General features: G+C 37.2%; 1 protein-coding gene across 7 annotated transcripts; it reads left to right on the forward strand.

Moving 5' to 3' along the window:
* The first annotated feature begins 31,461 nt into the window (after window positions 1–31,461).
* Window positions 31,462–58,513, forward strand: LOC1269485 (leucine-rich repeat-containing protein 4B). 7 transcript variants are annotated; one of them, XM_061646166.1, is made up of 4 exons: window positions 31,462–31,692; window positions 33,504–33,923; window positions 54,467–54,794; window positions 56,151–58,513. In XM_061646166.1, exons 3-4 carry the CDS (start codon window positions 54,678–54,680, stop codon window positions 57,363–57,365), a joined length of 1,332 nt encoding a protein of 443 aa, XP_061502150.1. In that variant the 5' UTR covers window positions 31,462–31,692; window positions 33,504–33,923; window positions 54,467–54,677; the 3' UTR covers window positions 57,366–58,513. The 7 variants fall into 7 exon arrangements, with proteins under 7 accessions (XP_061502150.1, XP_061502151.1, XP_061502153.1 ...); XM_061646167.1 differs by having other exon boundaries at window positions 33,581–33,923; XM_061646169.1 differs by having other exon boundaries at window positions 33,758–33,923.
* The last annotated feature ends 13,576 nt before the right edge of the window (window positions 58,514–72,089 follow it).

Consider the following 72,089-nt stretch of genomic DNA (forward strand, 5'->3'; position numbering starts at 1 on the left):
GCACAACCATATGTAAACTCAAAACTTGACATTCAGCATAATTGACACAAAATAGAAAGTAAAGTAAAACCAAATCTAACTAAAAGGAAATGAATCGTATAAATAAAGATGTAAGATGAGACCGAGTACTGCTCAGTTACGCACAGTACTCATAGTGACACGGTTCAGTGGAGCCGTTTAAGCCTTATCGTAATTCGCACAAACAACACAAATGTGTTAAATTAATTCATTGTGTCCAGTCGTTACCTAGAGCCCTGATGGCTCCCAGTGATCATCCGAAACTAATGCTTTGTTTTTGACGAATTGACCCCGCGAGTGATGTTTAATCCTTCTGCACCGCTGCTCTAACAATTGCAACCTGATCCGAACATTACAACGATAATCTGCTTCAAACGGAAAAGTGTCAACAAAAAAAAAAAACATTCTACACGAACGGAAACGAAATCAGTATTGTAGAAGCATGTTAAAGTCTTATTTAATTTCACTCAATTTTTTTTTGTTGACTTGAAACATTGCTACCAAATTGATTTGAAATGGTTTTGTTTGTCAAAACAAACTCCAACGTGAAACGCAAGAAGTATCGTACAATTGTTTAATTATTTCTACGTATGGTATATTGTTGTTCTTTCAATATTTTTGGCGATGTCATGGAAGGAAGTGCTTGAGTAAACTATTTTTCTACTATTTACAACTACTCTAATTCCTGTGTATTTTGTTGTTCCCACCCTGTTTACAGTAATACATGATAAAAAATCTAATCTGGATGTAATTACATGTAATTCGTGTGGTTTAAAAATATTGAATTTATAGTAACCCCGCAAAGCAAAAAACATTCCTTAGCAATCTGAAATCTGACGGCAAGCTGTTAGACAATAAGCTGGTCTCCGTTTGAGTCAGGTAATGAAAATGTCCTTCGTTCATTCAGATATATTAAACGAGAAACGAATCAGACAAATGAGTGAGAAATGTCTAATGCTGATCATATTAGCAAATCAACATTGTTGACGCTTTTTCTCTTTAAAAAGCGAATAACTGATATCACATGATTTAAAAATCATATTGGCCAATATTGGCATGCTACGTGGTCATTTTGCTATGAAATGAGTAAAATGACTTTCAGTGCACCGCATACATTTCATACCCTTTAACATATTTCTGCATGGTGTTCCGAGATTTCAAAAGATATTGATCTGATTTTTTGTAGGGAAATAAGTGAAGAGTAACAAATCGCAACGATTTCGTAGTCCGACATTATCTGTCAAATCCCATGTAAAATTTTGACAGCCTGTCCAATAAAATCACATGCAAAAAAGCATTGCTACCAGCCTACGTGCAGCTTTGGTAAATAAAACAGTGTAACGTTATTAAAATTAAACGTTAAACTTAAGAATGGTATTAAAATAAGAAAAAATAGTAAATGTAGTAAGTTATTTTTACGATTTTAATAACAATGAATGCCTTCTATCAAGGTGCTGAAAAGTCTCTATACAAATAAAATGGCACCGTTTTTTCAAAAAACTCACTCAATACGGAGAATTTGGTTGCGGTACGGTTTGTTGCGCGACCTAGTGTAGCCGGACGGTAAAGGTGTTGTTGGCACGGTAACGACCTCATGCATTTTGACTGGTATTTATTTACAAAATCATCCAGCTGTATACGGTAGCTCGAATAGTTGGAACTAAAAACAACAGATCGCGTCATAAGTAAGATAAGGACAAAACGATAACCACAATTGCGAAACAGCTAGAATATCATAAATAGGTTCAATTAGGACAAAGTTCGGCAGCGGTCGCTAAACAGGTTCAAACGAGGCCAAGATTGATCAGCTGATCGAGTACAGAGCATTACTATTTATTTTTAAACTGTGCAATAAAACTTACAAAAGTCAGTTCTAAAAAAGTCTAGTAAGAGCTACTCAACAAATTGATACCAAGCGTATCAACAGGTGTCGAACTTTTTAAAGCGTGTTCTCGCGAATAAAGTGCCATAATTACTCAGCAAATTATAACGATCACACGCCGTTAAATAGAACAGCGCATGTTTTATTCCGTGAATGTTAATAATAAAATAAAGCCAGTTTATCTAATATAAAAAATACAACGAAAGGAGTTTTCACGATCAGCCACCATGCGCCTCCTTATGACTGCTTTACCATGCCGGGCAATATATGACATTGCTAGAATATGCAAGTATTCCCTGAGAAACATGGAAACTTTTAAACGTTGACTTATTAATTTAAAAAAAAGCTAATTTTTAGACCAAATCATACTTTTTTTGCTTAATCCACAAACATCAATCGAATTTACTTCTTTGAGGACGTTTGAAGTATTTTGGTTGAAATTTAATAAATACTCTTAAGGACGGAGGACATTGCTCGTACTCGCTAGTGTAATTTCGATTTTCATAAGCGCATCTGACAGTGGCTGATCGAAGCATTTTGCTTGAGCAATTTGGAGCCACTTTAGAAAATATGTTTTTTTCCATGGTTTTTACTAAAACTCGAATTGATGCTGTAATTAATAGCTAAATATGTTGTGTAAGTATGTCAGCCATTTTCACATCAAAAACGGTAAACAAACTACTTAAATTTAAGATCCGGCCCGGCCATTCCCTCGATAACAAAAAAAGCTTCCACCAGCCGCCGCCAGATGCGCTAGTGAAAATCGAAATTACACTAACGAGTACGGACAATGTCCCTCGGTCTTAACATTGTACGTGGAGTCTCCGTTCGCAAGCAGCACCTGTTGTGGTAGGTTCGACGCACTTTGCTTACCAGAACCGTGTGCGGTAAGTCGATGCGCGGAATCCAGAGGAAGAGTGCACAACGAAGCGGGGTATCGAGGCGAGAACGTACCGTGAGTTGGTTCAATTGCGAATGAATCGTATCGTATACGTTAGGAAGATCGTCAGGTTACACTTATGCAACGGACGAGTAGAACAACCGTGTTTGATACCGTGTTTGATACCGTGTTTGAATCGTAATGTGGAGCGTATTGGATCCTCCTTAAAATATAGGCAAAACATGACAAACGTCAAAGGAAAAACAATCCAGCAGATGGTATAATTTTTACTTCAATTAATTTTTCGTAAGCCAGTTTCGTAGTACAGTCGTCAACTCGTACAACTTAACAACATGCTCGTCATGGGTTCAAGCCCCAAATGGACCGTACCGCCATGCGTAGGACTGACTATCCTGCTATTGGGGGAAATCAATAAGTCATTGAAAGCCAAGTCCACAAGTGGTACAGGCAGGCTTGACCGACAACGGTTGTTGAGCCAAAGAAGAAGAAGAATTAAAGTTTCAACCTGTGAAATGCTTACTGACCATGCTGTGATAGCTCTAATAAATAAAGATACATGTGTGGATGCGTAGTGGTATCAGATCACATGAAGCGCTTTCACTACCAAATTTAAGGAAAATAGTAGACAAAAAATGCTGGAAGAATGGAAATCTTCTCGATATGTTTACCCTAATGAAATGACAAGCTAATCTACTTGTTGTTTTATGCTGTTTGAGTTCCTTTGTCTCTTTTTCGAAAATGAATTGTGTTTTGATTATTAATATTCTGATAAATTGAATCCAAACAATTGATTTAGACTGCAGAAGGTGTCAAATAACAAGCTTTTTCTACCACTGTGCCGAAAAAAGCATCGTTTTAATGAAGACTTTATTCTACGAAAATTTTGAAATATTCCCAGTATGAAGTTACATTTAACCGCTGCTCATTGAATTTTCTATCAATGCAATTTACGATAAGCATAAGCATTCACGAAAACAATTTAATGCGAGATTGCTCATTAGCTATTCCATAATACAGAATCCATTTCTAGACGATTTATCTTCGGGGTAACATTACGATGCTCTAATGTTTATTGGTTCTCCTTCAAGCATGTGACACTCATATTGCATTACCCATAACGAGCTTCAATTATGATTCTTTCACTAGGTATTCGATTACAACGATTAATTTTCACTGAGGACTTCATTTTCGCAGACGTTTGGAATGAGTCAGATGAACAGTAAAACCAATTAGATAAACGACAGAAATGAGTAAACCATCGATCTATAAATTCTTCATAAGTTTCTCCTCTATTTCCCATTCCCATTTTACCCGACTTTATGACAGCTTCCTATACTAGAAAATACTTTGCTTGAACATGATTTAAAAAAAAAACAATATTTTGAACAATCAATTAATTCGCATGATAACACATAAATGTTTATGTACAATTCACAACCATTTTTTTATCTTCAAATACATTTTCGATGCATAATAATGGTATTGATTTCGTAGTATTGTCCTTTCCATAGAAATGATGACCTGTCAAACCTGTTCATAAAATCTCGGTCCAATTTGGTATGTGTTTCTACTATCAATCGAATCAAGAATCGAGAGAGTGAATGCTTGAAACCGTTTTAAACCCGATCTACAACCATTATAAGTATTACTGCTGCAAATGGACAGATACTCAATAAGTTTGGAATGTATTTTAGTTCAATTTGTTGGACACGCTTTCCGATACCAACTACCGTATACCATACCGTATTTTGTGCTTGTATAACGATCACTTATCCCTGAGATATTACATTCGATTACATACAAACATATTCTGGAGCATAGGAATCCTCAAAGATAATACTAGAACAATCGAAGGGTGTTGCCGATAAAATGCATAAAATGGACTAATGTACTTTCATTCACTTGTACAAAAAGCTAAAAAATGGACGGCATCAAATTGGATTTTTATACAATTGGCAATAAAACAATGGTTTTCTTCTAAATATTGAACAATTCACCAAGGAGGACGTTATATGCGGGGGTCGTTAGACATGTTAAAAGCGGTACATTGGCTGACAATTAATAGTTAATTCAAAGAAAAAAAGGAGAAAAAAGGGCAGCTTGGTTCACATTATCTTTGCTGGAGGTGACCACTTATAGATATTATAAACCACTTACTAGCAAGCGATGTATTATCAGCTTTTAGCCCAATATGAAATAATTGCTTTTTATCATAACATTCCTGATTGTTATACAATTCTCCCCTTCGTAAAAAACGATTTCGTAATTAAGCTATCATTACAAGGTGGATTGAATCAGACACGGATTTAAATAAGCAAAGATTGGGCTACCGCAACAATAGGGATCCGAAAATGGTGAGTACAGCATAAATTATAATTCCCTACGCTAGAATGAAACAACTCTCGTCTTCGATTTCAAAGCACCCTGTGGTCGATAGGAGCCATGTGGTATATATATTTGCCCAACCTCCTTGCTCAAAATCCATAACTGCGAAGGGTCTTCTGGCATATTGAAGGACCGTTGGGGTTTTTGATGTTCCATTATAATTAAGATAGACATTAGCATATCATCAAGGATTACGATAACCATGTTCGTTCGTTTTCTCTAAATTGCAAATCGGAATAAAAATGCAATTGAAACGTCAAGTATATACTCCACTCCAATCAAATATGTCCATAGTATACAATCGTAATCATCGGTGTAATGACTGGCCACTGTTTTGTTTATCTATCATTAACTCTTGAGTGCTGTGTACAGGCATTAATCTTAATAAGATTTTAAGGAGCAGTTTATTTATAGCTAGCTGAGTGACAGTAGAATAAATGCGTTTAAGCGGCAATCCGTTTGCGTGTAACTACATCGCAACCTATCAGACCAAAGATAATTCCCGCGGAAAGTAAAAGAGATAAATTCAGTCGCGATAATATGTGAAACTTCCTTAAAAGCATTGCTATGTTAATCATTCGTCACAGTGGCGGAATCTCTTAATTTCAGTAATCTTAAAACAAATAAGGTAAATCACTCTAAAATTAGCCGGTCTCGTAGTACAGTCGTCAACTCGTACGACTTAATAACATGCCCGTCATGGGTTCAATCCCCAAATAGACCGCGCCGCCATACGTAGGACTGACTATCCTGCTATGGGGGGGAATCAATTAGTCACTGAAAGCCAAGCCCACAAGTGGGTACAGGCAGGCCTTGACCGACATCGGTTGTTGAGCCAAAGAAGAAGAAGAAGAAATTACTCTACAATAAAAAAGAACTAAGCAAATGAAATCCAAAACAAACCTATGATAAATGTAGCATGCGTTGTTTTATTCACTGATTGACGAACATGCATTGAACAGGCCTAGAGAAACTCGCATTATTATGCTTTGAGTATGGACAATTCTAAAATGCTCTTTTTAATTTCATTTATCATAAATTATGGTCCAAAACATAAGACTGTTGCAATTTAGACAATGAAAATATACTATAATATCGTAATGAATGTATTGCTTCAAATTTATATCATCCTACGGAATGCTAGAAAAAACATAAACAATTATCACAAATATTCTGGAACAATATTTTCAAGTTTGTATATTTAGAAGCTCTTTCAACAGCTACAATAGCTAAAAGCCAAAACATTAAGCTTTCATCGCATCAAACTTAATATTACAGGCAAAACATGATGTTGGCCACGCAACACGCATAACATGAAAAATAGCAAGTTATGTTTTTGTAGCAGTCTAAAGAGATCTATATCAGGACCAGTATAATTTTAAGGTTCCATGGCCGGTATGAGCAGAATCAGTTCCAGCTCAGGAGCTGTGTGGGTTTACGATCAGAAGTATAATCGATACGGATTCAAGATCAGTATAAGGATCGTAATGAACTCTGGTTCAGTTATAGGTCAATATTAGTTTCTGAGTTTCAATGGGATTTTCAGGCGCTTATTTTGCGTACTCTACTGAGTCATCATAGGGATGCAATCGTAGAAAAAGGTAAAATAGAATGCTTGTTTGCCACTGTGTTGAGTCATGTTTGGTGCAATTATTGTTATACGTAACCAATACCAACCGGTGGAGGCGAAACAGTAGCCATCAATGATATGCCGTTGATGAGCTCTAATATATCTAATCTGGTGTTTGTTATGTCTAACGGTTTAATTTAGTTATCTTATCAGCGTTCAATTGTTTGCGAAGATCTCTCAGTGAAAATGGGTCACAAAAACAGTTGCAGAATGCTTCACGCCTAGTGTACAGTACAAACCTATTCTTTCACGAAAAATTATGAGTGTAATGTACGTTGAGGTATCATGCAGAGCAGCTAAGAGCTTATGGAGTTGCAAATATCTCTAAGCTGCTGGTTGGATAGCTCATTCAAACAAATTACCGAGTCATACGTATACGTGGCTATTCTCTTCTCACAATAATTCTATAATTGCAGCTAAAATGCGACAAGACTCTGCACGATACCACGTGAACGTTTGGTGCATACTAGTGATGAGCAAAACGGCTCCGAAGCCGGAGCCGGCTCCGACCGGCTCCAGGCAATTTCGGAGCCGGCTCCGCTCCGACGGCTCCGGAGCCGGCTCCGCTCCGACGGCTCCAGAGTCGGCTCTGCTCCGACGGCTCCGGAGTCGGCTCCGCTCCGACGGCTCCGGAGTCGGCTCCGCACCAACGGCTCCGGAGCCGACTCAGCTCCGACGGCTCCGGAGCCGGCTCCGCTCCGACGGCTCCAGAGCCGGCTCCGCACCAACGGCTCCGCACCAACGGCTCCGTACCAACGGCTCCGGAACCGGCTCCGCACCAACGGCTCCGTTCCAACGGCTCCGGAGCCGGTTTTAACACAAAGGACCAAAAGAACTTTTTCAATGAAGTTTCAATCGAGGAAATCCGTAAATAACGGAGTAGGTCATGTTTAAAAGAATTTATCAAAAAAATATCGATTAGTTTTGAATATTGTTAGGAAAGACGAGACTAACGAATGCTACACAACGTCATGCATGTCAATACTGCAATCGTATGGTGTGTTAGCTTCCACACGTGCGAGAATATATATTCATTTTTCAGTACGCTATCATCCAATGATGTCTCTATTGAACCGTTAGTGCGGAGCCGTTGGTCCGGAGCCGTTGTTTCGTCGCCGGCTCCGGAACGATGGGCTCGATGCCGGCTCCGCAGCCATTGATGCAGAGCCGTGAGTGTAGAGCCGTTAGTCCGGAGCCGGCTACGGAGCCGTTGGTGCGGAGCCGTGGGTGCGGAGTCGGCTCCGGAGCCGTCGGAGCAGAGCCGGCTCCGGGGCCGTTGGTGTGGAGCCGGTTCCGGAGCCGTTGGTGCGGAGCCGGCTCCGGAGCCGTTGGTGCGGAGCCGGCTCCGGAGCCGTCGGAGCGGAGCCGGCTCCGGGAAAAAGACGGAGCCGGCTCCGGAGCCGTTAGTCCGGAGCCAGCTCCGGAGCCGTTGGTGCGCTCCGAAACGCCCATCACTAGTGCATACATCAAAGAAAAATATTATAGAGGGTTATTTGCTTTGGAAATATTTAAAAAAATTGTATTTGAACAATTTATCTAGCAATTGTACACAATATAATTGTACACAAGGAATAGGAGTATAAGTGAACAAGGATATGTGGTTTCCTAAAGATATTTTGATATTTGCTATTTAAAACTTTTAATGCTGTTCACAAATAATTGATTGTTTTCAACTTATTTTATCATGAAACATGAACGAACATTTGAAAACATTAATGAAAAAAGTGATTTTGTCAATTGTGGCGCACTCAAGTGGTAAGAATTATAACAAGTTTTATTCACCATATAATGAGCATTTTAATATTCATTAAATTCTTCACTTATCTTTCCCTACATCTAAGTCGTTTCTATTATTATTGATAATAACAGTACATTCAGGATAATTTTAAGAAGTTGAACACATTTTCAAACACAACAAACGGATATTCTTTTACCGCAGTATATTTACATTACTTATTAAGTCAAATTAATTGCCTTTTATTCAACAAACAATGATTAACATTGAAGTTTCTTTCTTTGATTTAAATCATAAGAACTCATTTTCATTAGAAACTCTAAAAAAGTAAGACTTCTCGAAAAGAATAGCCAAAATGTTTTCTATCGATCTGAAATCGATATCAGAACCCCGTGTACGTAAAACAATTCAGTTTCTATAAGAGAAACTCTCAATATTTGTATAGTCAAAAAGCCTGAGAGATAAAAAAAACCCTCTCAAGAATGTCTATCGTCCAAAGATAAAAATTGAAAAAAGGGGCATAATAACATAATAATTTAAAATTATTATGTAAATATTATCATACTTTGATAGCCCAAACCTTTGATAGTAATTCTATACAAAAATAAAAACAATTTTTTTATGGATCGTAGTTTGGTTGTTGTTTTTTTTGTAACTGAGCACAAAACGCTTAAAATATACAAATTTAACAAGGCATACAAGGGAATAAGATGAGAAAAATAACAACAACAACAACAACAGACGTGTTCATATTTTGCTTCCATCGATAATCAGGACCAGCAAGAAAGATTATTTAGTCTTAAGAAATATATAGATGCAGGGAGTGAAAGAACAACACTTTTTGTTCTAGCTGTTCCATACTTGATATTGTCGCGTTCTGATTCTGATAATTTACTTTTTCATTTACTTTTGAATACATATATTTAATTCATACCGATTGCCTTCGTTTCCAAGAGCCACGATTAAACAAATGATATGACTTTGTGTTTGAGTTGATTCGATATAATTGTGTTTGGTTTCCTCGCAGAATTGAATTGTGCAATCTGCAATAATTTCAATTGGAATGAAAGCAATTACTTGTTTTTTTTGGATTGCTTCCAATGGGAAAGGAAACGGCTTCCAATATTTCAAACATAACTATGATGTGTGAAAGAGATGATTTTTAGAACTTGTATTTTAACACCATTAAGTGTTATATTTCAATGATTTGCATCACCAAAGAGATAATTTTTAGAAAAACACAATTTTTTTACGCCAATCAGTGTATCCCCAGGCTTTGCTGGTTTTTTTTTTAATGAAACTTTATTCAAAACAGTCATTCACCTACGAAAAGCACACATAAATAGCAACTCTTTTCACTTTGTGCTCGTTCAAACTACGCAACAAGTATACGATCTGGATGTAGTTTTAGTAACCAATCGTTCTAGTCACAGCACTCTAAATGCCACCAATTCATCTCCAAAGCAATCACGCAATCATTGGGTACAAAACATGCGTAAACAAAACGCTTATGTCGTTGACAAAGAGAGGATTTATCACATACCACTTGTCATCGTTAGTATGGCCCACGGGCTGGAAAATACCACTCGGGTGTGCCATACCTCTGCTCTTCTCTAACTGTGTCCCTTTCTCGTACAATCTCCGAATAGCGATAGTTAATCCGGCACATTCGTTGTCTATTCGGTTTGGAAATTGATTGGTTGCTCACGAAAGCAATTAAGTTTAATTGTAACTTTGGCATACCGTATGTCCTTCGATCTAGTTAGTGTAGCAAAACAAAAGGCGTAACACACGCACGTACATTACAACGCCATTTTCTGTTTGCCAATTCATCATAATGAATGTGCATATAATTAATGGCAGCGATCGTTATCTCTAGGGCAGTGAATATTCTGTAGGGAATAGAAATTTGCACATAATGAAGGAAAGAGGACGAAATACTCACGTGTGAACTGGAATGCACACAATTAAGTCGTGAGTTTAGGATCAAGATAAAGTATCCCGGTGTTATTATACCTGAAATGAATAAAATATTGATAGTGTACCGCAAGTGGTTGATTTCCAGAGTGTTAAAATAAAACAATTTTCAATGATAAGAATAGCGTAGCAACTTGAGACATTACATTAATTTTTATCCAATTATACGATAATTGCTGACCAAAATAATATTAGACACGTGAGAGTATTCTACTCTCAATGGATCGAAACAAATGTATGGTATAAAATAAATATGGTGCAATGAGTTTTATGATGTTTTGATATAATACAGCAGATCTGTATTCGTTTAAATAATGTTATGGATGAAGAGTTGGCTGTATAGATTCATTTAATCAAGAAAAAGGAATTGATAAAAAAATAACCAAAAATAATTATCCTGAGTACGCAATATTCTAATAAATATAATCAATTTCATACTGTTCGAATAAAATATGACAAAAATGGAAGCTGATAACAGAAGTATTGCATTAATCAAATTTAAGCTGCTATGGGATTGGTAAAATTCAAGTTTAATTATGAGATTAGCCGGTCTCGTAGTACAGTCGTCAACTCGTACGACTTAACAACATGCCCGTCATGGGTTCAATCCCCAAATAGACCGCGCCGCCATACGTAGGACTGACTATCCTGCTATGGGGGGGAATCAATTAGTCACTGAAAGCCAAGCCCACAAGTGGGTACAGGCAGGCCTTGACCGACATCGGTTGTTGAGCCAAAGAAGAAGAAGAAGAATTATGAGAAATACATACTATGGATATGATTGAACATTTTTTTATCCAGCAACTCCATCCCCTCGCTGGCTGAGAAAAGTTTATATAATCACCCCGAGAACAGATTTCCATCTGATGTTTTCTGTTAAATCATTTCTTTGGCGCAAACTATTCGTAGAAATCGAGTCAATGGGTAATATATGGATTATACAAAACCAATTTGGATAGGACATAGAGGCAGTGGTCAATACAGAAATCTCAGTCGCCAAAGAGATGTATGAATCCGTTTTCCGAACGACAGAAGTGGAGAATGCCAAATGAAAGGAATTAATATGAGTAAATGAGAGGAAACTGAGATAGAGAACTAGCAAGCACGTTTATTTGGTGTGGGTTCCGTCAGAGCACAATTCTAGGGACACAGAGAAGTAGTAATTTATAATTCATAACACGTATTCCCACATCAAATTAATATCGAAACATGCGTCATGGACAATTAAATTATTGTTTCTTCTGCATTTTAGATTAGTCTTGGTAACTGATGTGCTAGTGGGCGGATCACCATTAACACTATTACAGGAAAAATATTAAATTTCTTCACCTTGCTATTTTTAGTTTTTTCGTAACACGTCAATTAATAGTGGAATAGAACGAAATGATGAGCACAAAACAAACGTTGGCTAATTTTTTTTGATCACTGTTTATTTCTACAATCCACAAGCGTGAAAATATATACTATTTTCTTTTGCTGCTTTAGCGAACGAATGGGGCCAATGGCTTTCAGCCGAAGACACTACGATCAGCAGCGATAAAACAAATGCAAATCTCAACTATATGAAACCTGAAGATTGATCTAACAGATATAACGCTGTGTTGGTGATCGATTGTTCTGGAAATACTAACGGTGAGTTTTAATTAAAACTATATTAAATAAATTTTATTCATGACAACAACTTGAATTGGTGAAAATTTGATTTTATAAACTTATTGTCATTCATCCATTTTGCGGTTTTGCAAGTTTTGCAAAAGTTTTTGCAAATGCTTACTAACTATGGTACCCCACTATTGTGACAAATATTTAAGATAAAAGAAAACCAGTGTTACGTAACAAAAAGTTTGCCAAATCTGTCTGCACCATATTTATGCACTTAAAAGTATAATTTATACAAGCACGATTATTTAACCTGCCTTTCGTAACTTTGACTTTCGTGGCCTCGCGCTTATTGTTTTTACAGTGTTGGGAAAAAAGACTCGTGGTCAAAGAATCGTACCTTTTCGAAAGAATCGGTTTTTGACAACGTGTTGTGTTATAATACATTTCATTCAAAGAAGTACTATGTTCCTGTTCCAAGGAAGTACTATGCGCTGTTAAATTGACACACTGTTTGCCGTAAATAAATATGTGAGGAAACATGTTGAGACGTTTTTAGTTAGAAAAGCTTCACACGACAAGATCCAGCGAATACAAATCTCCATCCATGCGATCCCTTTCAAACTAGCTCCTTGCAGAAAAGCCGAAACACTCCCTTTATATCATATTTGATTAAAATGTTTGCATTCCAATCGACTCTCGCCATCTATAATTGAGCATATCAGTCACATTTTCCTTCACAATATTGGGATATAGCAACAAACTCGTCTACGTTAATTTCTCTCTCTCTCTCTCTCTCTCTCTCTCTCTCACACACACACACACACACACACTCTTACGTTCTCTTTATTTCTTTCACTCTTCCTTTTTATCTCTCTCTTTCATGTGAGCGTTGCAGCTAGTCTTTGATAATTGCACTTCATTCCAGCAACATGACCAGCCGCTGGCTATACACGAGCGCGTTGAATATTGCTAGGACGGAAACCCGTAAATGGATAGGTAGAATCCGGGAAGCTCATTCATCCATTTCTCTTATCAGAGGTAATGTAGCATGAGCTTTCCGACAAAGGTAAATTATGTAGAAGATGATTTCTGCGTTGTGTAATTAACTTACCTCGACAAAATATTGTGTGGATTCTGACAGCATAAGTTATGCCCCATGGTACGATTTTGACAATCAGCCTCTGTTCAAGTAACAATATAGCTAGAATAAATGGCTGAAATGATGTTGCTGTTTTGAAAGAAGGCATACGTAAGCAATGGTAATAACATAAAATAATTGTACGAATGTTATTGCAAGTGTAAGTTGTAGTTGCCAGAAAAACTAAATGTTGCATTGCTTGTCGTTATATTTCAGTAAAAGTACAGAAAAAGAAATTCAAGTTCAAATCAGTCTCTTGCTTAAAACAATATCATACACATCATTTTCGCCTTTCGTTTGATGCTTTTTCCTTCAACAACTAATTCTGTATGTATAACTCTATTGCTATTTTTCTCTTTTGATTGTCAATTGAACAACTGCAGAACAGTAGTGCTCTTATCCAAAGCTATTAAGTACGAGAACAAGATTGAAATCAATCTATAGAAATCTATCGAGAATAATAGTGAAATCAATGTTTGCAACAGCAATAGAGCATAAGTTTAAAAGTGATTTAAACTATGGAAACTTAACCTCTTCGTAATGAAGTGTAAGACATTCACTACACCAAACACAGCATCGTCTATGTAGATTGTGTCGTTCATTATTGCCTAATGGTCCAATGGCTCATATAGAAACATATACATCGGAAACCAGATGGCAACGACTGTTGTGTGCTTACAGAAAATTTCATACACACCTTTACTTGCGCACATTGTGATTTCTCAAGAGCTCTAGAGAAGGTTAAAAGATATCCCAGACCATTTAACTCAGACTCTGCTACACGATTATGCTGGTTTTCTAGATCGTATGCAACGTATTTAGCAGCAGCAGAAAGAACGTTGAAGCCATGCAGCTAGAAACCGGTCCAATGTAATGTCGAATGTTTTTAAGTCTAATAAAAATGTATTCTTCACACTCATTCTCAAAGCTGTATCCAGCAGTTTAGTTCACCATCAGCAAAACAAATGTAGTGGCAAGTGTTGATGAGGTACTGGTGAATCTTTGTTAAGTATAATGTTTTGATAAGTATAATGTTTTCAGTAGATCACTTAAAGCGGATAGGAGCAATAAATCTTTTTTTTTTCCTATAGGGACATTGCGTTAATTGCGTAGCCATCTCTGGTAAAAAAGTGAAATAATATAAGAAATTACTCAGCTGGATGTTACTATTACGAAAGAACTCAACGAATGTCTTAAATCGCGGTGGTAAAAAGGGGGTGGTAACGAGTTAGTCAAAAATATGAAACGATGAAAAAAGAAAAAAGAGAAGAAAAGAACAAAATTACAAATTAAATAAGAATAATTTTCACTTGTTTACTTAAGAACACGTTTTTCTCAATATATAGTTTCAGTTAGACATTGTGTGTGCTTTGATTATTCTGCTTATTATTGACTTAATTAACTTTATTTTTTATTTTAATTTTCAACTTGAATGGCATAAACCGTAGAGTTTGAGGTTAACATTATACAGTTCCTTCAAACTTTGGTTCATACTATTACAATACAAAGTTTGCAATAGAGAGTAGATTCATCGTACATTAGACTGTTTGTCAAACTACAAAAATATCCACAGAGTTTGGCATTTGTCATTATGATTGTAAACATACCATAACTATAGCAATTGGTTAGCCCCATTTTCTGTTCCGATTTTCTCACATTCAATTCATTTTAATGCAGCATTCTCGATAAAATCATCGACAGTTGGTTATAGGATATCTACAATGGATTTGGATTGTTTATACCTTTTACATCCTGAAAATGAAACAAATCACTATAATACGTAACAGCGTGCCAGCCTCAGGGTAAACCCACCAACAACAAAAGTAACCGTTACACATCAACAACTTTGCTGCAAGGTATAATCATGGTAAAAGTGATGAAGGAATGTTTGGTGCTGAAATATTGAGGCCGCGCAGCAAGGTTGTTTCCAAATGAATGAACTCTTTTTAATGATGGTTCTGGGCAGATTCACGCGAATCTGCCCGCAGGAAAGCGTTCAGCGGTTTGTCGAGCAAATTAGAAAGGCTAGCTAACTTTCAGCGTTTGCTCCTTTCCAGCTGACTTACATTGCGGTGCAAATGTTCGCACATGACTGCACAAGTTTACTAATTTGCTTTGCTTTTCTGCCAGGGCTTGGCTTGGCGGTGAGTCCGACCGTCCAGAGTTTGGCAATGAATGAATGAGACAAACAAACCATTCGTGTGATACTTAATTCAGCCTACAGCATTTTATAGATTCACCCTGTTCGCGGTGCTCCTTCTTCTTTTTAAGCATAACGACCGTTGTCGGTCAAGACCTGTCTGTATCTCTAATAGGCTTATCATCAGTGACTCAATGATTATCTATAGCAGGATATTCAGTACAACATATGGGAAGTTACGGTCCATACTGAGATTGAAGCCATGGTGAGCATGTTTGAAAGTCGTGCGAGATGATCACTGTACCAAAGGACATCTTCGTGGTTTTTAATTGAGGTAGATAAAATTTGATTGATTAGATTATTTTTAATTAAAGTTGTATTTTTATTTAAAAATAAATGAAAACTGCCTATGTTGTAATAAAACTTGTATCTATTTAATATCTAGGGGTATCCGGTGGTCTGTTGGATAAAATTCAGAAAACTGGAAACTGGTCTCCATTATTAATTAGCCACATTATCAATATGAATGACTTTCTGCTAGCGTGATGCAATGAGACGGCGTGTAGGTTATTGTAAAATTTTAAAGGAATCTACATTTAGATTGTTTGTTATGAAATAATATTATAATTTGTTGTGTAATTTAATGTTTAAAAAATAAATAAATTTTAAAACTTTCATATATATATGCCCACCTTAGTGTTTTTACTTAAATACAATAATTTTAATACGTTTAAACATATTTTCACAAATGTATGTACACCAGGAGAGAACATTGTTATATAGCAATACGTATTAAAGGTGTGCATACATTAATTCATAATACTGTTGTTGATGACAGAAGGGGCTAAAGGTAGTTTATACTCAAATTTTGGGTAGGGTCTAATGAAATTAGCATATTTTGTATGCATTAAACAACTAGTGATAATTTGATGCATAGAAAGTTGGACACGTAGACAAGTAACTTTTGAACTTTCAGGATTACGGGCTCCTTTCAAGGTAAAGATGAGGGAAAGGTTCTGAAATAAAGTACCTGTCCGCCTAACAACTTTAACCCATCAAGAAATGTTGTCATACCTTTGAGACGAGCATACTTAAAAAGGGTAGTGATTTCATTATACAGGTATAAAAAAAGAAGTATTATATTAAAAAAAGATTTATGAGTAGCTTACGGGTTGTGTACACCAAGTACAACTAAAATATTTGATGTCGTTCTTATTGGTGTAGCAACCTTTCCATCTCTTACTAATACAATCCTTGTTCGTCATTAATATTTACAAAACTCGTTAGCATAAACAACCTACTCTAGGAATTATTCCTTTACGGGAACCAGCTTATCTGCTATTAGGCCTTTCATCGATTTCCTTAATATAATATTAATTCTATGAAAAATCAATTATTTGAAAAATGTCAATGATCGTTGACGAATTTTCAATCAATGACCTTTTTGAAAATTAGCAACTTTTTTATTTTTTGTTTATGTAAGAAATAAGGAAATGAGCGGTGTAGGTGATTAAAGGAAATTCGTATATTAACTTGCTTCTGGCCACAGTGACGCTAGCGGTAAGATTGTCGCTCATCGCCTGCTGTCATGCCCTCGCTACCTAGCTGTCATTTTTTGACGTTTTCGGGTGGTAGCCCTCTCATCCTACCTTTATTAGTTAATAATTTTATGATAATCTTAAAATCTAACAATATTCTTTGCAAGTCTTTTTGGGCTTATACTCTGATACTGGGTAGTTGCGGTTTACTTAATGCTACTCGCCGATTTTAGGTAGGTGATAGGTGAACGCACTTTTGAAGTCGTCCCAGAATTCACCTATCTTGGGTCAAAGGTCAGCAACGACAACAGTATGGAAGTTGAGTTGCGCGCAAGGATGCTGGCTGCCAACCGGTCATTCTACAGCCTGAAAAAGCAGTTCACCTCAAAGAACCTGTCGCGACGGACGAAGCTGGGACTATATAGTACCTATATAGTACCAGTACTCACATACGCCTCTGAGACATGGACACTGTCCAAATCTGACGAAACCCTCTTAGCCGCATTCGAGAGGAAGATGCTCAGAAGGATACTTGGCCCCGTATGTGTGGAAGGACAATGGAGGAGCCGCTATAATGACGAGCTATACGAGATGTACGGCGATCTCACTGTCGTACAGCGTATTAAGCTCGCCAGGCTCCGGTGGGCTGGCCATGTTGTACGCATGGAAACGGACGACCCAGCCCGTAAAGTCTTTTTAGGCCGTCCACAAGGACAGAGGAGGCGTGGTAGGCCCAAATTGAGGTGGCAAGATGGCGTGGAGGCGTCCGCCATTAAGGCCGGGATAACGGACTGGCAGACGAAGGCGCGAGACCGTGAGCGGCTTCGGACACTCCTGAGGCAGGCCAAGACCGCAAAGCGGTTGTAGCGTCGGATAAGTAAGTAAGTAAGTACTCGCCGATTTTATTAAAAAAAAATATTTGGTATACATGCAATTTTAATTATAATTCCTTGAAAATGGTAGTAATACGTAGATATTTTAAAAGTTATCTTTGTCAATGGCTGTCCGTTGAGAGGATAGTGTCGATGCTGGGGTCCAATTTGTAGGTGATGCGTTCTGCAGTATTTCGATGGTGAGCCGGATGTGTCGGATCCGAAGTCGTGATAACACTATCTGATCTTGGTGTGGTTAACAGTTGCTCCATCGTGATGTTGTAGTATTGATGGTTCTCAGGAAAACTTTTTCCCCACTGCAAACTTAACAACCGTTCCAACTATTAACGACGATGGTTTAGCTAAGCCGAATGAAGTCACAGTGGGGAAGAGTGTTATGTTAGCATATCAAGTTACTACATCCTGCGTTGGCTAATCAATCTGTTATTTCGTTTCCATGAATACCTATGTGACGAGGGATCCACCAGAAGGTGACTTCTGGTGAATTTGGTATATTGCTGAGCTGTTGGATGTTCGGGTCACAAGTGGTTCAAGATTCAAATGCCTAAAGGACACTTGCACTGTCAGTGAAGATCGCGTTGGGATTATCTCTGCATAGACCCTCGTCATCAGCGATAATCATGGCTATTGCTTCGATGGTGAAGATAGAGCTATAAATAAGTGGTCTGGCCGAAAGGTATTGAAACCGGTTTGTATTGATCCATCGGTGTAGATCAAATGGTGGTTGTGGAATTTTTGCTGAACAAGCTCAGCAAAATTATGATAGATGAGTTCAACTGTCACATCAGTTTTGACAGTTGTCAACATAGCGTGTCTACTGCTATCGCTCCGCATTTATCCGCTGTTTTATTGGTGTATTCTGGTTTTGCTATAATCAACACGGGTTTTAGTGTGTCCATAAGTGTAGTCTCGTGACCCTGCCATCGTGTTCCTGACGAGAACCACCGTGTTCGCGATATATTTGGATTTTATTTGTGGCTCCTTCGACGTTCATCTGCAGTGGCATCTAAAATGGAGGATGTGTGTTATGCATGTTCGGAAGCACTGGGCCCGGTTGAAGGGTCAATTACGTGCCTATATTGTGAGGGTACATACCATCTGGCGTGCACTAAGGTGCCTGTATCGGTCATCGACGAAGTGAAACGGATGGCCTCCCTGCACTGGAGTTGCATTGGGTGTACTAACGCCATCGGGAATCCGCGTAGCAAGGCGATCAAGGGCATGGGTATGCAGGTTGGGTTTCAGGCAGCCCTCACAGCTGCTGTTGATGCCATGAAGGCTAGCTTGGTCCCACCGGTAATACAGGAGATTCGGGATGGCTTTGCCGGAATCGCCACGGCCCATTCGGCATCCTTGCAACATAGCAATCAATTGCTCCCAGATGCACTACCAAACGGAAAAAGACGTAGATTATTTCGTGATGCAGTTGCATCCTCAGATGCCGTGTTTGTTGACAGTGCAGCAATCTCAAACGTCACAAATACAAACAACACTCACCGGATCGATCGTCCTTCACTACCACCAATAATCACAGGTACTAATACAACCTCCGCTTCAATACCAACTGTTTCACAGACACCAAGAACCGATTATTTGTGGCTGCATCTTTCAAGGTTGGCTGCGTCCGTCACCATAGAGCAAGTTGTCTCGTTGGTGTGTTTGCAGTTGGACACTACAGACGCAATTGCTTTTAGTCTGCTAAAAGCAGGAACGGTTCCTAGCCCATTGAGTGCTGTATCGTTCAAGGTCAGAATCCCTGCTGCCCTTCGTAGTAAGGCACTTAACGCAGCCTCCTGGCCGGTCGGGCTCGGTGTGCGTGAGTTCATCTCGCTCCCGCCGCGATCTCTACATTCACGAACACAACACACGAACACTTACACACCGATACCGCAACAACCCCGTAATCAGCAGACACCGGCACCACTACAGCCTCGCACTCAGCACTCACCGGCACCACAGCAGCCTTGTACCCAACGCAATAATCCCCACAATAATCCGTACTCACCTGCACATATCCATGAACCCGCACGATCACAAACCGAACAATCACCAACCGATATGAACTGCACTCTCCCTTCACCCACTCTTCCGTCCACGTCACGTTCAAAAACACTTCAAACTACACTGGTTCAATTTTTTCCGAAGTAACCACACTACAGCAGCGCACCCATATTTTGCGCATACGGCTCGAGCAAATCCTTCGACAACAAACACAATACACTCACCTTCTACGATAAGCTCGCTCAATTGCAACACCACAGCGCCTACTAACACTATGCAACAAGCACCCACTGATCGAGCGGCTTGTATCACTGTGTACTATCAGAATGTGCGTGGCCTGCGTTCTAAAGCCGATGAGTTCCGTTTGTCGGTTCTTGAGACGGAATACGATGTATTGGTACTCACTGAAACTTGGCTCGATCCCTGTATTCCCACCGCTCTCCTCCTAGGAGATGAGTATCGTGTTTACCGATGCGACCGGGATGCCACTAACAGCTCTCACTCTCGTGGGGGTGGTGTTTTAATTGCATGCAACGTTTCTCTCCTCTCTTATGTGCTTCCTACGTTGCCGCAACTGTTAGAACTCACTTGCGTATGTATTCAGTTATGCGACCACCGTTTGTTTATTGCCGCTGCCTACCTGCCTCCTAACCAAAGCATGAATGAGGAGAAAATAAGTGCATTGATCGACTTCGTTGCTAATATCAGCACTACTCTTGGTCCGAGAGACAGGTTCATGCTTATTGGTGATTTCAACCAGTCTACGCTATCGTGGACATCGGCATCAGAGGAAAATGGAGCTGCTTTTGATTTCTATGAGCCTCATGCACGCTCCACGCGCAGTGTCCAGTTCGTTGATGGTTTGCATCAGAGTGGACTATACCAGCTTAACTCCAATACTAACTCATCGGGGCGAATACTTGACCTAATTTACGCAAATTGGCCAGCTGCATCTACATGTTCTACAATACGTGTCTGTGAATATCCCCTTACTACTATCGACGAACACCACCCTCCGCTTGACTTTGACTTGGACAACGTAGCCCCAGTTACGATCGCTACAGCCATTGATGCTGATAAAAGGCTGAATTATGCTCGTGTTGACCTTCCAAAATTGGAGCGATTGATTTTATCTTTTGACAATTCTTTTAACTGTTCGGACTATTCAACCATTGACGATGCCACAGAGGCTTTTTGTGAGTTCATGAGATCTGCTATATGTGAATGCACTCCTGTTAAAATTCCTCGTCGTGGACCACCATGGGCTGATCGCACACTAAATGCATTAAAAAAAGAAAAAAGAAAAGCCTATTCTGATCAACGAGCAGAACGAAACAGCACGTCACGTCTTTATTACAACAGAGTTCATTCTCTCTATCGCCGATACAATAGATCCTGTCACCGAAGTTATTTGAAACAAACTGCACGTTCCCTCTGCAAGTACCCTAGGCGCTTTTGGAGTTATATGGACAAAAAACGAAAATCTGCTGGGCTACCAAGCATTATACGTTATGACGGTGACAGTGCCTGTTCCCTGCCAGAAATGTGTAAATTGTTTGCCTTGCGCTTCAAGGACAACTTCGCTTCTCAAACTACTGGTCCAGAAGATGTGGCCGATGCTCTCTCTAACACACCTGTTGGTGCACTGCTCCCTATGCTACCAGTCATCACTGTCGATACGATCATCTCTGCCATCAAACGTGTCAAATCCTCATATACCCCTGGCCCAGATGGTATACCGGCCGTTATCCTAAAGTGGTGTGCTTCTGCGCTTGCTCCCTCGCTGATGAAGATTTTTAAGGAGTCCCTGAGGTGTGGAACCTTTCCTGCCACTTGGAAATCTTCCTGGATGACACCCATCTACAAGAAGGGCTGTAAGAATGATGCTGTAAACTATCGTGGCATAACCTCACTCAGCGTGTGTGCAAAGGTGTTCGAAATGCTAATCTACGAGCCATTGTTGGCCTCGGCCTGCAACTATATTAGTGTGAATCAACATGGTTTTGTACCCAGGCGATCTACAACGACTAATCTACTAGAATTTGTTAGCAAATGCCATAAATCTATCGATAACGGTTTACAACTAGATGCTATTTATACGGATATCAAGGCAGCATTCGACAGTGTATCGCACTCCATCTTGCTAGCGAAACTCGACTTACTTGGTCTCCCAAACCCTATGATAATGTGGCTTAGATCGTACCTTACAGATCGTCAATATTCTGTGAAGTTAGGCCCGTACATGTCAAGTCCAGTACATGCATCTTCTGGAGTCCCGCAGGGCAGCAACCTGGGTCCTTTGCTGTTCCTTCTTTTCATCAACGACGCGACATTGATCCTTCCGGCTGATAATCATCTACTGTACGCAGATGACGCGAAAATTTTTCGTGTTATTCGTGAACCAGAAGACCACGCCCGACTGCAAACTTCCTTGCATGAGTTCCAGTGTTGGTGCAACCGTAATGCTTTATCCCTATGCACACATAAATGTGAAGTCATCACTTTCAGTCGTTCTCGCTGCCCATCATTGTATGAATATGCGCTTGATGGACAGTCCTTGGTGCGAAAACTATGTGTTAAGGATCTAGGTGTTTTGCTCGATACAAAACTATCATTTAAGGATCAGCTGGATCACGTAGTAGCCACCAGCAATAGAATGCTAGGACTAGTTATCAATATGACTCGCGAGCTTAACGATATACCTTGCACCAAGGCGCTCTATTGCTCACTTATCCGGTCGTTGATGGAATATGCAAATATCGTATGGTGGCCAACTGCAGCGCGTCCGTTAGCTCGATTGGAATCAATCCAGCGCAAAATTTCACGATTTGCACTTCGCTCATGGAACCAAAGGCTCGATTACCGGACTAGGTGTTTACTACTCGGGCTACCCACCCTAAGTGAGCGAATACGAAAAGCCAGGTTGTCGTTCATCACGGGACTTCTCGACGGCCGTATTGACTCTCCGTCACTACTGGCTGCCATCAACCTGTACGTTCCGGCCAGGCCGCTCCGGACTCGGGCAATGTTGGCCCTCGACGACCGTAGAACGCAATTTGGCTCCTCTGACCCGTTCATACTTATGTGCCGTGCTTTCAACGCAGTCAGCGACGCTTTTGAGCCGAGGATTTTGCCAACTGAGTTTAATGATCGTGTTTCTGTGTTAAATTTGGTTCCATAGTACACATTTTTAAGTTTTATGTTATTGTAAACCAATGTAAAGAACTCATTGTAAAACATTGCTAAAATGGTTCGAGAGGGCATTATTGTCCATCGATAGACAAATAAACATAAACATAAACATGAGGATTGAGGGTTTACGCCCATTACGCTAAGTTGAAAAAGACGAAGTATCTATGGCAATGCTTTTATTATCATTACAATATTTGCACCAATTATTGAAAAGTGCTAGACATGTTTTGTTATTGCTCAGCCTCACTTGAACCTAAATTGTTTAGTTGATGAAGCACTATTCCAGCAGATAGCAAACTAACATGCTTGGTATGCTGGTACTAATATAAATTCGATAAATTTGCTGAATTCATTTCTTTTCTACTAATTGTTATCGAGGAGCAAAGATCAAAATGCGACACATCACGAAGTTTTGCTGCATTTTCCAGGAAGATGCAAAAAGAAAAAGACACAGCAATTAAATATACCAGAAGGAACAGATGACGACCACGAGAGGTCTAACGGGAAGTGAGGTACGAAGCAATAAATAGAAAAGAAGGCGTATGAAGCAACTCTAAATCATTCCAATTTTGAGAACTTTAGCACACGCTGGAGAACCTCCCTTACCGCCAATTGAGATGCATTGCGACGGGAAAATCTGGAAAGAAATAAACGGAGAGCCACTCAATAGATAACTGTTACCGTGGTACGAATGGAACAGGGGTAAATGAAGAACGAAACTTATGCTCATCAATTTCTTTGACCAACGCCCCCGAACTCTATTTCCAACTCCCTACCCCAAACCTCACCACTCCACTAGGAAACACTTGAATCGAACGGTTCTACTTCAATTTCGTTAGATGTGTTCTGCAGCGCTGTTTTCCTCCCTCTACGCCGATGGTAGACCAAATGCCAATACACTAACAGTTTCATCCACTAAATCGTTTCGTCCACGCTGCACACTTCTCGAAACACTTCAGCTACGAGTGGTATCGAGAGCATGTCAGCATACCAGGAATGAAAAAGCAATGGTGGAAACCATGTCACACGCTTTCAGAAGCGCAAACCGTCGCATGCAAACCGTGTCAATTGATCGAAATATTCCACACTATCAGATTTGAATTTTTGGCGTATGATTGCAATGCACTCTTTGTTTGCGAACCGTTTTCTGTCCTATGCACGTGTTCTAGGGCTGTCTGTTATCTTCTCAGCCGGTTTAGGAACAATCCTCATTTTGCCACAATATTCAAAAGCCACAAATTGTTTTGGAGGGTGCTCACCGTGTGATCTAAGTGCTTTTTGGCCGATGGTGAAGAAATAAACTTCAATTGCTGATTTAGCGGAAATAGTAGAGTGGAAGTACAAATTTGGCAGACCAAATGCATAAAGTATAAACATAAACGAATTGAATGAGAACGAGTTTAGTATTTCGTATTGTAATTGAAAGAAACATTTTTATGTCAACACATTTTTGCTTGTGTTATATCCATTCGAGTCGATTTGTTTACCAATTCTTATTATTATGCTTTAACATGAAAATCCTTGGAATCAAGAAAGAACAATATAAATGTGAAAATAAAAGTATAATGATGAGCAAGTACGTTGAATTTTGTAAATCAAAATTTACAGACCACTCTATTGGGCAATGAGCCTCTCGACGATGAAAATGTATTGATTGTAGAGAAGAGTGCAATTTCGAGGTCGGTTAAATGGTGCAGTGTAAATCAACTACCGCATTATGCAGTCCCTGAGTCCTTTTATCTGTCGATAGGAGTATGTGTGCTTCAATCCAATCAAATTAAGTAAGATACTATACGTGTTGATAAATATTAACGATCGATCATGCAGCCTGGCCTAGAGTGTTTATCGGCAGAAGGAACCACATAAAGGATGCATTCGTAACGTTTCGGTCGAATCGTTTAAAATATCCCGATTGAGGCTGGGCCTTTGACCCTTAGTCACTCTTTTGCTAAACCTGAAGAAAGGTCGATACAGTAGAACGTCGATTATCCGGGCAGCTCGGGACCGGACGGTTGCCGGTTAATCGATTTGCACGGATAATGGTCCAAGAAATGTCAAACGCATATAAAACATATGAAATTCACTAGTTTTATTATTAATTCACGTAGAATCAATCGTTTAATTGTTAGTAGAATATTATTTTAATCTATAACTGTAGGTTTAACAACTGTTCATGAACAAAAATGAATTTCGAAAATACCCCTAGACACTACCGAGCTGCACAAGAAACTGGTTACCCAATTGATTATCGCTGCAAACTTTCGCCGTACGTATGAACAGCTGTCAGATTTATGCGCACGGTTAAGCCGCCCGCGGGTTAATCCGTCCCCGGATAATCGACGTTCTACTGTAGTTGTTTCTTCTTCTTCTTCTTCTTCTTCTTCTTCTTCTTCTTCTTCTTCTTCTTCTTCTTCTTCTTCTTCTTCTTCTTCTTCTTCTTCTTCTTCTTCTTCTTCTTCTTCTTCTTCTTCTTCTTCTTCTTCTTCTTCTTCTTCTTCTTCTTCTTCTTCTTCTTCTTCTTCTTCTTCTTCTTCTTCTTCTTCTTCTTCTTCTTCTTCTTCTTCTTCTTCTTCTTCTTCTTCTTCTTCTTCTTCTTCTTCTTCTTCTTCTTTGACACAACAACCGCTGTTGGTCAAGGCATGCCTGTAGCACTAGTGGGCTCTGCTTTCAGTGCCTTATTTATTACCATAGCCGGCTATTCAGTCCTACCGGATAGTAGGCATGGGGGCACGGTCCATTTGGGACTTGAACCTATGACGGGCATGATGTTAAGTCGTACGAATTGATGACTGTACCACCAGACCTGTCTCAATGGTTGTTTAGTGGCCCCAATGTTTAGTCTCTATGCTAAGTAAAACATACAGACTGCTTGAAATACGTTTTTTTTATTCAAGTAATAATAAACTCCGGGTGAAAGAAGCAGCTTATTGAAACAATACAACTGTACGAGAGTTTTTTCATTCTCTAACCGAACGGCCACACAGGACGAAATCCACAGCAAAATATCTGTCAGGAAACGCATCACAGAATCCAGCTTATGTGCAGTGTAAAGAAATAACGTGTATAAAATTGTCACTAAATCCATTATGTTACCTCAATATCAAGTAGGATAACTGCACCAGTATTCGGCAGTGTACTTGTTTTCGGCAGGGTAACTAGAAACGTGTAATTTTGAAAATCCCATTGAAAATAGTCTCCACACATATTTTTTAAATAGAGATATGCTCATTCCTTATTCATATAGGAAGTATCACGTCACTTCCTTACATATTTATCAAAATATCAAACAAAATGTGAAGAGTTCAACATGTTTCTGCAGATTTGCTGTCAGTCTGTGCTTCATCGCATGCGATTTTATCGCACGTGCTGTCAAACGCTTTTTCGTATAATATTGCGATTATTTGGATGATTTTAATAATATAACGAAAATGAAAAATTAAGTTGAGATTGTTCTTACAAAACACCACACATTTAGTTTGACCGATAAAATCGGATGCGGCGTCCGACGAAATCAAACTTTTTTGATTCCTTCGTACGACGAAATCGCACGTCCGACGTTATCTGTCAAATCTCATATAAAATTTTGACAGGCTTTCCGATAAAATCGCATCCGATGGAGCACAGACACGGGCCTAAGCGAACCAGAACAGTAAATGAATGAAAGTGTGGTTTTTAGGAAACATTCTATGGTTGTAGAATTTATTCTAGCCCGTTTAGAATTTTAAAACAACGAAAAACATGTAATTATTCACTTTAAATACTGCCGAAAATAAGTACACGGTAAATGTTGATTTTTGACAGATCAATGTGGGCTCCTGCCGAAACTTGAAACAATACCACACCTTTGATTTTGCTGCATAACTTGATCAGAACACTACAATGCGTATGTCGACACATAAAATCACATTTCTCGTATCAAATATTACCAATTTCACTATAAATAATCCAATAACTTGAGAGAAAAATGATAATTTGTAAGCCGGTCGGAGCCTTACTCTAAAGCCGTCAGGAAGTCTCATTTCTCCAATGCCTACTTTGTTTGTAACTCACATCATTACGACTGTAAAAACTACCAGCAAAATGACCAAAATGGGCACCATAAAATTAATAATTTAAGTACTTTTCTACACCAATCTTAGGAAAGTGAGAGCGTAAATATGTTTTTAACATTTTTGTATACCTTCTTCTTCTATTCGGCGTAACGTCCTAACGCGGACATGCTCGACATATACAGGCTTTCAAGGCTTAATGCATTACCACGTAGCCGGATAGTCAATCCCTTGCTACGGGGGGACGGTCCATTCTAGGCTTGAACCCTTGACAGGCATGTTATTGAGCCGTTCGAGTTGACGACTGTACCACGGGACCGTCCCTTTTTTCTACCTATTGGCATTAATTAAATCATTTACCGACTCGTATTCGCGTTGCCGAAAATAGAAGCACAGTCTGCCGAAAATAGGACCAAACTGCCGAAATGGTAACAAAAACAGTGTTTGCATTTTCACGAATATCTCTAAAAAATACATTTCAATCGGCAAATAAATAAACAGCACAACATAATACGATAGTTTATCGTTCAAAATATTGTGACTTTTATGAAATATAACAAAAAAAAATACGTTCAAATTTTTTTCAATTTTAATGAAACTGCTAGACTAACCTGCCCAATACATTTACCCTATAAATTATATTATTAGTTTAGTTTTTTTGCCTTTTTACAATTTAATAAAAAAAAGTTAGGCAAATATTCTCAACTTTGCTTACCGCGCGGCTACACGAAGTGAAATATAAAACGAAATGAACTATATGACAGGTGAAATATCTGACAGGTACAGCTAAAGCGTTGGGTAGAACATACAACATCCGCTTTCAAAATTTATTTTAAAATAATAATAATATTTTCTCAAGCTGAACATTCCCTAATTGGACGAAATGATGAATTATTCACTGAAAAAATGACGAAATACTTGATATTTAAGTTATTAACTGGATTTAGTTGCGATTTTGTACACGTTATTTGTTTACATTGCACATCAGTTGGTTGCTGTGATCCGTTTCCTGACAGATATTTCATTTCGCTGTATATTTCCCCTCGTCTAGCCGCGTGGTTACACTAGCGGACTTTTCTTTGAAGTGTTTTGCAAGATAGGAAACCCGTATTTTGAACAACGCCTGCCAAGACTAGAATGGTTTGTTGACGTTGTTTATGCATTCCTTCTAATAGGGCTCATATGCGTACACGTACATATGAACTTTCGAACATCATCATAGGTTATGTTTTAATCCATCAGCATGACAGGCTGCTCGCTGTGGTAGTGTTCGCACTCTGTCTATTTATTCGTATCACAAGATATATGCTTTTTATTGTGCCCTCAATGAAAGTGAGAGAGTGCATTTTTGTTGTTGTTAGTGCTTCGACAATGTGGTAATAAATATGTATAAACGTATCCATCAACAAACATACATTAGCTCGATCGAATACTTGAAAGTTTACATGAAGGTTATCCCAAACATCAGGGTTATTGTAATGTATTGCAAAACAGAGCCACGAAGGTAAAAGGACTTTGTGCGATCTTGTACAGTGCGTTTATTCTCTTGCGTTGAGCATTTACCTTCTCTGTTTATCATTTATATTTTTGTGACTATCTTTGTTTCATAGTTGTTTTTTAATTGCATGTTTATATTTTTGAATGCCATCAACCAAACCAACCAAGAATCCAAAATGAACGGCAGACATCAACGTGGCGTCTACACGGAGTATAATAGTCGAATTGTGAAAACGTAACGCCCAAGTTTGCAAACAAAATAAATACTTAAAACATAATGAACTCAACCCGATAAAACATACCCAAAATCTGATTCGTGAGCAAAATCATAATTAACATTATTATTTTTTTAATATTTCGAGTTCACATTTGTTGACATTTGTTCACAGTTGTTGATAAATCTGACAACTAAGTAATTAAGTTTTGATTTTGTAAGCTGTGAGTGATTTTGTGATTTTGGCTTGTGATTCCCTTTGTGCCTTAAAAATTAAAGTAAACTTCTACAGGCATGTTCTGCGATTCATTATATTTTTCATAAGGTTTTATTGAACGGTCTAGCTTTTTTCATCACGTCACACGTAACCACAATCCTTCCTGCGCATACATACTTTTGAAACACATTACGACAAAATTCGCTCCAATTTGCATAAGCTGATAAAAAAAGTTGAAGGTGTTGAAAGCAGTCCTGCAAAAGAATGAGGCATCATTCTTCCTTGACCAATCCAACTTATTCTACAAATTCCAAACGTGTAGAACTTCTCTTAGAAAAAAAGCTTTTGCTAGATCAGCAAGTAAGTATCAGGAGATTCCAGATTTCACGATTTTACTATTTTACTATAGATTGAATGAAATTAAATTTCCTCTACTTTGAGTTGTCTAAAAACCGTTGTAACCTGAAATTTGAATGTAATAAATTGCGAGACGCATCTTCTAAAACCGAAATAACATTGACAAGGAATTTTATTCCAGCACCGGTGACATACGAAAAGCACTTCATCCTATGTTTCGGGAGCGTAACGAGCAAGTTGCGAATCATGAGTGTCCATGGAATTTATTACTGATACTTTATATGGTGTGCACTTTTCCATTTATGGCACTATGCAGTTGTGGCCAACTACACTAGTAATATAATTTTTAAATTGTTTTTCAGTGTACATTATTTTCAGTAGATGTTTATGTTGAGGGGCAGCGATGGTACTGACTTGCGAATACTTTATGCAATTGCCTTGTATCTATATCGATACACACAATACTGATTTCCTCCAATCCTGCAAGCATAGATTATGGAACATTTTCATATCTTTAGGTTTGTTTATCATGTTTAATATAAATGCATTCTATTTTTGTTTATTCTTGTGTGATGATTATTATAATAATATACAGGCGTGTTCTATTTTGAGCTCAATTCGATTCGAGTCGAAAATATGAACTCCAAAATGAACTTTTCTATAAAATGAACACAAAAAAATCATCAACTCGACGAGGAGAAGACTCGATTATAAGAATAGAATACGCCTGATAACTTCATAATTTTTGGCACATGTTTTAACGACTATTAGGTAACGAATTGAAAGGGTAATGACAGCTACACTGAAATATTCATCTTTTTCACTTCATTACAAGTATATTTCATATTCTTCTCACTTTCTCTAATGTGTCTACTGACTAACATTTTAACGTATGTCTGATATTAATTATTCAAATTTACCCTCTCCATTTTCAGCTAAAGTATACACATGGGGGTCTCGTCATAATTTGGATATACGCGAAATTAGATTGTTTTTCTAGGTAAGAATCAACCAGTTTTGGTGATATGGGTAAGTACGCTCATGTTTTTTGCACTACCTCAATATGAATCCTTTTTCATACATATGGCTTCATTATTTGTGATGCTTAAGGTGAAATTCAATGCACAATTTGCTGTCTTACAGGCGACCCTGTTTTGCGTGAAGTTAATGTGATACGAGTAACAAGGCAAAGAAAAAAAAATGAAATAAAGGTTGCCTGTGTAAAACATGCTTTAGGCTAAATGAAGAGATGCAGCGACAAAAAAAAAACAAAAAAGAATACAATGTTGTGTGTGAAGCAGATGTCACTGGCAGCTTTATACTTTAGTTCTTCACGGATCAAGCTTGATCAAATTGGTTTCATCTATTGCTCACGCAGGATGTTGAGTTTCGTTGACATTTCTTTACACTGTAAAATTTTTTCCCGTTTATTGTTTTCCATTAATAACAAAACAGAATTAAAAAAACAGGGAATGTTCAGAATCGGCTTTACCATTTGATGTGACAGTAAACAAAACTTCTCGGATTGTTTAGTGCCATTGAAATGTTTGGCATTTACTATTAAAATTACTTTTGAACATGTTTTACATAATTTGTGGTCTCGTGTATTTTTTTTGTACGGATTGCATGCTCTCCAGCAAATGTAACATTTTGAAAAGGACGGGTTGAATTATGAATCTAGGTTTATTATTATTATTATTACTTCTAACTTTTCGTGTGGACTGTTGTTTAAAACCATTCAGATCATCTTGCAAAATACCCCGCAGTATGTTACTAGTATCACCCAGCAGCAAGTATCACAACCTAATAAAGACATTAGTTTGACTACAAGCGACTTATCTAAAAAATGAAGTTAAGTTGTTTTGTTCTTTTACCATTAATATTGTTACCATCATGGGCTCTCACTTCCAGTCGTTTCATAAAGGCAAAAACTTCCACTCACAGTAGGTTTTCCACGAAACATAAAAAAAATGCTCCGAAGCTCATCGTCGATTTGACCGAAGCAGCATCTTCGTATTGCAATCGCGTTTGTCCTCGTGATTGTTCGGATTCGTTCGTTTTATCGCCGACTCACGAGGGACCAAAGAGCGTTAGCAGGGAAGTCGTACATTGGATGAAAACAACTGAACGAGATATTGCAGGACCTCATCTATCCCAAGGCCAGCCATGCGACAGTCAGCTCGTAAACGTTATCATTGTCGGACGGATTCGCGTCCTCGGTTTCCCGGGTACACCTACTCGATGGCACGTTTTTGTTGTGGTCGCGATACGGGTACATGCGAATGGTATGAGCATTTGTGTTATTGAAAGTGTTTTGAGAGTAAAGGTACGCCATAATGCTGAGTAATAAGAGAGTGTGTGCGTTTGAATGAGTGAAGTCAATCAGTTCTAATGAAGCAAACGTATTCCTGAGTGAAAGTGATGAAGTGTGCCAACGGCTATACCCTCTGCCCATGTCCATGAGCAAATATCTATTTACATTGCTGAAGAGCTGCTTCTTCAATCATCCGCGTGAATACTTGACGAGCCGTTTTGTCAACTTTGAATTTTCATGTCGTGGTATCTAAATTTTTTTTCCGTATCAAAACCAATTGGTTGGCTTTCGAAGGTTAAAAGGAACTCATTAGTACTAAAGGATCCACCAATCACTAATTAGTCCCGAAAAAACATCCCAAGGTTGGAAAATGGAAAAGAATATTGTAGCCCATGATCAACACGCTATATGTATAGAATCCAGTAGACATCTAGGAAAAAAACACCCGGAACTCATATCATATTATATTGCCTATGCATATCACACCGTTATCACTAGGTCTGCTTCAGACTCAAAGCGCAAGAAACAACTTACGATAAGAGTTTCATAGAGGTCAGTGTTAAACGAGCACCGAGAAACGGTAGAAGATTTGATGGGCTACACAAACAGGGTGCCAACGGTGTCGTTATGTCTGATGCAAAACCACAAAACGTCCTTAACGATGCATTTTTTAGCACTGGTTGAGGACAGTGACTTAGTAGGTATAGGTTGGCCAGACTAGTACTAGGTGTCTTGATCGCGTGCTATGCTAACATCTATTAGCCGGAGGCATTTTGTGGCGAGCTATCGTTATACTCTACAATTTGGTCATGGCTAGATTGCCATCTAAGTTTTGTCTTTAGCTAAGGCAGCTTCCGGCAGACACGTGAGTGGTTCGACATTTTCCCTATATGGAAGAGCAATGGAAGAGAGCATACGATTACATAGAACAGACAAGTTAAGAACTAGTAACTCAGTTCTAGTATTTTACGAGCGTGGTTTATTCCTCACTTCAAAATCCATTGCCTTTCTGATATGGCCATTGTGGATAGGTTGTAAGTCAAAAATCTAATGAGAGTATAATATTCAACCTCGATTCAGCAACCTTTCAAATGTATTTTTTTAATTGTTTGTGTGCGATGCTGTTTTTTATGAACATTTTTCTTTCAAAAGGAAGCGTTTTATGTTAAGCTATTGTAAGCATATTGGCGCAACAACATATGGCTATTGTTTAAAACCATTTTCCTTTACCAACCGCAAATTTAGCTTTGTGTTTCTTTTCCGACAATAGTATACCGGAATAGTTTGAATAGCTTACTTAATTGAAAAAAATACGTTGCTCATCTAATATGAATCACAATGCATTTTAGCTACTCTCAATTGATTTGTGGTAGTTTCTGTGGTATTCATTCTGGGCGAATATTTCCAGGCTTACCTCATTTTATTTCTCTTGGGCGGAATGGGACAACTGAGGGTCCGTCAGGCGATTAATTATTATTATTTATTGAATTAAACGGGCAGTGTGGTCTAATTGAGTATTTCTAATGTGAGATTAACTCAAAAAGTCCGTTTTGCTACTTAACTAATTGTTACACAACTGAAAGCCACATATTATTCTGGTGATTTTTTTTTATTATTTATGTTGCATCTCGATAGTATAGACAGTCTGGGGTCATATTTTATATACTGTAATATTTTAAAAAACATCAAAACCTTTATGAATAGAGATGTTCAAAGACTGTGGAAAGATAGATAGCCGAAAAATCAACTTATTAAATTTGTATCACTGATATCTTCATGTGAAAAGAATGTTGACTTATCAGTTTCATAAAATGTTATTCCAGTATTTAAACCCCAAAATGAGTGAATCATCTACACTTACTCTTTAAATATAAGTTTCTTATCAATTGATATTTAATAGAGCAGTGAATTTGTTACAAACAAATGTTTTTTTGTGCAGATATTACTTTGATGGATATAGAAAGTGAAGATCTCAACTCGTGCTATTTATAGTCCGCGCAGAATGTGAAGTGTTTTCGTTTCTTGCTCTATACATATGTTATTCAACGGTATGCAGTTCACACCTCTGTTTGAATAGTTTATGCAATTACAGCACCCATCGGATACAGTTGCAACATCACGTCTGCATTGGACAACCGCATACTAGCGAGCGCATCATTCGTTCGCCCATGTCATCTCATTAGAACCATGCGAGTATTTGCTAGACTTTTCATAAAAATTAAACACACGCAAAACATTATCCGGTAAGTAGTAGTAGTAGGCAAAATGACTAATATGTGAAGAAAATTCATTCGTTAATTATATGGAAATTATATTTGTTTTGCAAAACTACCAACTACTGTTTTGTTACTAGATAAGCTATTATTAAACTGAATTTCTATTAACGTACCAACATCTCTACTGCTATGTTTGCGTTCCAAAACAAAGTTTATTTCACGCTGTCGACCATCCAATTTAGATTGAAATCAAACAAATATCATAATTTCTTCTATTATGATTAGGTATCAAAAATTTAAAATGGTTTAAAAAACACTCAATTTAGTTCACTTTTAAATAATTGGAAAAAGTGAGTGCTGCGATCCTATGTTATTGAACGGCCCAAAGCCTTATGTTTTGATTGTACCATCATTTTGATAGTGGTTTGTTTATCATAGGCATGTGAAAGTAGGTTGCAGTTTGTTACTTATTTTCTAAAATACTATTGAACCAAAAACACACCAGTAATGGCACAAGAGGCTGGATCAGCCGTACCGGTGAATTCGTTCGACAAAAAACGTTCGTCACTCATGAGAAAACAGGGTTGTGCCATTAGGTTGGGCAGAACAAAACCTAGACGGTTTTCAAGTTTTTGATCTAGAGGTCTATGCAATGAGCGAAAATGACCGTCGTGGCGAACGTTCCATATAACGAACGAGTTTACCCGTACGGCTGAATATCTCTGTAAGCTGACGGTCCCTTAAAGATTCACTTTAGAGATATTACACTGTGATTCGGGTGATTTGAGAGCAGAAATTAGATTAATAAAAAATCGGTTTTTCTATCCATTAATAATCATATATTTGATTAACACAAAAATACATAATATTTAAAAAAAATGAATGCTCTATCTACTCTAGACACACATAACATGAATATTGGGATTTAATCCACTTAAAACATATGAAATACGTTGGCTGTTCTCTTAGGTGTGCAACTGTTGTCAAATCACAGTCGCCAACTCGAACTACTTTATAACATTGCCCGTCATGGGTTTAAGCCTTATATGAACCGTCCCCCCGTAGTAAGGATCGACTATCTGGCTGCTTGGAAATAAATTAATTAAGAAGAATATTATTATAACGGTACGTTTTTTACTGTTTACACTTTTGTTTTATATTTAATTAATTGCTGGCACTTTCTTCGATACAATACACAAGGTTGCATTTTTCACAGAATATATTTAAATAAGCCATTGTTTGTCTAAGATGTCAATTCAAATATATTTTTCATCGGTAATGCTCGCAATCGATGATGAGAGACTGTAAACTTTTTGAAAATTACACAGCTATTTTCACCATTTCATCTCAAACGTTAGCTGCTCACGAGAAAATTATTGATCTGAAAAATTTGTTAATTCCGATTATATATTAACGTGTCATACAAAAAGATGTTATAAAAAAATACAAAAAGATGTAAAGTAACATATATTATAGCATGAGTTTTTCCTCTCGCCTATAATTGGGACAATAGTGCCATGTTAAGCAATTGTGCATGTAACTTACATGCAGAAGTTTGGTACAATTAAATTTTGCATTTTAATTTTATCTTTCAACATTTAAATGATTGTCAGTTTTTTATGCATACATTCTTTTTTTTTAAGATTTTTTTAAAAGGGTGTTTTGCACTGTGTAATGTGTTTCTATTCATTTGCATTAGGCAATTTATTGACATTATATCTTTATATTTTGTATAGTATTCTTTTTTCATTAATCCGCCTCCTTTCATTCGTGTGCGATCTCGTGGTACATTAATTAACTCGTAAGCCTTAATAAAATGCCCGTTCTGGGTTCAAACCTCAAACCGTCTGATGTGCCATGGCATTGATTGCTAAGTGTCATATTCGCTTGCTAAGTGTCATATATTATCTCATTTGCAGCAAATACAACAAACATACTAATACGGCATACGGCTCCCCTAACTAATCCCCAGTTCTCTTCAAATACCTAATAATAGACTATCCTACTATCCTATCTATATACTCCAATTAAACCAATCTCTCAAGTTCCTGTTCAAGAAATCTCAACATGTAAAGCAATATTTTGTTTTGTTATTTGTTATAGGTCATATTAACTTTTAATTGCTTTTACTTACCTTAGACATATTTTTTAAAGGGCATTCAGTTTTCTGAAATGCCCAAACGTACACTGGTGTATCCCACTAAATACAACTCCTCTTTAATTTTTGCTACAAGAATTTTTGAAGTTTTCATTGTTTATTCAAGAGCTCCAGCGCATACAACATACCTTTTTGTTGTTTTTTTTCACATCATGCACTGCTCTAATTCTTGTTTAGATCCCTAGTTTAATGGATCCGAGATTACTTTTTTCCGGCTTGTTAGTCATTTTGGGTAGATGGTATCGTTCACGCTGCAAATTAATTACATCAAAACGGTCACGGTATCATGGACGGGCGCGTGATCCGTCCTATAGTTAATGCCAAGATTCATGGGTCCTTGAGTTAGGGACAACACACCGGGACATGACCTTTATTTACAATGGGTACTTTCGGGAAAACTCGCGTTTATACCCGCTATCATCCTTTCCATCATCCTGTTTTCCTTTATACCTATTGGTGGTTGAAAAACCGAAAAAGCTATTAGAAAGATTTAAGAGCTTTTCCGCAAGGGAGGAAAAAGTAGTAAGAATCTCTTGAGTGATTAATGTTAAACTGATTGGCGTAATTCCGCTAATCTTTAACGGACGTTCAAATCGATTTAACTTCGTGATATGACCGCATATTATAAATCATAAGTCTTGTTAGTATTAACTGTTTGAACAAAATAATAACTACGTTCAAATAGGTTTAAATGTTCATGTATGATAACTAGACATAACATATTATTTAGTTCATTAACGGGAACCAGTGGTCAATTCGATAGACGCGTTTGCTCCTAGGATGACGCATTGGATTAAAATCTCCAGTGGACCGTCCCCCGCATCAAATATGGATTATACCCGAACGTATGGTACGTAAAAAGTCTCGGAAACCTGTACGATCGCAAAGAAAATAGACGGATAAGTTGTTTCATTATAGCCCATATAAAGTGTTTGAGTGTTACAATATAAATACCAACATGAAACAATTGTTAAATTCATAGTTATATCAGTACATACAATGTTCCTGATTGTATGATGCTAAAGTTAGCAATTCATATCAAAGCGACAATGCAATCTGAGGCATATACTTAAAGTACTATAACACTTTTAAATGTTAAAAAAGGAACCTATCTTTGATTTCCTGGTACGGCCAACCATTTCTTCCTAACTGTGGAATTAGGATCATGACAATGAAGCTAACAAAGACGTTGTATAAATAAGAAATACTACAAATGATAGCAAACAAATTTGTACGATCTTCAAGTTAGATTTTATTCGGATTCAGTTGCATGTACATTGATAAAGCTCTAAAAATGAGTAAAGCTATGATTTAACAGTGATCCAGTCAACAGTGAATAAGAAAGCTAGCTTCATTGCCATATCAAATAGCTCATCCGATCCGCTGGTTGGCATGATTTTCTTGATGTTTGATCTACTGTTACAACACGTATATCTAAACCTAAACCCTACGTTCATCACGTAACGCTATCACCATCAACAGCTCTTGATACACTTAATGTTCCAGTCAAGTCCTCCTGAACCGAAGGACCTTCACACCCTATTCTGTGCTTTGCTCGTTGGACCACATTTATTTATATATTATCGTTAGTTTTCCCGTGAATCACAACCGTTATCCTCTCACTCGACATTCTTCACAGAAACTAAGCCGCTCTCAATCTCAAACACTCTCGCATCAAACGAAATTCGTTTCACCGCACGTCAGCCATACCAGTACCATCATAAACTTGTTAGCTATTGTTTTGCTCTTTTTTAGAGCTTTTATCTGTTCAGATAAAGTATAGACCAATCATCATCGCACATACATAATCTAATGTTGTGCTGTTCATTCCATACTGGCAAGTTTTGAGGTTTTTCTTTTTCACTATAGGTTTGGCCGGATGATTCATGCAAGTGGACTGCATATCGTAGATAACTTTTCATACGTTTCGTACGGCTTCTTTATGATGTACCATTTGTGCATCTATCTTTTGTTTCGACTTTTTCTAAGTCTCGTAATATCGATCTAGTAAGCTTTTTTGATTTGTTAGTGTATATTAAGCGACATTTTTTTGAAAAAGACAGCTTTCAACGGTTAATTTAATCTTTTTTTAAATATAGAGCAGCGGGCGTGTAGGCTTTTTTCGAAATAATATAATTCGTATTAAAGAAATTTATAATCAGCTATTTGGGTGTCATAGCGATTTGAGTATTAGATCAATGGGTAACCTTATGCAAAAGGTGTTCACATACATCTCATGCCAAACAACAAAAATGATAAAAATGTAATCCCGAAAGAAAAAAAAAGCTTTTTTTCCGGTTGTCTAACAATTTTCCACTCTCATTCGACATAAACGACGTGTTGGAAGCTTACCGCAATCATTCTACATAGCAGTCTCGTACAATTTGTTTGGTAACTGGATCGTTCGGATTGAACACGTTCTGTCGGAGCTCAGGTGTTAAACGTATAAGTTGTGGTTATGGCACTCGCCGTAAAAAGGATCGTGTTTCAATCTTTCTATGCAAATTTCGTGTTTTGATTGATTACATATTCTTTTGATCTTTTTCCCACGCTGTTTCACTCGAACCTATTTAAAGTTCTTAAATCTAAGCTAGAGCCACAAATCAGATTGAGTTCCTTTGCCCTCCATATTATTTTATTTGCAAACAATTTTACTTAATCTTTTTCCAATAACTCTTTTAAGTTGTAATTACACTCAATATATGATGGGTTTAAACGCATGACGAGAATTTTATTGAGTCGTACGAGTTGACGACTGCGTTCTCAGGGATTTCAAAGAAAACCTTGATAGGAGGGTTAATCTTGTACTATAATAATTATCAATCATTGTGTTATTTCATTTCATTTCATTTCACTTCAGCTCAGCTGTAAGCAATGTGCAACACGATAGTTGTTTACAACTACAGTCCCTTTTGCAATTAACGTCGTGTGTAAAAAATCATTAGTTGTTAAGAAAAATCACATTATGCCACTTAATTTATAGTAGAGTAGTAAAGTGTGTTGACGCTAAATTTTCGTCTTAATAACTGGTGCATTACAAGACTTGTTTATGTTGTTTTGTGGCTATAGGCACTGTCAACCGATATCATTTCATTAGCTACTTGCAAATAAATTTCCATAAATTCGATAAAAAGTAGTTTGCGGTCTGTATTGCTATTCTATGTAGCATAGAATTGTTAGGAATTGTTAGGCTAAGAATTGTTAGGCTTAGTCGTTAACATGACTCGCGAGCTCTCTGACCCAATCTGCACCAAAACTCTTTATTGTACTCTTATTCGATCAGTGCTGGAGTATGGCAGCGTTGTATGGTGGCCCTCCTCTGCTCGGGGGGTTGCGCGCTTGGAGTCCATCCAGCGTAGGGCTACCCGTTTCGCGCTCCGTTCGTGGGGCAGCAACAACGACTACACAACAAGGTGTTTGTTGCTCGGGTTACCCCAACTCGACGACCGAATACGAAATGCTAGGCTGGCTTTTATCGTTGGGCTTCTCAATGGTAGCATCGACTGTCCGGTTTTGCTCTCGTCGATACAGCTGTACGTGCCTGCAAGAACTCTCCGCCCTCGGGCGATGCTGGCCATCCCAGAGACAAGGACCGCCTTCGCCTCCCGAGACCCGTTTTTGCGTATATGTCTTGCTCTGAATGCGGAATCTGATGCGTATGAGCCCGGCATGACGATGGCAAATGTGTTGAGTCGCATTAATTTACTTCGCGCCTCTCGCCAGAATCTTTAGCGTCCTTGTAATTGTTATTGTTGTTATTATTGTGTTATTGTAACGCGTGTGACTATTTTTGTTATATTCCTATTGTACCCTTACATATATCGAGAGGGCTTATGAGGTCCGTCGATCATTTAATAAATATACAAATATACAAATATTTTGATGCATTTTGATGCTCAAACATGTTTTACATTGCACATATAATTCATGATTTTCATCATAGTTAAAGAGGGCATTGCTCAAATGAAGTCACGTATAAAACTACGAGTTTTTTTTTATCAAAACATTTTATTTATCGATCCGTAGTAGGTAAAGGTAGAACGCAAAGAAAAATATTCAGTGCTAGTCAAGCTACGTTATTTCTCCTGGCATAACTAGTTTAGTGACACGCGTTTGTATTGTGTTGTTAAGTACTCGAATGGGATCAAATTTCGGTTCATTTAAGTGAATGTGAGTGAACCGAGTCGTTGTTTAGCAAAAAAGCAATACCTGTACAGTCTATAAATCGGTACACTACGCGAAAAACGGTAACAGTACAGATTAATCCGTTGGACTGATCACATTAAAAATGAAGCCAATATTGACAATCTATCCTCTAACAATATAAAATCGACTATTTCTTGTCTTGTCTCGAAATTTGCGAACGTTGGAAAGTTCTTTTGCTCATTTTTTGCGATTTTTTCAAATCCTCATGAATGTATGAACTCATTTTCATATTTTTTTCATTTTGATGTATAAAAAAAGAACCATAGCGTTCTTTTCTTGTGAATTAGTTAATTCATATTTTTCTCGTGAGCTTAATAAACCGTACTGTTTTGGTTAATTTGGTGATGATGATGATAGGTCCCTTCTCATAACCCAACACAGGTTTGAGAAGGACGATACTTTGTCCCCCACTTAAGCGTATGTATCACCACTTAAGCGTGCGCGTGTCTCGAACCCATGTTGACTCATTCATTTACATTTACTTTACTTTTTTTTCTTCAAGCTAAACATTATTCTATCATCATCATTCAGTGCATAATGGCAAGTGCAGACAGCTACTTCAACATCATACTTATAAGCTATCAATGGCTTTAATATGTCATCAAGATATCGATTTTACCCCTATACAAATAGGGACATTTTCACTCTGTTTTAATCAAAATACTAGAAAAATTCAATTAAAAATTGGATCTCAAGGTGCCAATTATGGTTAAAGTGTCCCTATCAATTCACCATAGCTGTACCAATTGTGGCTGTATGCCAAAGCTCGTGGATACTGACACCAAAAATTATTTTGTGATATTGTTTTTTTGTTATAAGTAATTTTCAAATATCCGCTTTCTATCACTGGTTGTATTCATAACTACGCTCAATCAATCGCACAATTGATGGGAGGATAATCCCTAAAAAAATAATTTCTTATACATTTCTGATTACGTCGTAGAGATCGTAGATCGTACATCGTTGGACACACTTCATATCACCTGACAATGCTTTATATCACCTGGAAGCTATACCGAATCCAGCTTCCGTTTCATATTCTGCGAAAAACTTGCCATGAAGTACTCAATGACTATGGCAACCTATGGGCGTGTCTAGTGTTTTTGTTGTGATATTAATATTGTGAATACATTACAAATGATAAAAAAATCCTTTGCTTGGTTATTATTAACTTATTCATTAAGAATTGTATTGCAAGAATTACTATCATAATTTTTATTATTTTAGAATAACATTACTACGGTCGTATGTTCAATCTGTATCGACAGATTTTATTTTCTTGTTTGCAACAGAATTTATCGCTTCATGTAGAATGCTATATTAAAAAAAGAATTCGATTTAAATAATTTGTAAAACGTATTCTTCAACGTGGAGCTAATTATTCCGACTATTTATAGATTTAATCATGGCAAATGTATCCATCATTGCAACCATTGATAAACTGTTCCAAATGTCAAGCTTGTGCAATCGAATTAGCATCATTGGACATGAACTAGGGGGAAGTCCGTGGAGGTAACATAACTATCATCATGAATGCCATGTAAAAATGGTAGGAATGAAACAAACGTTGAATAAAGAAACGTGGCCAAATTGAGAGAAACGCAAATGCGATTGTATCGAATGGCTAATGAGCAGTAGGAAATAAAATGCTTTTGCCGGAAATTCGAGCAAGGAGGAAATGTTTCAGAAGTGGCCCGAATTGTTTCCTTCCGCATTGCTACGTTCAACGTAAACGTAGTATACATATTTTAATAATGGGTTCTAGTCAGCTTTTTTATATGGAGTTTGACAGTTGGAGGCTGAAACCATGTCAACACTTCATACAAATTCACACACAAAACACTAGCCTGCGATTTAACCAATGACGGGCATGTTATGAAGTCGTTTGAATGAATTTTATTTTTGAAAGCATATTTAAAACTTTTTTGAATTGCGCGATAAAGTTTGCCAAATTCCTAATAAGAATTGTAATGTCAGTCCTAGCCTGACTAGCGTACTTTTTTGTCTTGATAGTTTTTGTACATGTGATTGAGATAATTTTGTGAATAAGACTAAAAGCACAAAGAGAGTGATTTTTTATGCCAACAGCGCAAACATCGTAAGGATGAAGGGGTCATAAGCGTTAAGAAAATTTTGGAAAAATAAATGAAGATAATTAAGCAAAAAAAAAAAAGGTTCTGAAGCACTAATGTACAGTCACGAGGCAATGAATCAAAACATCATCATTCACACTAAGTGTCAACGAACAAAGCAAAACAAAACAAAAAGCAAAAAAAAAAGTGAAGTGGGCACTGAAGGGGATAAAAGAGATTTATCTTGTTGCTCAACGGTTGCCTTCGTTTGTATGTCACAACGGTTCCAGCATCGATCCCTTAGGATACTTTTCAGGGATACTAGTACTCCTTTACTCTCAAATGATTTTTTTTTTTATAACTTCATAGTTAAAGGGTAGTTTCTTGTCAACCAAGCCGACTGATCACTAGATGCGTTGTTGCGCCTTTTTTGTGTGATGGCGTGTTCCTGAATTTGGGCTTGTATTTTGATGTTGAACAATGGCATGGTTTTCTTTAAAACCTGTGGTCAACTTTACCCTCGAAACGTAAAAGTAATAAAACTTGAATGTTAAAGTTATACGTCATACTTCAAGCATTTTAATTTATGATAACTCTTAAAAATTGGAGTGTAGATAAATATGGACATTATATATTTCGGTTGCGCTTCAATAAATCTTTCAGATGCGCTAAGAAAACAAAATTTCGATGTTTTTATTGAAGCTCTCCTTGCGGATTTTAAAACATCGTAAATATAAACACAGAAAAACCTAAGACTGTCAACGTAACATTGCAATAACCCAACAATCTTTAGAAATTATTTATTAAATAAATCTCTTTACTTGTTTTGTTAACGTACGGTTGTGAAAAGTAAGCTGAGAATAAAATAAATAATAATAATATAATATTTACTCCAAAGGAAGGAGCTCTTAGATCAGATATGTCCAACTGGAGGCTCGCGGATCACATGTAGGTTCTGAGGGCTATAAACAACCATATAATCTCTCAATATGCTGATATTAAGTTGAACTGGAATAATCAGGTGGATATACCACCGTACTACACACGTCTCATACTTTTAGGACTGGAGATGCTTACAAGTAAGCTTTATTGATGGGTTAGTTCTAAGAACAATTCATACACCATCGCCTCTTCATAAATTATGCTTTTGCGCTCCTAGTTTAGCATCGCGGCAATCTTGAATATTATATTAATCGAAACACAACACACAATATGGTGCAAATGACTCCAAGAGCATCATGACCAACACTTAGAATTAATCGGAACCTAACCGTGACAACATTTAGAAACATATTAAAGACATTAGTGGTAGAATATGCTCTCTTTTACGAGTATTTTTTAATTAAAAAAACAACAGTACTGTACAATAGTATTCATGAAGCAATAAATTGCCATGTTATATTTCTCGAATTTCAGAAACTCAGATGAAATTTATCACTTCCTGCTTGTCATGACTACGCTTTCTGCTCGTCATGAGTAAATTTTCACGCATGCTAGCAACGTAAAGATGCTCTAGGCGAGTAATTTATGACTCCGTTTTTCACTAAAGAATTCGTACTGTAAAAGATGCTACAAAGAATGAAACTACTTCAACATAATCCGTAGCTTAGGACAGGGTGAACCAGGAGAGATCAAGTACGTGCTAATGGCGCTAAACTAGCGTATGGTAAAAGAATGGTAAAAGACGTAGCAAAACACCTTTAAAACCAACTACTTCATCGTCCAAGCCAGCACGCTTGCCAATCATATTGCAGACAAATGATAAAATATAATTGTGTATTGGAGGTCAGCTGGTATTACTTTGGACATTTTTCATCATTAAGATTACCATGATTTCGAAATGTCTTCACCATCATGTTTTAAATCCTGTTGCTTAGCTTTCTTTCGACACCATAACAACATTTAAATTTAATTGAAGACTTGAAATGGTGAAATACAGGGTTTCCCACGATTTATTGATTGATTCCTATTAATTTTAGTACGTTCCCATATGTTTTTGGGGCGTTCCCACGATTTTTGGCCGTTTCTCAGATTTTTTTGTTCCAATTGTATTGATATCCAATCGGAAAATACCAATAAATTATGGGAACGAACCAAAAATCTATGGGATACGATCAAAAAATCGTGAGAACGAACCAAAAAATTATGGGAACTGACCAATAAATCGTGGGAAACCCTGTAAGAAGAAAGTAAAATTGTTCAGAAATAATAATATTTCCTATATCACTTCATCATTTTTCTAAAAGAGTTTTTCACATCATACAAAAATTCCATAACTGAATAATTTCTCTGAGCTATTTTTCATTTTTATGTGCACTTGAATCTGAGCAGTTTCAGTCTACAGCAGGGAAAAATCGTAAAATACCAGCTGAGCAGCAACTGGGATTATTTCATTTTACATTATATATAGATGCTTACACCTAGTTTGTAATATGAAAAGATAATCAAAAATAGTATCCATGCAGTACACGAAAGATGGGTATGCTACATAACGTAAAGCTTTGCAAAAAATTACAGAAAACAAGCAGTCTGAACTTGTAAATCTTTGAACGGGTAAATTGCGAAAAACTTGGGTAAAGCTGAGATTAATCTTACTCGTCGATTGTGTCTTTTGAATTGAACAATCTGTCCATTTTTAATGTCCTGACAATTGAATAAATAAAAGCCTTTGCAGGTTTTAACAAAACTAACATTTCAGCACTTGCAAGAACAGCTGTCAAACATTGTATTTGAATCACAATGAAATCACTTCGTCCAAATGAATTTCAACATGTTGCAACCTAGATTGAGGTTGACAGTTCTTTGTGATGTGTTGAAAATCATGTATAAGAACTAAAATTTTATTATCATGCCAATACAATTTGTGACAGCTGTTCTCGGAGGTGGTGTATAATGATGCACACTTTCGAAAGTGGATTGGGAAACCCTGTATCATATTTTTAATAATTCATACAGGGTTTTGCAAGTAATTTAGCAATGTGTGCTGCATATTTTGTCGATCACGAAATTTACTTTGACTCCTTACTTTGACGTACGAGTTGTTAAAATCGAAGCAATCCAAAACAGTGTTGAATACAGCAATAACATAATTTTAAGTACTTCAACTGGGTTGTTTCACGATATATTGCCTGCTTCAGTTTCTGCCTCGCATCATTTCCCAGATAAAACCTCGTGTTTTCGAACACCCGTAAGCTCCCATCTTCGGAATCTGCTCTTGGCGCTGCTTAAACATTAAGATTCAGTTTCCGTATTGTTCCATTTTTTGCACCACATGAACCGGTAAACCTCTTCTTCTGTTTGAGATTTCTATGGTAAAACAGTGCAATTGGTACCAATTTGTTTGTAGTAAACTGTATGAAAATAATGCAACGCGCAACACACAGCAACAAGCTGTTACTATATTTGGCTGCCGAGCGTGTGAATTGTTTACCGTTATTCCCATGAGATATTACGAAACAAGCGAATACTTCATTACAATAATGTTTGCCCGCCGGAATGAAAATAGAATCAGCGCAGTGTGTGGCTAACAGTCACATACATGGATTTGCTTTGTTGAGAGAATTTTCCAGGGTATTTCTCGGCTTAGCTTTATTCAGCCTTCATCCGCTTCTGGTGATATGACGATGTAGTTGATAGCACCAAGCAAAGGCAGCTGCAATAGTGAAATCACGAACAACAAAACAACTTTTTGCCTCTCTCTCACCAACTCTCCACCAACTCCCTTCAATTTTATGTCTCCACCGAATTTACGATCTTTTTTCATTAACCCATTCCAACATCCTGGTAGTCCCATGGCTGCAATGAGCTTTACGCCTGCAATGAGCCTGACGTTGGAGGGTTCGTTGAATATATGCTATTAACAGTTGGTTGGTTCACATTTTCGTTCGCACTTACGCACATGCAGGGGCTTTGGCGTTACCATACTCAACCACAGGAGGTTCATGGTACTTGATAAACCCGTACACAAGCTGAAAGTCACGGGTAAAAGCAAACAGCAACAGATGATGATTTTATTTCCCGCGCACGCAACACAACTGTTGGTGGAGGCAAATTTGCCTGTGCAATGGATATGGTCGACTCCTGATGGTTTACACACTTCGTGGACAGATTTTTGCCACAAACCGAGCAAAGCGTCACAGTTGAGTGTACGGTAAGGTTGGCACGAAGACAAGCAACGAAACAAAATATTTTGATGTTTCCTCTTCATCACGCGTGCAAGCGTAGGGCTATGTACTTGTATCAAAAAACAGAAACCAAAAAGGCATATCCCGTTGTATTCTCTCAATATTTGCACAGTGAGAAATTAAATGAAAAGTATTTGAAATAAGAGGTACCGTTGTAAAAAGGGCACGTAAAAAACACCTTTTGAGCTGAGGTGGGTGGGGGGGGGGGTGTTTTTCGGGATTGAATGAAAATAATAAATACTAAAAATATTAAAATATTACAACATTAAATAATTATGAAATACAATGAATGCCACTAATAATGGATTCCTCTACCGTGCAAGTTTTATCAAATGGTTCGTAATTTTTGTTGTTTTTGCTATTTTTGCTTCTTTAATGTCACACCCATTTTTGCAAAAGCAACTACGTTGGCTCCTAGATGGTAGTGTACAAAAACATTAACGGCCGTTTGCACCAACGTGCAATCTTAACCTTACAGTAACGTAACTTAAATACAGTGAACCCTCTCTTATTTGAGAGGCGATGGGACTGTCGAATAAGAGGGGTTTTCAAATTACAGAGGTGGAAAGTGAATGAAAGGTCCATCCAAACAAGAAAGAGACAGAACATTTAGTATGTACTGGAAATACAAAAATGTACTGGAAATCAAGGGACTGTGCAAAATGTTCAAATAAAAGAGGTTTTTCAAATTGGAGAGGTGTCAAATAAGAGAGGGTTCACTGTAATACACTACAAATTGGTCAATACATAGTTGAATAATGTTGTAGACACTGTGTAGTTAAAAAAACAGGGTCTTGCGTCAACTAACTTTTTAAAGAGGCCGTTTATCCTGCGCACGGTGTATTTATATTTTCTCTTCAAGCGATAGCCGTTGTGCCATCACGTTACACAGCGAAGCTTTGCCCTTATCTCTTTCTTCGAAAATTTGAAGGTCGACCTTGACAACTGAGGAGTCAAACGAATCGCATATCATTTACGTGATTGTTTTTGTTTTCGTGTGCCATTAAAAGGGCAAGCGGGTTGTCAGCACAGTTACTTCAACATTCACCATATTATTGTATCTCTAATACCTCGCTGACGTGAACTACCTGCATACGAGATCTTGGTGCCCTGCTAGATTGTAAGCTCAAGTTTCATGAACATCTTAAAAGTGTTATATCCAGGAGTATCCAGGCATTAGCACTCATAATGAAAATGTGTAAAGAGTTTCACGATTATATGTGCCTAAAAGTCGTATACTGCGCCATCGTTTGGTCCATCTTACAATATTGTTTGGTAGTATGGTGCCCCTTTGAAGCCCGCTCAATCAATCGCCTGGAAAGTATTCAACGAAAGTTTACTAGATACGCTTTACGGCTCCTTACTACCAACGGTGCCTGTTGCTTGGTTTGGAGATGCTTAATGTCAGGAGGAAAAACATGCAACCCTCTGCAGCTTATTGTTTAATTGATGAATTGTTTATTGTATTTAAGTGATTGGCCAAACAAGCGGCCTTATCACAAATATAACGCTGATTAAATTTTCGGGCAATCGCATTCATAGTGTCGTTCTTGCTGTATGTACGTCTTGTAAGGTCAGTTTTTATTAGTCTGTAGTTACTGAACACTCTAGGAGGGACATTTATATTGACTCTAGCCAGTAGTTCTGGCGAGCCAGTAGTTATGTGTTAAATGTTGTAAGTGACCTGTTTGATTTTAACATTTCTACGTCAGTGTTCAAAGATCGTCTTCGTCAGCGTTTCCATTCTGATAGTTTGTAAGTATAGATATTAGCTAAGATATTTGTGTAGACCCGTGAAGGTCCGACAATTCATCATAATAAATTAAATTAAATAATAACATTGGTGGCTTTGTATGTGCTGATAATGTTCATTTCATAGGCAAAAGTATTTCATTGTGTGTTGACGAAGTGCATCAAATGTTTCAAAATTATTTCTATCAGCAATTTGGGAAGGACCGGCACAACTGAAAAAATATGCTATGTTTTGTCTCCGTGCAATTCTTTCTACATCCTTCCATGAATACTTTAAATCTAAATATTTTTAGAAAAAGTTAAATCTAGTAAAAAAACTAGTAAATTAATAAGTAAATCTAGAAAAGACACGCACTTGTACTTTTTTATTACAGAAATATAAACAAAGCTTCTCAAACCGGACACAGCATGGTAGCCCGAACCTCACTAACGCTAATGAATTGCGATTCTACACTAATCTACTCTAATTGAAAACACCAGGTCAAATACTCTCCAAATTAACCATTCCGATAGCCACCAGTTCTTGGTTACCTATTAAGAGAACTTAGCGAATAGAAAAAAGCAATCAAAAACCAAATATCAAAAACTAAAAGCGAAAACACGTAATAATGCTCCAATTTCTTAGACAACTCATTCGCTCAAAGCCACGCAAGCGGCTACTTTACGTTTTCCCCATTGCGCCTCTATCTTTCTCAGTCAGTGCCAACAGACGCGTAGCTTGTCAGCTTCTGACGTTTACAGTATCGTTGTAGTCATACCTGCCTTTAGGGAAAATGGGAAAAGAAGGCTGTTTCCTCAAACGTACAAACGAAAGTGGATAAGTGAGCTCGTTATGCCGTTACGCTCCAGTCTCGTTCTTACGGAAGCCCGTCATTTGCAGTAAAACGGTACTTTGCATCTGTACGGTCAAATTTATTCAACTAATTATCACATCATTTTTCCATTATCTACTACACACGTTTTACTTCTCTGAAACGTTCCTTTTTAACGTTGGCGTAGAAGTTTACCGAGAGTCGTGAGTTTAAAATGGTCTCCGCTGGAGACAATATAATGACAATGTAATTGGTGTGTGAGAAAACGAATTTGTTGTTTTGGTGCCACATGAGCTAGAAAAATTTTTTTTGAAAGAAGATCACAATTTGAAACATAAAGAGATGTGACCATCGACATCCTAAGAAACATATCCTATACCTTTTACATTTATTACATATCTGAATAATGATTTATTATGAGTGTACTATGTCACCTAGAATGAACATGTCTTTTAAATATAATAACGTTTAAGTTAAGTGGTTTTTAGCCATAATATACCTCATTTTCGTTTCTTTTTCATTTGCTTGCAATTGGTGATTTTATCCCCTGCATAGATTATAAGGTATGATTCCGACTGAAGAGTGATTTTTCTTATTTAAATTAAAAGTTGTTAGTCTACACTACAAACCCCAAACAGACCGTGCGTCCATACGTAGGACTGATTATCTTGCTATGGGGGGTAAAATCCTTAACTCACTGAAAGCCAACACCATAAGTGGTACAGGCAGGCCTTGACCGACAACGGCTGTTGAGCCAACAGAAGAAGAAGAAGAAGTCTACACAAGAGCTTGCTAAAGCTATGTGCTGTTTAAACTTATCCTAACCACATAGAAATGGTATGAACGTGTGATCAGGAATGTCCTTCTGATCCTTAGTCAAAGGAATCCATTTTTTATTGACATTATTGTTGATTTGTGTTTTCAATATGTCAGCCATGGTGATTCTTTCATAAGGTCTCCTTAGACCTTGCGTGAAATGAAATTTATTTTCAAATGAATAAAAAAAAAAGAAACAGCTAGTCCGGAGTCAAGGTGGGTTTAGTCCGACCCGTGGGTCTAGCGAATTTGGATAGACTCGAATGTTCAGTAGATGCATCCCGACACGTTGGTGTATTCAGGTCGGGTCGGGTCAAAGCAGGTTCAATACTCAAACTGAAGTCGCATCAGGTTCGAAGTTGCTAATGATTTCTCGCACCTATTGAAGAACGTCGGGTCGTGAAAGGAGGCACTGAACGGGGTTGCTCTTAAAACCGCAATGTGCCAGGATGCAGAAGGAAATCTCATGACGGACGAGCGGGAGGTGATCGAAAGGTGAAAGTGATACTTCGAAGGACACCTGAATGGATCAGAGACAGGAGAGGCTGGCGCAAGTGGTAGAACAAGGCAACCGCCACAGCATCAGTATAGAAATAACAACAGCGACAGCATTGGCGCAGACGACGAGGTGCCCCCACCATCTCTGGATGAAATTGCCAGCGCCATCAAGCAGCTTAAGAGCAATACGTCTGCCGGCAGCAATGGACTGGCGGCCGAGCTCTTCAAGATGGGGCCGGAGAGGCTTACCGTCGAAATGCATCAGCTGATCGTAAAAATCTGGGAGCAGGAGGAACTACCGGAGGAGTGGAAGCTGGATGTCATTCACCCAGTCTACAAAAAGGGCGACAGGCTGGATTGCTCGAATTTCCGAGCCATCACAGTCCTGAATGCCGGCTACATGATCCTGTCCCAGATCCTGTTCTGCAGATTTGCGCACCTTGCTACAAATTTTGTCGGCACCTAACAAGCTGAGTGTGTTGGAGGCAAATCCACCACCGACCAAATTTTCACTCTACGGCAGATCCTCCAGAAGTGCCGGGAGTGCCAGATCACTACGCACCTCCTGTTCATCGACTTCAAGGCGGATTACGACACCATAGACCGGAATGAGCTTTGGAACATCATGCAGCGGTACCATTTCCTCAGACTCAGACCATCTGGGAAGCAGTGTATTAGATGAAGGTGACAATCTCGAGAAGGTAAAGGAGCTCCCCTATCTCGGGACGATCGTTACTTCGAACAACGACATCAGCAGCGAATTTTGGAGACGCATTGTCCATTGTCTATGTGCTTCACCGACTGCTGAACCATCCAAGCGGAGGATGCAAACGCTCTAGGTGTGTTTGACCGACGCATCCTCCGGACCATCTTTGGCGATGTGTTTGAGCATGGAGCGTAGAGGACAAGGATGAACCACGAGCATACTGAGCTGTACAGCGAACCGAGCATCCTGACGGTGGCAAACGCTAGCAGGATGCGATGGCTGGGGCATGTCATGAGGATGCCGGACTCATGCCCCACCAAGAAGGTGTTTGACAGCGATCCACAGTTCGGCATAAGGCGCAATGGACCATAGCGAACTCGATGGCTGGATCAGGTGTAGCGAGACCTGTTGGAAATCGGGTGTCTAAATGAATGGGAGGCTGCAGCCAGGGACCGAGCATCCTGGAGAATGATTGTTGACCGGGCCATGTCACATCGACGTGCTCTATTGTGAGCAGGCCAACAAGAGAGATAGAGATAGACGTTTAGAACATTTTTAGAACCAATTGAACAATATGCAAGGCACTCTACGATCAGCAGTTGAGGAATAAATATTTAATTATTAATTATTATTATTCCCGCGAATTCAGTAAGCTAGCATACCTAAAGACCCTTGTATTAGGGGTCTCCAAGCTTTTCACTTCACGGGCCGCATTGCTTTACAAATAACGTTGTTGTGTGCAATTTTGACGTTTTGATAAGAAAATGCTTACTAAATGTTAATCAACTAAGTTAAGTGAACTAAATATTTTAATGAAATCAGTCAAATCAATAAACTATTTATTTTAACATTAAAAAGCCATCGCTGGACACATTACACGCTAACGAGGGACCGAGGGTCTTAGCTCGGAGGCTAATACCCTAGTAGATGGGGTTTGCTGCGAGATTACATGGACTTTACTCTATCTAAAGTCCATTCCTAAATAAGTCAACTTACCTTCTACGCTTGCCTTCTTCTAGTCCCTTTTACCAAGGTCCATCAACTGATGAATTTTTATTTTTTATACATACATGGTTTTGTTTAACCAATATCAATTTCCGAATTAATTTACTCTTGATATTCTTGGAACATTAGGATGTTTTCGATTCTTGGAATTATTAAATTTAGTTATTTGTTTATAATTCAAAATATGGGTTAAATCGTAAATTTCAAAAATATATAATCTCAAAATTATCAACATCTAAGAAAGCAAGGCTACGAACAACATTAGGGGAACTGGGGGTAGTTTCGACACCTTAAGGGTTTCCCTTGATTGCAATACTTTTGTCAATGTAAACTTAATAGTGGACATCGAAAAAGCTTTTTTGATTCATTATGTACCATTTTACGAGAAACTACGGTTCCTGGTTTGATTTTAATAACATATTGATATAAATAAAAAAATGTCTTTTTTGTTGCATCAAGACTGCAATGCGGGTAAGATCGACTCCATGATGGGGTAAAATCGATACCTTGAGGGGTGATGTCGACACATTGGTTATAACTTTTAAAATAATTAACTCTGATGGCCAGTTGTTTTTCATTGAAGCTCAACAAAGTATTTCGTACCAATTTTAAGAAAAAATAATACAAAACATTACTGAAATATACAAAAGAAATGAAGTTACAAACAAGAACAAATGTCTCGTCACAAATAGCATGGAACTAGACTCTATATAGTAGAAGCTGCGGAGATAGCATCTGGTTTACGAAATGAGTGGTTAAGACTACTATTAAAAAATAACCTTGCATCCAGTATCATCCAGCAATTTTCTTCTTTTTTTTTCATAAAATCGAAGTTTAATTTTATGTTTCTCTGCCAAATAATTAACTATATGTGCTTAATCATGATGTGAGTCCGAGTTTGGCAGACGTTTTATGCGTTAATGATAGCTCAATTCCATAATTTTAAGCTACTTGGTTAGTTGACATCGCTAGTATCAGTATCGCTAGTGAGCTTCTAAGGTATTTTTAATTGAGTGTTTACTCAGCTTAGTCATTACGTTTGCCATACATAGTTGTGGGACATCTGTAGAAAATATAGGCCCTTTCAATTTCCGATATAAAAAAAGTTAACATGATACAAATAAGCATTACACTACTACGGAGTGTGGTATCGATTTTACCCTCATTGGCCACACAAGTTTTAGTGACCTTTTATACTATATAGTCTAATATAGGCCGGTCTCGTAGTACAGTCGTCAACTCGTACGACTTAACAACATGCCCGTCATGGGTTCAAGCCCCAAATAGACCGTGCCGCCATACGTAGGATTGACTATCCTGCTATGGGGGGAAATCAATTAGTCACTGAAAGCCAAACCCACAAGAGGTAAAGGCAGGCCTTGACCGACAACGGTTGTTGAGCCAAAGAAGAAGAAGAAGTCCAATATAAAAACTACGCCCTTTGATACAGAACTAATCAATAGTGTTTATATAACAATACTATTAACACGGAAACTATATTTTTGTTGAATTAACGCCACAATTCCTTAAGTCCCCGAAGTAAAAAATTACATCGACTGTCAATCAGAACCACCATGTATTTATTTTGTTGTTTTTTTAATAATTGACAGGTTTCTGATCAGTAAAAAATAACTCAAATATTCGAAACAGTTAATATAAATAAGGTGTCCCAATTTTTTCCCTTAAAAAGTTCTATAAAAACTAAATCGGCAAGGTGTCGATGTTACCCACAATGTCGAACCAACCTTGACTTCCCCTAATATCAATAGAAACAGTTCAACCGGAAGAGAAGGTTAAGTGGAAACATATGTTGTGAAACATATTTACAAAACAACTACAACAAACTGCAATATGCAACAACGATTACCATTGTACATGTTATTGATGGTCATACATTTTTGGGGCTTTTAAAGGAATCATGAATTGCAATTCATCGCTGCCCTTTGATGTATACAACATTTTCCTTTGCTAACATTTGGAGAGCAATTAAGTGCCACCGTTTACAGTTCGAAAGGAATACATCTCTGACAGGATAAATAAACAAGTAACTTAACACAGCCAACAATTTAGTGAAAGAGGCAGCAAACGTTATTCGTTATTCAGCAGAAGAAAATATGGTATCATTTTCTTTAGTTAAGTTTTAAGATACACAATTCTTAAATTAAAAGTATTAAATAATGTGTGCGGATGCTCTTCAATACAAACCGTAATCTGTTACACTAATTGAGTTCCTTGTAAGTGAAGGAACCACAAGCCATAACCAATGACACTTATTTTGAATAATGTTTTATTCATGTATAATATACTCATTTGTATCTATATTTGTCTAACGTCTAATTTGATATTAATGTTTAATTGCAGACATTTATGTTGTTGTGAACAACAGTTTCATCAATCAATATCAATGGATTACTGTAGTGCAATTATGCAGAGACATAAAATATGACTCTTGCTGTATCGTAGTATTGAACATGTAGTGGATTAGAAAAAAGAAGTCCAACTGAACCGAGACTATCCCATAGAACCAAACAACCAACCAGCAACGGCAAAAATTCTAAAGGTGTCCAAGGAGATGAATTCAACCTGGCGTGTGATAGTATTTCTAATAATACTATGGCGAATTTGCTACAATAACAATCTCTTGGTCCACGGCTGTCCTCTGGAGTGTATCTGTCTATCACAAACACAGGTAACATTTAAACTAATTAGTATTTCAAATGTATTCCAACGAAATGCAAATGAACCACAATATCTACAGCAAATTTAAAAATGGAATATTTGTTGAAAAACTAAAAACTGTATCATGTTTAGAAAATGTCTTAGACGCTTAGGATTTAGAATGATGAACAACCTGAAATGTTGACTGTGACACAAGAGTGCCTGTGACAAAAGGCATGGAAAGTATTATTCAAATTCTATTTAAAAAAATGAGGAAAAGTTTTTTATAGGGTGGAATAGACATCACCAAATCAATATCACAGAAGATATCGGGAAATCAGGAAATCTGAGTTTATATTGAGTGCGGTTATTTTCTTGCAAGTACTTTACACCATATCATAAACTTTTGCTCAAACGCTTCCTACTTAATGTTTTCTTTACTTTGTATGGTCGTAAACGCCAATCTTAACAGCATAAAGAAACGAGACGTTAATCTAATCATAGTTTTGCTAACCAAAACGCTTCATACGGAAAAATGAAATATTCTTGAACCGGCAAAATGGTCATATTACAATTTAGTGCAAAATTTAACTACAAGTTTAAACATAGGATATACGGGTACTGCTTGGAGTTCTCAGTGCATATCGAGGTTAAACAAAGAATGAACATTACTATGGCTCTCTGATTTGGGTAAAACTTATTCATTATTCAGCTAACACTAACGATTTGTATATAAGTTACGGGGAGTGAAAGCAAACACTGACTTCAAATACTTTCAAGTACAACCAGATACTATTAAGATTGTGCAAAATATCATTTCTGTAAATTGCTCTGTATTAAAACCTTCTTTTCCAACTTGTTTCCACATAAAAAATAACTGCTAAATTAAAGTTTCCTCGCCTTTCCTAGAAGCTCAACGGCTCAAAAGAACAAGTGTTGAAAGTTCAAAAGAGAACGCTATGCTGAAACTTTCTTATCACCGAATGAGAAACATTTATGGTCTTCCATAGTGTACGTTAGATTGCCAATTTTCGTGTGTTCGAGCTACATTCGAGCCAAAGTGGAAATTCTCGCGAGACAGGATACATTTCGAGAGGCGAAATAAAGTTTCATGCTACGTTGGTTGTACGAGTCTCAGACCAATTTAGTAATCGATTTATAAGGCTTCTAAGTGGTCGAGGGAAAAGGGAAATATTCTATAACAAGCTGTTTTTATTCCATTTAATAGAATGATAGTTGTTTAATACCATACGTGAGCATTTAAGAAGGGTACATAATACGATTTTATCCGTTTGCTTGTATGAATGATGATGTATCGAATGTTATTTTACTCTTTCTTATAAATTTATTTTAATTATTTTTAATACTTATCCAACGGATTCTATAGGTCATGTGCAACACTGGCGCTCTGCGTGAGATACCATTGAAAGCCATCCCTGTCACGGTAGAGCAACTGTCACTCACCAAAAACTACTTCCCAATCATCAAAAGTGATGCATTTGGAGGATTGAGAGCGTTACGAAAGCTGTCACTCGATGGCAATAACATCACCACTATTAAACCATTTGCTTTCCGTGGTCTACCTCGGCTGCGAGATCTCTCGATTCAACATACCCCTCTGGCAACGGTTGCATCATTTGCCTTTGCCGGGCTGCAGAACGTCTCGCAGATACAGCTGTCACACAACAAAATCCTACGCATCGAAGGGTACGCATTTGCCGGGGCCGTCAACGTTCGACAGATACATCTCGCCGACAACCCAACCGTAACGATCGAGACGAACGCATTCTCCAGTCTTAGCAACGTCGATCGACTCATCCTACCGTCGGGTATACGTGTGATCGAGCCGGACGCTTTCTATGGGCTCGAAACGGTTGGCTACCTGAAGCTTTCTTTTATGGATCTTGCCTCCCTGGAGCCGTACACATTCCGGGGCCTGACGCACGTCAAACTGCTCTCCCTGCAAGAATCTGATCTAGGTATCATACGAGCTGGCGCCTTTGAGGGTCTTGTGCAGGTCGAGTTGCTCAACATACTCAATAACAAAATTGATGCCATTCAGGAGCTCAACATTACTGCGGCCAATAGAATTAAGGTGCTTCGGATTCAGGGTAACCATCTGCTCGAAACCCCCGAAAGTGGCTCGATCGTGCTTGAGGGCATCGATACACTGCATGTAAATAGTAACTACTTCCCATGTGGATGTCACATCCACACGCTCCTAGATAGTCCCCTCTCCAACGGTACTTACTTGTCACACAGTGGGGCTCCCGCCGGTGACTTCCTCTCCAAGAACTACTGCATCTCCCCGCTCGAGGTGAACGGGATGCCAATGAGCTCAATCGATATATACTCAATCGGGCGCTGTCTTGAACAGGTTACACGAGAAAATCTCGAAGCAGCCAACTCAGTCATATCAACTATGCTGCGGGGACAGTCTTGGAACAGGTGGCTGCAGTGGCAAAGTGAACATAGTAAGCGATCTCAAGAGACGACACTTATTTCAGCTGTCTCGTCGGCTGTGCGGTTTCTGGCGGCATCGCCTATCATAGCAATTAAGTTTGTAGTATACTTACAAAATTTTAACATAAAAATCAGTTGAACTTTACCTTTTTGGTGTCAGTTAGTAAGATATTTTTTTATGAAATCAGAACAATTCGATTTCTTCTTATTCGGTTCCGAAGACGTAAATCTGTATACTGTAAAGTCGGATACTGTAAATCTAGAATAACTAATTACAGAGTTGCGCTTAAACATAAAAATAGTGTATCAGTCACTTGTCAAAATATGTTAAAGGTAATGATCTAATCTTCTTTTTAATTAATATGGCCTTAGATTGCTTTCCTGTGCAGCAGTTACAATATCAGTATTTTGACAAAAAAAAATCAACATAAAGTTCGTTGTTTTAATTATTTTTTTTTTAATTTCAAAATTTTCATAATTGAATATCATTTTTAAGCCATATTATTCATATAACTCATCAAACGATATTTTCTTCGATGCCGTCAATCGAAAGTAGTTAGAGTAACTGCATTATTAGTTAGACTTGTTTGCATTTAGCGAGTTCATTTTATTACATTTTTTATTTAACAACTAATGTAATTTATGAGAGGAAATCAATAAATTGATAAAATAATAAATTAATAGATGATTACATGATTTGTTTATTTCATTTCCCACTCCTGCTTCTGTTGTAAGAGCCACTATACAAATATTATGTGCTTATCATTCGAGCAAACCATATATAATAAACAATAAAATGCTTCACCCGAAAACGCCTTTTTATGATTTTTTTGCCCCAACATAGGATAACATAGTCAATAATAATCTTTTCAATAATTATCCCGATATTTTTAAAACATGAATATATAATTTACATTCTATCAATAGAATTGTTTTATTTTTGTTTCGTTTCACTTTAAAAATGCCTATGCTACACAATGCTAGCCTATGTTGCTGACAAGATTCCTTCTTCAATGCCCATCTTTGCAAGAAATTTGTGGTTTCTTCCGTCAAATATACTTTATGGTAGTTCAAGGAGTTTCTGTTAGAAAGTTGAAAATAAAATACTGTTCTACATTGAGCCCAAATTATCAACTGTATTTTTTTTCTTTTTTTTCTTTGGCGCAACAAACGCAGTCGGACAAGCACTATCATTGCTACTGATGGTCTTAGCTCTCAGTGACATAATTTATTACCCATTGAAAAATAACCAGCAAAATACTACGAGAGACACGGTACATACGAGGCTAGTTGACGTTGTATCACGGGACCGACTCATCTGTTGTCAATTAGCTTTATAAAAACTACTCAAGATACAACCATGTACCACGTTGTGCATCATCTAAAAATGATTTCGTTACCCTACGTTAAATTCAATCGGTCTAATTACGAACGTGGTTTTGGGAACAGTAATATTTAATAACAATGTATATCTACATAGAAGCAAGACCAATGCGATATCGTTTGAACGCTTATCGCAATGAAATTATTATGATTAGTGGGAGTAGTTTTCCAACCGTCAGTATAACATGTTTGTAAATATTACAAAATAAGACGGTAACATTTATGTATATTAAAAAAATAGTAAAATTCTAAAACTCATGCAATTCAGCCCCATCACTGATAGTCCATCTCTGAAGTTTGACAATGAGATCTACCGTTAGGTTTTACGAATCTAGGAAGATCGAGGTAAATTGTAATAATTTAGTCAAGAAAATTTGAAAAATCATCCAACTCCATTTATACTATCGCAGGCAGTAAAGAAACTATTTTAAGTAAAAGGAAAAGAAAACCACAGCTTGCATTATAAAAACAACAAAAAATGATCTTTTTTTTGCAAGACCCTCAATATGTTGCAGGTCAACTAAACATCCAAAGTAGGTTTACAAAATATGGTAATAAGGACATTCAATTGTGCTTGATGAATAATTTGATTTCAAAAAGAAAACGATGAAGATATACAAACATAGTCTAGTCGTATTGGGCTGAAACTGGTTATGCAAACAAGCATAATCTTAAATGAAACAAAATACAACCCATTATTGAATTATTTTAACACGACATAAGTTGTATATTTTGGCTTAAAATGTTAGGTAAAACATATGCATATCTTAGCAATAAGCCAGCATATCAACAAATAAATAAAGCGCTCAATATATACCATACGATTAAAAAAAAAACTTGTGAAATGGCAACGGAAAAAAACCTTCTAAAGAAATCAAACAGAACAGAAAATCAGTATAAAAATATGCCAATGTGTAAACCTTTGGTAAGAGGTGTAGAATTTGATTAATTATACAAAATGGTGGAAGAACTCAACAATACACAAATCATTGTTACTATACCATGTGGTTGTAGTTAAATAAATTACACATTTTTTATAAAAAAAAAACTAAACCAGATATTTGTCTTTCTGTTGTGGGTAAAATATCGAGGTAAGTTTTTAGTTATGTTTTTAAAAATGCATTGATACAAAACATCTAGATGTTTACATTAACTTGTTGGTAAACATATTGAAAACTGCGCCATGAAAGAGTGCATTGATTATTGCAAAAAAGCAATCAATGTAACAAATTACAAAACTATTATACCACAAAGTTCGCACGAAAAAATTCTCAAGAGTTTTTTTTATGTTTACCATTTACCATTCACTTACCAATCCGTTTCTAATACTCCCGTTCCTTGTGAACGTGTGTTGTCACAGATGGGTTGAGTGATTTTTTACGTTTTTAGTATGATAGAATCCTTTCCACATATCCCCATGCTGGCGAGTCTCGAACAGACCTAGAACACAAAACCGAGTGACGACAACCCGTGTAAATACGGTTAGACATCTAATTAAACTCTGGGGAAATGAAATGGTAAAACGTTTTGCTAGCATGATACATAACCATTGAACTATTGATCAATCGATCTGCACAGCTCGCATGGTATGGTTGCTTTTACAATGTGTTCATACGAAAGGCAAGCAATAATGTGTATTCCAATTTAGCTTGGATGGTTTCCAGTTTTCTTCAAACACTTAAGGACACAGTCATAAAATGATATCATTATGCAGGAATTCCCCGGAATATGCCATTCTAGAAATACGTACTTTCATTATACGCGATATTCTTAATTTGACTGTTCTTTGAATAAATTACACTGATTTGACACATCAATTGTCAAATATAAAACAATTTCACTTTTAATTGAATTTCAAAAATCATTTTAAAAAGTACAAAATTGTATTCTTCAGTTGAAATCAGATCAAATAATTATATTTGAAACTATAACCTACGACTTCAAGCAAAATTACTATCAAATTTGCTCCGAACCGCGGTTATCTCCAGCCCGCATTAATAGCGCGTATCGGGGATTACCTGTATATCACGTTTTTTTTGGACTTCATGGACCGAGTAAATTGTGGTGTCATAATTTAGCGTTTATCAAAAATGAATAATTATTACTCATTTTACTAATATTTTTACTAATAATTAAAACAGATAAAATTGACATTTCATTTTCTTTACTTTTCACAAATCATCTGGTTTATTTACTTTTTGTTGAAAATGCCTGCTTAATTTTAGCGTCTCGCAATTTCCTATCAAATTTTAATTGGCTCTTTATTTGCCCTTTAAAATTAATGAACGCACGTGCGCCTATATTTTATACAACTCATTAGTCGTCACAACTACATCAGAAAACCCTCAATCTATCAGATTCACTAATTGCAATAACTAACAACAGTGTCGATCATCGTTGATTTGGACATTGTCACTGTCTGTCGACTGCATGTAGCAAAATCATACTAAACAACTCACGCGTTATCTTTCTCGTTCCGGGTAATGCAGTCGTCCAGTTTTTATCATCTTCGTGTTCTTACTTTACCTTAGTTCCCAAACCAATCATTTTAATTTCAATACTTTGGTACATGCACTTAGAATGAATGAGACATAAATGACCGATATCATTTTTTTAAAATATATTAAAAAACATAAAATATAGAATATAAAATGAGCATAGTTAAATTTTCCATTGAATGCTTATGTCGATTAAAATGAGTCGCTAAATCGGTGTATTTAATTAACGTGTTTTTGCTGGATTATATATTTAAACCGAATATTCCCAACCAACTTTTTTTTGTTTTATGATTGCGCGGGGTCTGCAAATAATGGTTCATTGAATCATCAATCATTGTATTACATCGGAATTTAAAAAGCACACATCACAATTTCGCCCACATATAAGGACTTATTTGTTACCATAGATGATGTTGTAATTATGATAATGTTTAATTAAACATTTGTCCAACTTATTTCAGAAAGGAACAAACATTGCATTGGTTTTCCGTTCTCGGGCTTAAAAACTAGTTTTATTCAACACAGCATTCAAAGAGCTTTTTGAGTTTCAATTTCATGTTTGCAAATATCACAGAATACGTGGTCAAACTTCTATAGTTTTCGAAAGTTATTTATTTAAATCAATTACAAAGAATCTGTTTACGTTACGGTAAAGTGTATCAATGTATCAATTACAAGTTGCACAGTTCTATCCATTCAACCAACCTATCTATCAGCGTTTTGAAGTACAACTTTTGTTCAAGCAAAATCAATCGGGTGAGTAATTGAGCAAATGCCAGTTTCAGCAGACACTATCGGAAAGTCACTGATTTGGGGTGTTAAGGTAATATAAACGAGTTCTTACCAGTCAATTAGGTAGGATCGAAGGTAACAATGGCATTTGTCAGCTCAATTTGGAAACGTTGAGTAAATTGAAATTGGCCACCAGCGGGGAGATATTGACAAGGAGGAATGTGACTAGTTCTAAAAATAAATGTTCATCTAGAGACAAGTTTAAAATACCGAATAATTAACTGAGTTTTTCTCTTAAGAGAAAATAATTAAGCATTATAATGAGAATAAAAAATAAAAAAATGCTACTTCCTCGTATGTAACGTATGAATAAGACAAAATTCAAATTATCGGTCTGTCATAATTCTTATCTTTCGAAAAAATATGTCTTCGTAGTGTGATGGACCTGTAAGCTTTTTTCAACAGGCCATTTTTTGAACAGCGATCGGCAAAGTACTTCGCTTGAGCCGTATGCGGCTCTTTGAAATCGAGATGGCGGCTCTTAATGATATATTTACGATATCATAGAACTTTCACACATTTTTGCTCTTGGTTTAACAATTTGGCTCTTCGCGTAAAATTCTATGAACATTTTTGTATAATTTAGCTCTTTTGGCCGCAAAGTTTGCCGACCACTGTTTTAAAATGTTATTTTAGAGGATTAGTTTATGAAATTTTAAAAATGAAGATTTTTGAGCTCTTTTTTATGCAAAATACGAGGGCTGACAATAAAGTAAGGTCTCCAACGCTGCAACTTCGCCGGATCACGCGCTAGGCGAAATCTGGCAACACCGCCGTGTTCCTTGGTTCCCCCACTACCACTTTGCTGTTGGGTGAGGCTTCCCCGACCGCTCAGTCTTAGTTGAGCAGCCGTCAACGATGGAGGTACCCCTCGCGTCAGCGTCCAAGTGCGAATTGCGTTCTGTAATACGTTTTTTGAGTGCGAAAAAGGTGACACCTATTGAAATCCATCGTCAACTAGTTGAAGTTTACGGGGAAAAGTGTATGGACATAAAAAACGTGCGTAAGTGGAGCCGCGAGTTCAATTCCGGGGGCACTAATATTCACGACGAGGAGAGAAGTGGCCGACCGTCGGTCTCGGATGCGATTGTTCAAGCACACAGCCAACGTTACCCTTGACCTGCTCAAGAAATTTGGCTGGGACATCATCGATCACTCTCCCTATAGTCCCGACGTGGCCCCAAGTGACCACCACATGTTCCCCGCCCTGAAAAAACATCTCGGAGGGAAGAAGTTTGAAAGTGACGCGGAGGTTCAGAAAGAGGCCTGGCTGCGCGAGGCGAACGGAGAGTGGTATTCTGCCGGCATAGACAAGTTAATCGTGCGGATGCGCAAGGTGTTGGAAAAAAATGGCGATTATGTAGAAAAGTAGCCAAGACCTTGTCCTTTCCAACGGTGTATCGCTTTTTGTAAATAAATGTCATTTTCTATGACAAAAAAATGGAGACCTTACTTTATTGTCAGCCCTCGTATGCAAAATACATTTCCCTTTTATTTATTGCGTAACATGGCCTTCAGCTACACACTTTCTAGTAGGGATTGCCTAGATCTAGCGCAAACTCTAAGTGTCTTAGTGGACAATTAATGGTATCTGTGCTAAGCCTAAAATGAATGAGGCAACGGAAGCGCAACGCATAGATACTGTTCTAGATTGAACATATAAGTCCTTCCAAGATCGCTCCGAACTTACTTCTTGAGGAAGAATAGTATTCTTTATGGCAATCCCCAGATATGTTGTCAAATATTCAGTTTTCGAGGATGGGTCGCTAAACTTAGTGAAACAATGTATTCGTTAGGCTTTGACGAGCTCCATATGTGCATGTGTCAATACTTATAAAAACTTTTTTTGAAACTAAGAGCACGCATGTTTTGTAATACGTACCAATACTCACCTGCGTGTGACAAACCTATGGACGGATGGAAAGTGTAACACGTTAAATGAAATTTTCTTCGTAAGATAATATAATTAAGTTGTACCAAATGAGCTAATAGAAAGGCCGCACGTGACTAGCATTTAGTTTCCTCGGAATATTTTCTGTTTAGTTTCGAAAGATACCACCCACCTGGTGGGTGTAAAGTCTCGCCTGCTTGAAAGGAATACAACCTTACTGTCGTTGTATTTGGGCAACGAAATAGATGACGCTACTTTAGGATGTCAAGAATTACAAGGGTTTCAACAATGTTCACCCATTTCATATAAATGAGAAAACATGATTTTCTTCCTCCTTTACTTAATGCATATCAATAGGAAAACTTGAATCTCACCTTCCTTGTTCTGATGTTGTAGCCTTCTTTTGAACTGCCTTATTTTGCATTTCTAATTTTGTGTCAAGCGATCTTGAAAATAAAGTACAACCTTGATATCAATCGGAGTTACTTTTGTCTAAAGCGGTATTCATATTGATAACAAACCGCAACGTGCAAAGAGAAAAAATAAGCTTGTTGTGTACAGGAAATTATAGCTAGTTACAGAACTTGTACATCTGTTATCCTTCATAGTTACCTCAAATCAATTGTTGGCACTTGTTGTAGGTAGTTTGGTAGCAATTCAAATATGAAAGGAAATGGATTGCAAAACGTGACAGGTCTACACGTGTAAAATGCCCAAAGCATCATGTCATGTGGTGTTGCTCAATGGGCAGTTTACACCACAATCCTGGCCCCAAACCGGATTTAGTAGAACTGTAACATGCTAGGCAAATCTAGAATCTAATGTTTGACGCATACAGCATATACCGTCCTGGTACAGTGCTTGTTTACGAAATAGAAACACACTCTCTCAAGTGAACAGCAGGATAATGCTTATCCGGCCGTAAGTGTATGCCTATTGGCAAATTAATACAACCACGGGGCAAATATCGACCAGTATGTATGCTGCTGTCGCAGCGCAATGGGACCACAGTAATAGGAAATGTAAACTTATATTTCTTGCCCATCTGATAAGGTGCCAATGGGAATGTGCATCCAGCTCTGTTAACCAGGGCTGCACATTTACGTTTGTGTGTTCAGTGCCAAGCACCTAAATGCTAATGCAATGGCCAAGGCAAATGCCAAGTTAGAGCGTAAGTTGATTGCTTATCTTCCTATGTAATTCCCCGTTTTATTCTGCTGTTCAGGATTTTCGTAAAGCATACAAAGTTAAGCGAGCATCAAAACGATGCATTCACCGTCAATATTCCAGTATATAATGAAATGAGTTCGATTTCGTGAAGTCAGAAGTTTTGCGCAGAATAAAATCTTCGTCGAAAACATTAACCGTAATTTGACAGAATTATTCCTAAAATATGAGTTTTTATTATAAAAATTGCATACCCAAAAATTGCATCCTACCCACACACTTTGGGCTTGGGAGCAATCGAAAAGATACAAAAAACAAAAACACACGATATTTTCCTCGGTTTGTCACAAGATGGCAAGGAAATATGTTTGTAATCCATCAAGTGATGCTTAGCATAGATTGCTTGAAAAATATTGACCAAGGCTGCTACACTTGTTCTACCTCAGTGCAAAAGTGTGTTTAACAGATAATTTCTAGCAGGATATGCCGTGTGAGAACGTAGCTTTTAGCCTTGTCGAAACGATTTCTGCTTAAAACTCCTGTCAAAATCACCGTCTCTCATGGCAACGTAAAATCGAGCATTCTGAAGAAATTAAAAATTATTATGATGGATATGAAATGTCAGATAGATGTGGAATAACATTTTGCACGCGGTGAATAACAAAATTTAAATTCGAGACTGAATTGAAAACGTTGTATGCGTAAAGGCAGGTTTTACAGAAGTGATGATGCTAAGAAGAGAAGATTACAAACATGTGTCTTTAGCACTGACAAAGTGTGATATCCAAGAAACTGATCTGGTTTGTTTGTTATGTTGTTTTATTTTCGTTTTGATATTTTGCTTTTATTTGCATTGTTCTTGTGATTTAATATTTAATAATTTAGGAAATCAAAAGTAACTTTGCTAATAGGTAGCTCAAACAGCTAAGTCGAGTAATTATAATGAGGTTCGATTAGGATCGCAGTACATGAACGTTAGACGGGGCAGTAGTAACGTTTTACTATGCGTCTGTTTTAAGGATGAAATCTGTAAGAAGAAATTTCCTGAAATCTGTGAGAAGAAAAAATATTAAAGTTTTCAGTTTATTTTCTTTTCTATGCACAAACACTGTTCGCAAACTCGGCGCGTGACTTGTCGAACGGCATTTACTTCACAGCACATTCAGTAAACACTGAGTGAACTCTGTGATGAGTGAACACTGAGTGATCGCGGTTTAAAGTATTCAGTTATCGAAAAGATTTGGGTGTATATTTCGGTGGCCCAACTGGATAAAACTCCCTCAAATTACTCATTAAACGAACTTTTTTGGCGCAACAACCGTTGTCGGCCAAGGCCTGCCTGTGCCCCTAATGGACTTGTTTATCAGTGACTTATTGATTATCCATAGCAGGATAGTCCGTTCTGCGGAAAAGGTGCCATCGTCCATTCGCGGCTACAACTCGTGACGGGCATGTAGTGAATGTAAAAGGAAAACTTAACTAAACGAAATAAAATCAGAACACAAGGAACATTTTTTAAAAATCAATCCTATCAAATACTATGGACAGCATAACAATATGCTTTACAGTGCCATCAGCACTCACACGCGTTATCATCATCCCAATATTTCCGAAAAATGGATGGGTAGCATTGGAAGAATCAAATAGTTTTTAATTTCATTAAAAATCAAAACATCATGTGAAAAATTTGAAGAATTTGCTTTCAATGTTAATCTTACAAACTATTTTTTATAGTTTTAAGTTTTTTTTTCTATTCTGTAAAAGTTTAAACTATATATAAATATTGTGCATGATTTACTTTCCTTTAATTTACTAGCATAAGGCTATCACGGATCGTAAATGAAAAATTTTGTTCATGCAAGCATAATTTTGATTGCTTAAGATTACATCACTTTATTTAAGCAGCAATTAAACGATGCCTCAAAGGTGTCGAGATACCTCTACTCCCACATTCCTCATTTTTATCCCTCCGCCTACTATTCCACCCGATATCATAATCTGGGTGGTGTTGATGATCCCTACCATTACCAACAACCGGTGGTTTTATCACCTCGAGCTTTCATTTCGCACTTGATGTGCGATGTACACTCTGCGTATATAACTTTTTTTGCATTCATAGTGGTACTGTAGGATATGGTTTCAGGTGTTTCAGAGAAAACTTGCAACGGTAGGCTTCACTGATTTTTAATTTGAACCTTTAGGCTACGCAGATGAAGCCGACACGTAGCATTTATAGTACTGGGTGACAGATTCAAAGAATTAATTTGCTCCATCCCTTTTTTCCTCCTGCTCCTTCGTATTTGTTTTTTTAAGCTGTGTAATATGTACTTCATATCTCAGTTTGATGCTCGTGGTTTTTTATACGGTATCAAAAATGTTGGTTCTTCAAATTCTTCAAATATATCATGATATCTCTTACAGAGTGGCATACGACACAATGGTATCAATACCTGCCTACGGAATCTGGTATTTTGATAAGCTTGTAGTTGAGTGTCAAGATGATAATGTTAAGTTTGCAACCATAATACAGGACCCGCATGCAGTGTATTTGCTTTGCTTTTCACGATATCTGGCGTCCAGACAAACTTTTATCTAAGACGAGTTTTGCGATGTGCAAAAAAAAACCCGAGGTATCTATATATATAATGTTTAGCTTTAAATTTTTGATTCAAACCTCTGACGCAACGTGTTAAGAAGCAAGTAAGATAGAACACTGCTTGAAGGCAAAAAAAAAATGTGCAGAAAAAAAGAATGTCATGTTTGACCCTTTTACTTTCTGTCAACACGAAGATTCCATCAGCATTCGTGTTTCGGATCTTTGAGGAAAGCGCCGATGTATGAAGTTATATTGCATGTTAACTGTAATGTAATGTAATGTAGAATATGTAATGTAAACTGTTTGTGGTGCTTTGCAAGAATCTTTCGATATTATCCCGAGCTGTCGAAGTGACTGAAACTGCTCGGGAATATGCCAGAACGTTAATGGTGAAAAAATGGAGACAACGTTATTGTTTTTTTTAAATATTATGAACCCCCTTATTATTCCAACTTATTGCATATTCGTCTACTACGTACTGCTTTAACCAGTGTAAATTAACAACACTGTAATTCATATCCCACCATATAATGCGTAGGGGTTTCTTTGAGAATAAAATAGTATTCTTCTTGAAAAAGACATAGGGTGATTTGCCAATTGTTGTACACTTAAAGGACGTAAGCCAACGTATTTCATATGTTTGAGATGAAAAAAAAACATATTATATATATTATTATATTGATATTTGTTTATAGCACACATAATTATTGTTTCAAAAATAGTTTGTATATTTTATTTTAGGGATGAAAATGACGAATAAAAGCAAGAAATACTGATTTTTAAACCCATTCGAAAATCCAATTATTGCACACTTAAAACAACTCCAAATACTATTATTGCACACTTTAAACCCAATTATTGCACACTTTTTAATACACTGAAATAGACAAAAATAAGTCCTGAAATGAATGTTTTTCTATCGAATAGTGTTCAGGAGAATATGAAACTCTGTTTCATTAAATGTTTGTTCTTGGTTCAAGCTCTAACTCCGCAAAATAATTAGCGAACTTGCAACTGCAATCGTACGCCAATTGTAAACAAAACATTGTCAAAATGATAGCACAGTGAAAAAAGGAGGCTTTGTGCTGTGCAATAAATAGGATCAAAGAACTCTCTTTGTTCCAATAATTAAACAGTGGATTAAAATAAGTATTTTTTTTATTTTTTTATTTTTGTTTTGCTACCGAATCGAACCTTATTTGCTTGATTATAATCAAAATATCAAGTGTAAGTTATTCACAGGGCAAAATAAACCTTATCTGGTTTTGCTTAGAAATCCATTCGATTTTATCGAAATTAGTCGAAATATGTTCATTTGTGTATAAAATATCAAAAAATGCTTTTAAAGAAAAATAAAATTGTTTAATATGTGGCAAAAATGCTCCATATCTAAGGAAAATACTAGCTTTCATTAATGTTTTATAAATATAGGAGTAATGTCATGTAAGATAAAGTTTTCTTTTTTATGATACGTTTAGTTCCAATTGTTATTCCAGGGATAAGGAAAAGCACAACTATCGCATGAATAATTATATTTTTTTGGTTTCTCTGAAAACGGTGAGTACACTAACTTGAATGATGTAATTGTTTGTTTCAATGATATTTGGTGTGTTTCCTATTTACTTATTCACTCATCCCAAATGATTCATGTGTTTGATATATCGTAGAGATGACCTCGGGATACGTTGAAGTTGTTGCTCATCTCTATCTAGTCTCATCTGACAGTATGGTTCGATAGCAAACTGTATCATGGAACCATCAATTACTCGACCGACCGCCTGAAGCATGCATGGACGCTTGGACGCTCGTAGAGAAAGGCAGGAGACAACGTGTCAAAGAGGTGTGAATGAGACAAGTTTGATCCGGTATTGACAATCTGTGAAAATTTGCGCTGCTTTTGTTAGCTGTCCTATGTGTTATCCTAGGGATATTATTCAGGATGATTCGAAGACTGAGTTAGTCGACAAAGGATAACTGGACTGTTGTACAGTAATGTATGCTATCAAACAAATTTATGGCTTACCAGGAGCGTTATAGCATTTCAGGAATATGCGTGGTCTCGTGGTATAGTTGTCAAATAGCAAGACTTAACCAGGAGAATAAGAATTGCTTACAGAGTCACCAAGAATTCAAGAATTGCTTTGCCCGTATGGTGCTTGCAGAAATAAGAGGAAACATCATCACTAACATTGCTGCAATATAACAATGTCACTCGAACTTTTATCGATTTGTAGCTAGGAAGAGTTTATTGATCAGTTACACATTACCAGCTAGACTTGCTAGAGAACAGGTCGATGCAAAGCCCGTAGCAAGGTTGCCTGTTTCAGGTCGCTTTAACAGTTTCATGGAAAAGTGGTTACAAACAAACGGGTAATAGCTAAATCGGAAAAGTAGACGTATTTTATATTAGATATTTTCTAGTGCTCCAATTTCCTGCAGCATCAACGGTCTTGCCGGAGGAACCAAAAGATTATTAGTTATAATACAGCACAGTACATGTTCCAACTCGATATGAGAAATCTTTTAAACTTTCAATTAACCTCTGAGAGTAAAATGAAGCATTGAATCGGCACACAAAAGTACAATACACACGCCCTTTGCTTATAACCCAGTGAAAAGATCCTTGGATTGAGTCCATAAAACATTCTAATTGTTCTAAATCGCAATAGAAAATTCGCTCCATAGCAACGTTCATCGCTAAACATAGTCATTGTTCAATTTCACCGTCAAAATTTTCCCATTGGCTTTCTGCCAACTTACTCTACATGGATCGAGCTGTTCTTTTTCAAAAACCTTGATACATTATTTCAGCCAGTAAAATATGTATAAATAAATATATAAATAGCAAACGCCGATTTGTTGCAGGCTCGATCAAGTTAGCTCATAAAGGATTGAATCTTGATGCTGAACCATAAATATTTTCACAAAAAAGGTTAAAACAATTTCGAATCGATACATAAAACATAAAACAAACAATTTTAAAAATTATCTTTGTTTGTACACAAATGCGGAAATCCAATATGGTGGAGCGTTATTGTCGAATGGATACAACCTGGATGATCAATATTGGCTCAGTGACAGGTTGAAATTTCAGCTCCATGGCTGAAAATATAAAAGACCTGATTTTTGGCAGCATAACAACGGAACTCTTTCTGTAGCCCTAAGCTATTGAAAAATTAAACAACTGTTTTTAAAGGTTTAAGAGGTTTTAATATTTTATTGTGTTTTTAAGTAGCTTTTTTATTTTACAAAACTAATATTTGATGGTGAATATACAACCAAAGTCGTAATAATGTGAATTTAAATAAACACTTGATGATGCTACAAATCCGTCAATTGTTGCAGGCTTTGACGAAAAAGTGACCTTTCATCTTTCACTTAGCCCAGATCGAGATTTCGAGAATGATCGACCTCATCAGTAATAGATTTTTATTTATGAAGACAAGCGTTTAATAGGCAATCTTAATTTATATTTTATTGTGGCGCTAAACAAATTTATCGCTTCACTTGGGCTGTCACAAAAAAGTGGCCTTCGGTGATTACTATAGCCACGATTTTCGGGAGCCTTTGAGCGATCGAGAATTTTCGGCTCGATCAGTGAAGGATGCTTTTTAAACTACGTGTTTGTTCCGTCCGGAATCACAGAATCTAACACCGGCAGATCGAATATATCGTTAATTTTTATCAACACCAATAATTATCTCATTCATACTTCATATTTCTCTTCATTTATTATTTTCAGGCTATAAATATATCGTTCGTCTCGATATCTCGATGATCTACATCTGACAGGAAGCAAGAAGTGCAGGTCGGATTATGCTAAACATATTTCATCAGGATAAATGATTATTCAGCCGTCAATCAAAGGATAAAATAAACATTAGAGAATGTTAAGAGTCCAAAAGGATGTCCATTTTTTTTTTTCAAAGAAATATTATTTTGATCCGTAACTAGGCTAAGCAAAGAAAGGTAAGAAAAGTAGCTGAATGATTAAATAAATATTCAAAAACAGATTATAAAAAGCAAATAAAAAAATACAAAATTAAAAGGTGTCCTTATGTACGGACCTTTATTGCATTTTTTGCAACAAAATATGTTCATATGTTGCAATATTCCACATTTTTAATGACTAGAAACATGTCAACTTGTCTTTTTAAATTGGCGTATTCTTGCTTCATGGAAAAGAAAATTTCTGTTTGCTGAAACCCATTGCTCGGGTTTGGGGAAAGAAACATTAAACCTCACCTTCTCTGACCATCAAAATGAAGATATGATGGTAAAATTATCGCAAAAGTATGCGATTGCCCTTTACAAAACCAAGCCCACGGGGTACACAGTGCAAAAAATGAGTCCAGATGATGAGTTGCGTCATTTCCTGTAGCAAATTGGAAACGAGTTACGTACACGAAAGAGCGAAATATGATTTGCATATTTTGATGTTAGTTGCCGTCCAAAACACGTAGTTTAACGGTTTTTTTTTAAATATTGCAATTTTTACCTTCTCCAATTTGGTGGTAGAGGTGTGAGAAGATTCGT

The sequence above is a fragment of the Anopheles gambiae genome, chromosome 2 (genome assembly GCF_943734735.2).
Source record: "Anopheles gambiae chromosome 2, idAnoGambNW_F1_1, whole genome shotgun sequence".
Taxonomy (NCBI): Eukaryota; Metazoa; Arthropoda; class Insecta; order Diptera; family Culicidae; genus Anopheles; species Anopheles gambiae.

Bases quoted from the DNA above. Each gene is read 5' to 3' on its own strand.
- LOC1269485 (XM_061646166.1), top strand. From the start codon at position 54,678: ATGAATTCAACCTGGCGTGTGATAGTATTTCTAATAATACTATGGCGA. The intron at 54,795-56,150 runs GTAACATTTAAA...CGGATTCTATAG, and splicing joins TCTGTCTATCACAAACACAG to GTCATGTGCAACACTGGCGC.